Source organism: Bufo bufo, chromosome 4 (genome assembly GCF_905171765.1).
Source record: "Bufo bufo chromosome 4, aBufBuf1.1, whole genome shotgun sequence".
Classification (NCBI taxonomy): Eukaryota; Metazoa; Chordata; class Amphibia; order Anura; family Bufonidae; genus Bufo; species Bufo bufo.
In genome coordinates, this window is record NC_053392.1 from 165,878,605 (window position 1) to 165,950,693 (window position 72,089).

Here is a 72,089-nt window from a genome sequence, read left to right on the forward strand (position 1 = left end):
CTGGAAGCCGGTAAATCAAACTCCTTAATCGATTTTTGGTGGAAGCTGGTATATCAATTCCCTGTATCAGTATTTTGTGGAAACAGGTATATAGAACCCAATAATGAGTATTTGCTGGAAGCTGGCAAATCAAACCACTTAATCGATATTTGGTGGAAGCTGGTGTATCGCAGGCCTCAATCAATATTTGGTGGAAGCCGGTATATCAATTCCCTGTATCAGTATTTTGTGGAAACAGGTATATAGAACCCATTAATGAGTATTTGCTGGAAGCTGGCAAATCAAACCCCTTAATCAATATTTTGTGTATCGCAGGCCTCAATCCATATTTGGTGGAAGCCGGTGTATTATACCCCACAATACAAATGCAATATAATATACTTTCTATGTTAGAAGGTATATTATAGGTATATTGCAACCCTTAATCAGTTTTTTTGGGGGGCAATAGGTATATCACACCAGTTGCAATTAGTTATTTGAATATCGTTTCTCCCTCTATATAGCTGCGGTCTCTCAGCAGAACCGCACACAACTGCTGCACAATACAAATGCACTATAATATACTTTCTATGTTAGAAAGTATATCATAAGTATATCAAACCCCTCTGTATGTCACACCTATCGATAGCACACCTATATCAATCTTTAAAAGGACTTTTGTGGCCGTATTAGCTTGCCCCTGCTCCACAGAGCAACTTCTCCCTACACTGGCAAAAAACAGAATGTAAAATGGCTGCCAACTCTGGTATATTTATAGGGTAGGGGGCGTGTCCATGTGCTGAAACATCCTAATTGGCTGTCCTGTCTCACCTGATGGATGTGTCATGGGTCAAAGTTCTTCACAATGCTAAGAATATGGCTCCAATGGACATCACCATATGTTCACCCTGTTCCGCGAACCGTGAACGAGCAAAGTTCGCTGCGAAACGACCGCCAGGCGAACCGCAAGGTCATCTCTACCCAGGAGGTTTAAGTTGCACCTCTGATTTTGGCTTATTGCTTCTGTAGCCCATCCATACTCTCTACAACAGCAGACAACCCTCCTTACTGATTCCCCCTTTTACACTGAGATCCTGCTGCTACCACCAATTCTGTGCCTGCTGCTCTACATAATCCCCATTATTGTAGCTACAATGCTGCCAAAGCCCCAAATACTGTCAAAATAAAAGTGTCCAAACATTTGAATAAGGATGAAAGCAAGGGTGTACCTAGAAAATGCTTGGCCCCAAAGCAGACTTAAGACATCAAACTTCAGACCAGACATTAAAATAGATTTAGACCCCAGATCAAGACCCAAAATTAACAGGGTTGGCCTACCATTACAATTATAATACAGCCTCCTAGACCAGATCTCAGTTTACTCCAGACCTTAAACCAGACTCCAAATAAATACAGACCCTAAGATCCCACACCAAATTAATACAGACTGCAGACCATAAACTAATTCAACCCCCCAGACCAGACACAGAAATTTATATATACCCAAATAACACAGACCCAAAATATAGAAACCCCCAGATCACACCCTAAAATTAAAACAGATCTCCCAGACCAGACCACAAATGAATACAGATTCCCAAAACAGAGCCCAAATTAACACAGAACCCCTAATCAGACCCCAATATAATGCAAATCCCCATGTCAAGACTCAAAATTAATCATACCGTACATCATAAATAATACAGATCCAAATATAATACAGTATAAACACTGACTGAGTCCTATATTAATACAGACCCTAGATTAGATTACTCACCTTTAGGGTTGAGCAAACCCGAGCTGTAAAGTTCGGGTTCATACCGAACTTTAGGATTTTTGGACCCCGGACCCGAACCCGAACATTTAAGTAAAAGTTTGGGTTCGGGTTCGGTGTTCGGCTATTTTATGGCGCTTTTTGAAAGGCTGCAGAGCCGCCAATCAACAAGCGTTTAACTCTGTGCCCTTAGAAGCCATCACAGCCATGCCTACTAATGGCATGGCTGTGATTGGCCAGTGCGGCATGTGACCCAGCCTCTATATAAGCTGAAGTCACGTCACTCTGCTCTGATTAGTGTAGGGATAGGATGCTGCTACTGTGAGGGAGAGAATTGGAAAGAATCTTTAATCAGAAGTGCTTGTTAACTCAGCGTTCTACCTAGATTTTGTTTTGTGGGTGCAGTGCACCATCTTTTTACCCTGCCCTGAGCCCAGTGACCCAGAAAAATAACTTTTATCCGTCTGTTAGTTAGGTGGGCTGCGGCGGTGGTGGCCATTTTATGCAAGTTCTGTGCAACAACACAGCATATGTGCATTTGTGTCAAATAGAAGCTTGAACTACTGCAATTATATTCAGGGTTTAAAAAAATCACCCATTTTTGGCAAGACCCTACATATGTGGCCTTTGCAGAATTAGTCAGTGTGCAATTTAAGCTAGAAATACAGCTATAATTTTCTGGGTTTTAAAAAACACAATTTTTGGGCAAAATACTCCAATTTACAGCCCTTTCTGCATCTGTCAGTGTAAGATACACGCTTTAGATACCGCTGTCATATTCTGTTATTAAAAAAACACCCTTTTTGGGCAAAATACTTAATTTGAGGCCTTGTCTGCATCTGTTAGTGTGAGATACACGCCTTATATACTGCTGTCATACTCTGTTATAAAAAAAACACCCTTTTTGGGCAAAATACTTAATTTGCGGCCTTTGCTGCATCTGTGACTGTTAAAAACAAGCTTGAAAAACTTCAATAATTTTCTGGCTTTTAAAAAACACCCATTTGTGGCAATACCCTCCATCTGGGGCCTCTGCCGCATTAGTCAGTGCAATTTAAGCTAGAAATACAGCTCTAATTTTCTGGGTTTTAAAAAACACCCATTTTGGGCAAAATACTAAATTTTCAGCACTTGCTGCATCTGTCAGTGTGAGATACATGCTTTAGATACTGCTGTCCTATTATTTTATTTAAAAAATACCCTTTTTGGGCAAAATACTTAATTTGCGGCTTTGTCTGCATCTGTTATTGTGAGATACACGCTTTAGATACTGCTGTGCTATTCTGTTAATAAAAAAAACACCATTTTTGGGCAAAATACTTTATTCGCGGCCTTGTCTGCATCTGTCAGTGTGAGTTACAGCCTTTAGATACTGTTGTTATATTCTGTTATTAAAAAAACACCCTTTTTGGGCAAAAAAACTTAATTTGCGGCCTTGTCTGCATCTGTTAGTGTGAGATACATGCTTTAGATGCCGCTGTCATATTCTGTTATTAAAAAAACACCCTTTTTGTGCAAAATACTTATTATTGCAGCCTTGTCTGCATCTGTTAATGTGCGATACACGCTTTAGATACCGCTGTCATATTCTGTTTTAAAAAAAACACCCTTTTTGGGCAAAATACTTAATATTGCAGCCTTGTTTGCATCTGTTAGTGTGCGATACATGCTTTAGATACCGCTGTCATATTCTGTTACTTAACCCCTTAACCACCTCATGACCGCCGTACGCAGGATTGCGTCCTGGCGGCGGCCCTGTTATTCCTCCTGGACGCGCCGGCGCGTCCTCTCGCGAGACGCGAGATTTCCTGTGAATGCGCGCACACAGGAGCGCGCGTTCACAGGAACCGGAGGTAAACGAGTACATCTACAGCCTGCCAGCGGCGATCATTCGCTAGCCGGCTGTAGATGCGATTTTTTTTAACCCCAAAAAGGTATATTAGACGCTGTCTTGATAACAGCGTCTAATATACCTGCTACCTGGTCCTCTGGTGGTCCCTTTTGCTTGGATCGACCACCAGAGGACACAGGCAGCTCTGTAAAGTAGCACCAAACACCACTACACTACACCCCCCTGTCACTTATTAACCCCTTATTAACCCCTGATCACCCCATATAGACTCCCTGATCACCCCCCTGTCATTGATCACCCCCCTGTAAGGCTCCATTCAGACGTCCGTATGTGTTTTGCGGATCCGCGGTGTCCGTGTTTTGCGGATCCACGGATTCGCAAAACACATACGGACATCTGAATAGAGCCTTACAGGGGGGTGATCAATGACAGGGGGGTGATCACCCCATATACAGTACAGACCAAAAGTTTGGACACACCTTCTCATTCAAAGAGTTTTCTTTATTTTCATGACTATGAAAATTGTAGATTCACACTGAAGGCATCAAAACTATGAATTAACACATGTGGAATTATATACATAACAAACAAGTGTGAAACAACTGAAAATATGTCATATTCTAGGTTCTTCAAAGTAGCCACCTTTTGCTTTGATTACTGCTTTGCACACTCTTGGCATTCTCTTGATGAGCTTCAAGAGGTAGTCCCCTGAAATGGTTTTCACTTCACAGGTGTGCCCTGTCAGGTTTAATAAGTGGGATTTCTTGCCTTATAAATGGGGTTGGGACCATCAGTTGCGTTGAGGAGAAGTCAGGTGGATACACAGCTGATAGTCCTACTGAATAGACTGTTAGAATTGGTATTATGGCAAGAAAAAAAGCAGCTAAGTAAAGAAAAACGAGGGGCCATCATTACTTTAAGAAATGAAGGTCAGTCAGTCAGCCGAAAAATTGGGAAAACTTTGAAAGTAAGGGCTATTTGACCATGAAGGAGAGTGATGGGGTGCTGCTCCAGATGATCTGGCCTCCACAGTCACCGGACCTGAACCCAATCGAGATGGTTTGGGGTGAGCTGGACCGCAGAGTGAAGGCAAAAGGGCCAACAAGTGCTAAGCATCTCTGGGAACTCCTTCAAGACTGTTGGAAGACCATTTCAGGGTACTACCTCTTGAAGCTCATCAAGAGAATGCCAAGAGTGTGCAAAGCAGTAATCAAAGCAAAAGGTGGCTACTTTGAAGAACCTAGAATATGACATATTTTCAGTTGTTTCACACTTGTTTGTTATGTATATAATTCCACATGTGTTAATTCATAGTTTTGATGCCTTCATAGTCATGAAAATAAAGAAAACTCTTTGAATGAGAAGGTGTGTCCAAACTTTTGGTCTGTACTATATGTGCGTGTAAAACTTTATTGTATGTGCGTGTGTGTGGGGGCACGGGTGTTCACGTACTAAAAAGTAAAAAAAAAAAAATGGACAAGTTTGTGTTAGAAAAAAAGTTCAAACTTGCTGATCAGCGGTGGGGCGGGCGATGCGCTAACAGTGGCCGGACGCTAAGAGTGCCGGCCACAGTCAGCACACGCAAAAAAGAAAAAATGGTGGTGGGGGATCTGGGGGGGGGGCTGTGGTGGGAGGGACTGGGGGGGCAAGTGGCAGGGGTGGGTCTAGGGTCTCACAGCTAAGTGCTGTGGACCCCAACCACCAGAGACCACCAAAAACAATAAATCAGTTAAACTTTTTTTTTTTTTTTCCCCTAATTAACTCTCCTTTCTATCCCTGCCTAATGGTGCCTCTCCCTCACTGACCCTAACCTACCTGGAGGTTGATGGATGCAGGAGGGTGATGGGTGCCAATGGGGGGATCGCAGGAGCTGATGAGGACGGTGCTGGATGGTGCAGGTGCAGCAACAGGAAGAGGAGGGGAGAGAGGAACGCCGGGAGTTTGAATCTCCCGCCTCTCTCCCCGCACCAATCAGCACCATGGACAGCAGCCATCAGCACCACGGCCAGCACCGCCTCTCCCAAATGCTCGGACTCTGATTGGAGGTGTGTAATCACACCACGATCACAGCCCTTTTCCGGTTCATCGGGTCACCGGAGACCCGAATGGACCGGAAACGCAGCAAACCGCAGGTCTGAATTGACCTGCGGTTTGCTGCGATCGCCGATACGGGGGGGTCACAGGACCCCCCGGCGTTGTGACAGGATGCCCGCTGAATGATTTCAGCGGACATCCTGTTCCGATTAACCCCCGCCGCGCCGCAATCACGTTTTAAACCCGGTACGTCATAGGTCCTTAAGGACTCGGGAACCATGCCGTACCGGTACGTCATGGGTTCCTAAGGGGTTAATAGTCTTGGATAACTCCTTTAATCACAAAAACAATCTCATGACAGTTCTTCTTTAAAATGAAATCCAGAAATGCACATGCTAGTCCTGGAGGCTGGCAGTTTTTTCTCCTACCCCAGGGCTTGGTTTGGATGTACTCTTGTCGTTCATCTTTGTAGTAAGTAGGCTGTATTATTTTAGTTGTTTTAAGATATTACATATGACTACTAGTGTTGGGCGCGAATATTCGAATAGCGAATTTTAATCGCAAATATCGCCTCTTCAATAATTTGCGAAAATTTTGAATATAGTGCTATATATTCGTATTTGCGAATATTCTAGATTTTTTAATCTGAACCCATGATCCCTCCCTGCTTCTTGCTTGTGGGCCAGTGAGAAAGCTGCAATGTCTTTGTCTGAGTTTAGCAGCATCCCTAGCAACCAATAGGAAAGTTGCCTACCCCTTACTATATAAGAACCTCCCCAGCAGCCATTTTCTGCAGTTTTTTGCAGATCTGAGAGAGAGACATCAGTGTCATTGCTGTGCTGCTGTGTCATTACATTAGATAGTTAGTTAGCTTATATATATATAATACAGATAGTTAGTGGGAGATAGTCAGTGTAGGTTAGATAGTGATATAGTGGAGCTGATAGGTTCTGCTGTCCATACATACATGCTACAGACATAGTGCTGTGATGTCACAAGTTCATAACAATACTTAGTGCACCAATCACTAATAAGTAGTCAGACCTGCTAAAATGTGAAGTTGCATGTATTGCGCAAAAATATGCACATCATTAATTGCTGATTTGTGCCATCTCGAATATATTGAAGCACTCTATCTGCATATAAAGCTATTGTAATGTTCTTCCGTGCCAACCTTTTTCTCCAGTCTCAGGAAACTTCTAGCAGCTTGAAAAATATAGCAAAAGTGACCCACGCCTGCATTGCGCGCGCAATACGCGCATATTACATTGACGATTTTCGTAATCAAGAAAATAATGGCGAGTTCTCGCCTCCGCATGTTGATTGACAGGGCCAGCGAACGGGATCTTTCTCTGGCTGGCCCTGTCTGCTATCAAGATCTCGCGCCTGCACCGTAACGGTATTCAATCGGTGCAGGCACACTGAGAGGCGGACGCTCGCTCGGCCGCTCCATCTTCAATGCGCCTGTGCCGATGACGTCACATCTACACCCGGCGCAGGTGCATTGAGGATGGTGCGGCCGAGCGAGCGTCCTCCTCTCAGTGCGCCTGCGCCGACTGAAGACAGGTACGGCGCAGGCGCCAGATTTTGAATGCCAACAGGGCCAGCAGAGAAAGATCCCGTTCGCTGGCCCTGTCAATCAACATGAGGAGGGGGCGTCATTATGATAGGAGGATGCTGCTGCTACCAGCAAGTAGCCGCCCTACTTGCTGGTAGACAGGTAATTTACATATTATAAAAGTACGTTTTTAGCAGAATCTACTGAACCAAAATGATTAATCACATTATGTATGGATAAATCGCAGTATAGGGATTATAAGTACACACAAAAAAAAACCAGTTTAGTGGGGTGACAGAAGCCCTTTAAAAATAGCACTATAGAAAGAAACTTCTCACATTTTATTATTAGTTGGTGAAGCTATGCTCGTAATAGAGAGAGAGTGATTTTACACACATTAAGCAGATGTACCAATTTGTCATTTTAGAACACTGAAGATAATTAGCAATTACAAGTCGACATGACTCTCACTTTCTAATTATTGATTTTACACAGTTGGAAGCTGTATCAACAATGCGTGATACCTGCTGATAACACAGTGCAACAAGATGACATGTGATCCATATATACACTACTCAAAAAACTGAAGGGAACACACAAGTTGTCTCTCTTCAGCAAATGGCATTTATTATGTAGAGAAGGTTAATAGAAGGCACTTACTAATGTATTGTGATTTTCTATATTGCCTCCCAGTGGCGTACATAGAGAAGTATGGGCCCCATAGCAAGGATCAAACCAAACCAGGACCGGACAGAAGGGTTTCCACCTAAACCCCTTTCAATGACCCTTGGGCCATTTTTTCCACTGCCTCCTTTGCTAAAAGTTGTTTCTTTAGAGGGTAGAGTCCTGACCAAGTTTTCACACCCAGTAGAAGATTAGATGATCCCAACCCCCTCTTGTCCTGGGCCCCATAGCAGTCGCATGGTCTGTCGCTATTAGGGTTGTCCCGATACCGATACTAGTATCGGTATCGGGACCGATTCCAAGTTTTCTCGGCGGTACTCAGCCGCCGATACCCCGCCCCGATACATAAATAGAATACTATGGGCGTAACTATGGGCGGGGCCCGGTGCAGTCACTGTACTCTTACACCGGGCCCCGCCGCTCACCGAAGTATTTATAAACGTGAATCCTTATCCTGTTGTTAAGTTGAACTAACGCTGCCCTCTCCCATGTTCCCCTGTATCCCCCTGTATCCCCACAGCACTTACTTAAGCTTCCATAGCAGGCAGAGCGGACGGCACCAGTAACGTCACTCACTGACATAGAGCGCCTGCTCCGCCCACTTTATGAGTGAAGCAGGCGGAGCAGGCGCGCGACGTCAGTGAGTGACGTTACTGGTGCCGTCCGCTCTGCCTGCTATGGAAGCTTAAGTAAGTGCTGTGGGGATACAGGGGGATACAGGGGAACATGGGAGAGGGCAGCGTTAGTTCAACTTAACAACAGGATAAGGATTCACGTTTATAAATACTTCGGTGAGCGGCGGGGCCCGGTGTATTGGGGGACACTGTTATGAGGGGGATCTGTGGATGACATATAGCAGTGTCATCCACAGATCCTCCCCATAACAGTTCCATCCACAGATCCCCCACCAAATAACAATGCCATCCTCAGATCCCCCCACCCCATAACAATGCCATCCACAGATATCCCACCCCATAGCAGTACCATCCACAGATCCCCATAACAGTGCCATCCACAGATCCCCCATAACAGTGCCATCCACAGATCCCCCATAACAGTGCCATCCACAGATCCCCATAACAGTGCCATCCACAGATCCCCCATAACAGCACCATCCACAGATCCCCATAACAGTGCCATCCACAGATCCCCCATAACAGTGCCATCCACAGATCCCCCATAACAGTGCCATCCACAGATCCCCCATAACAGTGCCATCCACAGATCCCCCATAACAGTGCCATCCACAGATCCCCCATAACAGTGCCATCCACAGATCCCCATAACAGTGCCATCCACAGATCCCCCATAACAGTGCCATCCACAGATCCCCCATAACAGTGCCATCCACAGATCCCCATAACAGTGCCATCCACAGATCCCCCATAACAGTGCCATCCACAGATCCCCCATAACAGTGCCATCCACAGATCCCCATAACAGTGCCATCCACAGATCCCCCATAACAGTGCCATCCACAGATCCCCCATAACAGTGCCATCCACAGATCCCCATAACAGTGCCATCCACAGATCCCCCATAACAGTGCCATCCACAGGTCCCCCATAACAGTGCCATCCACAGATCCCCCACATGACAGTGCGTCATCCACAGATCCACAGATCCCCCAAAACGGTCACATGACATTTAAAAAAAGTATCGGTATTCGGTATCGGTGACTACTTGAAAAAAAGTATCGGTACTTGTACTCGGTCCTAAAAAAGTGGTATCGGGACAACCCTAGTCGCTATGGTAATTACGTCCCTGTTGCCTCCTATGCTGGCTTGATACATTTTTCAATTACATTATATACTGCTTGTTTGCAGGGGTTATGGCCACCACTGCAGCACAGATTCAAGGTGGCCAGGACAGGAGATGCTGCACATACGTTGCGGCCAACAGAGAAGATAACGCTTTTTTTTAATAGTGTGCAAACACGACCACCACTGCTGGATGGCAGGGTGGTTGTAATCTCTGGAAACAAGCAATGTCTAGTGTGATGGAAAAATAAATCAAGCCAGCAAAAGAGGCATTATGACAATCATAATACATTAGTAAGTGCCTTGTATTAACTTTGTCTACATGATAAATGCCATTTGCTGAAATGAGGCAAAACCTTTAAGCATCACAGTATAACCACAAGTCACTTCAACTTCAAGGCTATCAATCTGCCTAGTTAGGATAAGCAATTGTAAATCAACATCACCTGCTTGATATAAATCAAAGTGACAACAGGTGAAATTGGAAGGTGACAACAAGACAACTCCCAAAAAGGGAATGATTTTGCCGGTGGTTCCTTATCCTTTGTGACTGATTTTTCAATAGTTTGCATGGTAGGATGAGGTGGTATCTGAAGTTCAATCAGGTTGCACAGGTAATCCCACTGTCACGACCGCTATCCCAGCAGCAGTCGTGTCGCACCAGACGGAGGGGAAGGGGGACCCTTATCTACGGATGGGAAATAGAATGGCCACCCCTGACTAACCCTCAGCTGGCACCTGTCTGCCCTGATACCCTAGACGGGGTGTGAACCCGTGCGGCGAGCAGGATGCCTAAAACCCTCAGTCGCCCTAACTAGACTGGACTGGGGAAAGGCCGATGGGAGCGCTAGTCACCATCACTCACGTCTAGGAAAACAACAGGGGAAGACAGCAACAAACAATATATGGCAGTGATAGACTTATCCAGTCACGAGCAGAGAAGGCGATCCCAAACACGACAGTCCACGCCGGACAAGAGCTCCACAGCAACACCATCAAACGATCTCCTTCCAAGGTCAGAGTAGCACTGGTAGTAAGGACTATATCTGGCAATGACTGCAAGTGAAAGTGAAACTAATATAGTAGCTGGGAGTGGCAGACAGGACTCACCTGAGGAGGATGCCTACAAACTCCCAGTCAGGACAAAAAGGTTCACAAGGCAAAACCCAGATGACATACCCTGAACCACGGAGCAAACTCACAAGCTATCGCGAGTAGCAAGTCGCTGTGACCTTCTCCTCCCAGACCTGTCTGGATCAGTCACAGTCGTGACAGTACCCCCCTTTCTACGAGGGGCCCCTGGACCCTCAAGACCAGGCCTCTCCGGATGGGAGCTATGAAAAGCCCGAATGAGTCTGTCCGCTTTTATCTCTGATGCTGGAACCCACATTCTCTCTTCGGAACCATAACCTTTCCAGTGCACCAGGTACTGAAGAGAGCGGCGAACATATCGTGAATCAACAATCTTTTCTACCTGAAACTCAAGACTGCCATCAACAACCACCGGTGGAGGCGGTAGTGGCAATGGTTCAGGAGGTTCTACATATCTCTTAAGCAGAGATCTGTGTAAGACGTTATGGATCCTTAGAGTCTGAGGTAGCTCCAGACGAAAAGCCACCGGGTTAATGATCTTAATTACCCTATAAGGACCAATAAATCTCGGACCTAATTTCCACGAGGGAACCTTCAACTTGATATTTCTGGTAGACAACCACACCAAGTCATTCACCCCAAGGTCCGGACCTTCAGAGCGCTTCCTATCAGCCGCACGTTTGTATCTACCACCAATTCTCTTCAAACTTTCTTGCACACTCTGCCACACTGAAGAAAGTGAAGACGCAAATCGTTCCTCCTCGGGAATCCCAGACGGCCCCCCCTCACTAAACGTACAAAACTGAGGATGGAAACCATACGCACCAAAAAATGGTGACTTATCGGTGGATTCTTGACGACGATTATTAATGGCAAACTCTGCTAACGGTAAATAAGATGACCATTCCTCCTGATTTTCGGAAACAAAGCATCTCAAATATGTCTCTAGGTTTTGATTGGTACGTTCAGTCTGACCATTGGACTGTGGATGGAAAGATGAAGAAAACGACAGATGAACCCCTAAACGAGAACAAAAAGCTTTCCAAAATTTAGAAACGAATTGGGTACCACGATCCGAAACAATATCGGAAGGGACCCCGTGAAGCTTCACGATGTGGTCAATAAAAACCTGAGCCAGTGTGTTAGCATTAGGCAATGCGGCAAGAGCAATAAAGTGCACCATTTTGCTGAATCTGTCAACAACTACAAGAATAACAGTCTTCCCCGCTGATACTGGTAGATCCGTAATGAAATCCATTGACAGGTGCGTCCAAGGCCTGTTGGGGATGGCCAGATATACTGTCACGACCGCTATCCCAGCAGCAGCCGTGTCGCACCAGACGGAGGGGAAGGGGGACCCTTATCTACGGATGGGAAATAGAATGGCCACCCCTGACTAACCCTCAGCTGGCACCTGTCTGCCCTGATACCCTAGACGGGGTGTGAACCCGTGCGGCGAGCAGAATGCCTAAAACCCTCAGTCGCCCTAACTAGACTGGACTGGGGAAAGGCCGATGGGAGCGCTAGTCACCATCACTCACGTCTAGGAAAACAACAGGGGAAGACAGCAACAAACAATCTATGGCAGTGATACACTTATCCAGTCACGAGCAGAGAAGGCGATCCCAAACACGACAGTCCACGCCGGACAAGAGCTCCACAGCAACATCATCAAACGATCTCCTTCCAAGGTCAGAGTAGCACTGGTTGTAAGGACTATATCTGGCAATGACTGCAAGTGAAAGTGAAACTAATATAGTAGCTGGGAGTGGCAGACTGGACTCACCTGAGGAGGATGCCTACAAACTCCCAGTCAGGACAAAAAGGTTCACAAGGCAAAACCCAGATGACATACCCTGAACCACGGAGCAAACTCACAAGCTATCGCGAGTAGCAAGTCGCTGCGACCTTCTTCTCCCAGACCTGTCTGGATCAGTCACAGTCGTGACACCCACTCCTCCAAGATGGCACATACAAACATGTCACAAAAAGGTTTGTTGTGTCTACCAACACAGTCTCAAGAGTATGGAGACTATTAGTGATAAGCGGCAGGAGCAAAATTCGAATTTGCGATAGTTCGCGAATATTTGTTAGAATATTCGTCATATATTGGAGAATTCGCAAATTCGAGATAATTTTCTTGATCGCGAAAAATCGGCAGTGTAATATTTGTGTAATGCGCTCGAAATACAGGCGTGGGTCACTATAGCTACATTTTTCAAGCTGCTAAAGTTTCCTGAGACTGGAGAAAATGGTTGGCACAGCAGAACATTACGATAGCTTTATATGCAAATAGAGTGCTCAAATATATTTGCGATTGCGAAATCGTCACCAATGATGTGAATATTTTGGCGCCATATGTGCAACTTCACATTTTATCAGGTCTGACTACTTATTAGTGATTGGTGCACTAAGTATTGTCGTGAACTTGTGACACCACAGCAATATGTATGTACTGTATGTATGTATGTATGTAGCTATCACGGTCCCTCCTGTGAGAGAGGTGAGAAGATCAGATAAACTTGCTGCACGTCAGGCTATCTGACAGGTCTCTCTGTTTTCCTCTATGTATGTTGTTGTTTGACAGGATCTCACCTCTCCTCAGGTGCTGCTCGTTATCAGTGATGAGGCTCTATTTAGATCCGCCTCACACTGCTGACCATGCGTTTGATAGTTTCTGCTTAGAGTTGCTAGTGCTGGTTTGTTTTGGATCTCCTGCTTCTCCATACATCTCTAAGCTAAGTACTTGTTGCCTTCGCTGTTTTTTATTATCTGGAGTGTTGTTTCTAGGCCTCATGGAGACGCAGGTCCCTTCATTCTGGAAGAAACCAGCTGTCTGATCCCCTGCTACTGTCACGAAGGGGAGTGGGGGAAACCCCCCACCGTGCCTCGGCATTCGCTGCAACGCAGGAAAGCAGGGAACAGGGAGCAGGTCACCACCTAGTGCAACCCTGAACTCTCCCTAGACTCCTAGCGCATGAGCCGCCTCAGAAGGTAAGGGGGCCCATGCTCACCAACCTAGGACCCTGCTATCCCCTAGGCCTGATGACAGGGCAGAGACCACCCATTCATCCTACACCACGGATGAATGGTGTCTTCAGAGGCCCAGTAGCAAACAGGAAGCAAGACCATGGGCTAAACAGTACGGCAGGTAAGTAACAGCAACATAACAATGCTATGAACACTTACCTGCCGCAGCCGAGATGGAAGAAGGCTCCAGGCTGGGAAACCCACAGTCTTGCCTTCGCTTAACCCACACCATACAACATACACCACAGGTGGGGAAGGGTAAACAGAAACACACCGGAGGGGACAGTTTCTGCACTGGTCGATCGTATGCAGGGGCTGTCTTTGGAGGTGGCTGACCTCCGCACGGCCGTTGCACATTTTAGAGACCAGAGGCGGTGGGTTACAGCAGCGGGAACCAGGCCTGCCCTGAACCGAAGGTTGCTCTCCCAAATATGTTTTCTGGGGGAAGTGACAACTTTGTTCGGTTCAGGCAATCGTGCAAATTATATTTCAGACTGCATCCTAGCTCTTCTGGGGACGAGAGTCAGAGAGTGGGGATTATTACTTTGTTGCTGAAAGGTGACGCTCAGTCAGACATGGCTGCACATGTCTGACTTCTTTGTTTGTTTTGATTTGAGTTTGAGCTGGATCCACCACCTTCCCTCAGGTGTACTGGGTTTCATTGTTAGTGAGGCTATTTATCCCTCCTCCCCCCAGTAGCCTGTGCGGGTTATAGTTCTTTCCTGGGAGCTCTTGATCTCTGCTCAAGATAAGTCCTCTCCATCATTTCCCTTTGTGTGTTTTTTCTAGGCCTCTAGGGAGACGCTTGCTTCTTCCTGGTTTAAAGAAGCAGGTTGCCTCTTCCCCTTTCCCTGCTGCTTAGGGTTTTCCCAGGGTGTTTAGGTTTAGGCATGAGGGCATGTGCATATCCACCTTAAGGGTATGCACATGGGCACAGCAGTTTAGGGAAAGCTTTTAGGGATCACTAGGAGGTGACCCCTAAAAGCCACAGGTGGGGAAGGGTAAACAGAAACACACCGGAGGGGACAGTTTCTGCACTGGTCGATCGTATGCAGGGGCTGTCTTTGGAGGTGGCTGACCTCCGCACGGCCGTTGCACATTTTAGAGACCAGAGGCGGTGGGTTACAGCAGCGGGAACCAGGCCTGCCCTGAACCGAAGGTTGCTCTCCCAAATAGGTTTTCTGGGGGAAGTGACAACTTTGTTCGGTTCAGGCAATCGTGCAAATTATATTTCAGACTGCATCCTAGCTCTTCTGGGGATGAGAGTCAGAGAGTGGGGATTATTACTTCGTTGCTGAAAGGTGACGCTCAGTCAGACATGGCTGCACATGTCTGACTTCTTTGTTTGTTTTGATTTGAGTTTAAGCTGTATCCACCACCTTCCCTCAGGTGTACTGGGTTTCATTGTTAGTGAGGCTATTTATCCCTCCTCCCCCCAGTAGCCTGTGCGGGTTATAGTTCTTTCCTGGGAGCTCTTGATCTCTGCTCAAGATAAGTCCTCTCCATCATTTCCCTTTGTGTGTTTTTTCTAGGCCTCTAGGGAGACGCTTGCTTCTTCCTGGTTTGAAGAAGTAGGTTGCCTCTTCCCTTTTCCCTGCTGCTTAGGGTTTTCCCAGGGTGTTTAGGTTTAGGCATGAGGGCATGTGCATATCCACCTTAAGGGTATGCACATGGACACAGCAGTTTAGGGAAAGCTTTTAGGGATCACTAGGAGGTGACCCTTTTCTCCCAAGCTTTTGGGCCTAGTCGTTTGTTTTGTTTGTTTTCCCGTGTTTGGTTATTTCCCCGCTTACCTAGCTATCGTGACATTATAACCCGCCGAAAAAAAACGTTATATCACTGCTGTTTGTGAAATGGAGACTATGGATGCCTTGGTTGATCGTATGCAGGGATTATCTCTGGATGTTGCTGATCTCCGCAGTTCTGTTGCACGGTGTCAGAATGTTCTGGCATCTGGCGCCGTTGGAGGAAACCTGGTCTGCTTAGAGCCTAAAGCCGCTTTCCCCAATAGGTTCTCAGGGGGTGGTGATGACTTTATTCGGTTCAGGGAGTCCTGCAGGTTGTATTTTTGTCTGCGGCCGATGTCATCTGGTGACGAGAATCAAAGAGTGGGGATCATTATATCTCTGCTCAAAGGGGACGCGCAGTCCTGGGCTTTTTCTCTGCCGACAGGTTCACCATCCCTCCGGTCGGTGGATGAATTTTTTAGAGCCTTGGGCTTAATTTATGATGACCCAGACCGGGTCTCTATGGCTGAATCTAAGCTGCACAGTTTGTTACAGGGAGAACGTACAGCGGAGTCTTATTGTGCAGAATTTAGAAGATGGGCAACTGACTTGGGGTGGAATGATCCTGCACTCCGGAGTCAGTTTTGTCAGGGGCTGAGAAGTTGAAAGATGCCCTTGATTTTCATGAGTATCCCGATTCATTGGAGACGGCCATGTCTTTGGCAGTGCGGCTTGATAGATGTCTTAGAGAAAGGTATAAGAATCCTCTCGAGCAGGGGGGCCCCGTCTGTAAGTGGATCCGTCCCACCTAGTCCCCGGGGTAATATGACTTTTGAATCTGGGGCAGGAGAGGAGCCTATGCAGTTGGGTGAGGTTTCCTTTCACTCAGGTGATAGGGATTTTAGGAAGCTGAATAAGCCATGTTACTTCTGTGGTAAAGAAGGTCATTTTGTTTGTACATGTCCTTTTGTTGAACCTCAAAGCGGTAATGAAAAACTACAGAGTTATTCACATAAAGAGAAAAAAGACTTCCCTGCAATACCCATTTCCTCCTGCCTGCCATAGTGGCGCTAGAATCAGGAAATTCTGATTTAGAGATATTTGTTCACAGTGGTGCGGGGGTAAACCTTATTTATTTTCAGTTCCTCCAAAATCTTGGTTTTAGAACTAGCACTTTAGATAAAGAGATACCAGTGTTTGCTATTAATTCCTCCCCCTCTCACAAAAGAGCCTTACTCATATCGTTCATGACATTCAGTTAAGGGTGGGTGATTTACATGTTGAGTCCATTTCTTGTTTTGTTATGAAGGGCTTGCCTGCTCCAATGGTTCTGGGTTTACCATGGTTGATAAAGCATAACCCTAAACTGAATGTCATGAACGACAAACAAGACAAATCAGTAGCTGGAGTGAATTTTGTTCGGACAACTGTCTTTGTGCTTCTATCTCAGGGGTGTCAACTACGGTCCTACCTCAGTTTCTCTCTGATTTTGCGGATGTATTCTCGGAGGGTGAAGCTCGGGAGCTGCCTCCCGATCGGTAATATGATTGTCCGGTCAATCTCATCCCTGGAGCTAAACTGTCAAAATCTCAACTATACAACCTTTCCCAATCAGAAAGAGAAGCTATGCGGAAGTATATTGCAGAGAGTTTGGCAAAGGGACATATTAGGCCATCTAAGTCCCCTGTGGCCGCCGGCTTCTTTTTCGTAAACAAGAAAGACGGATCACTTAGACCGTGTTTAGATTTCCAGGAATTGAATCTTATTAAGGTCCGTGATCCGTATCCCCTTCCTTTGAAGGTGTTTTCCAAGTTTGATTTAAGAGGAGCTTATATTCTGATCAGAATTAAGGAAGGAGAAGAGTGGAAAATGGCCTTCAATACACCCGAAGGTCATTTCGAGAATCTTGTCATGCCCTTTGGTTTAACTAATGCGCCAGCGGTCTTTCAGCGATTTGTCAATGATATTTTTCATCATTTAGTGGGAAGGTTCATTGTTATTTACCTTGATGATATACAAATTTACTCACCCGATTTGGAGACCCATCAGGATCACATGAGACAGGTGTTGTCGATCATTCAGGAGAATAAATTGTATGCAAAATTGGAAAAATGTGTATTTGCTGTCCAGGAACTACAGTTTTTAGGATACCTGCTTTCTGACTCTGGTTTTCGTATGGACCCCGAACACGTCCGGGCGGTACTGGAATGGGACCAGCCTGAGAATCAGAAAGCTCTGATGCGGTTTTTGATTTTTATCAATTACTACAGAAAATTAATCTTGAATTATTCCACCATTGTAAAACCTTTGACAGATATGACTAAAAAAGGCGCCGACTTTTCTGTCTGGTCGGATGAGGCATTACAGGCCTTTTCTGCTATTAAGAAATGTTCTGCGTCTGCTCCCATTCTGATGGAACCTGATGTGTCTCAACCGTTCATCGTGGAGGTTGATGCATCAAAAGTGGGGGTCAGAGCAGTTCTGTCGCAGGGTCCATCCCTGCGATACAAGGTGTTCAATGAACATCATGATACGGTCCTTGCAGGACATCCTGGAAGCAAATCCACCATAGATCTTATTTCCCAGAGATTCTGGTGGCCAGGGTTGCACAAGGGTGTGGAGGGTCATGTGACAGCTTGTGAGACCTGTGCATGCGCGAAGGTGGCTCACACTCAGCCTTCAGGATCCCTTCTTCCTTTATCCATTCCGTCTGGTCCTTGGACGCATTTCTCCATGGACTTTATTACCGATTTACCGAGTTCCTCTGGGAAAACTGTGATTTTGGTGGTAGTGGACCGCTTCAGTAAGATGGCCCACTTTAACATTGTGAAACTACATGGCATTCCTACTGATGTGGTGTCTGATAGGGGGACGCAATTTGTTTCCAGGTTTTGGAGGGCGTTCTAGTCTCGTCTGGGAATTCAACTGTCTTTTTCTTCGGCTTTTCATCCCCAGTCAAATGGTCAGACAGAGCGCACTAACCAAAACCTGGAGACCTATTTGAGGTGTTTTGTTACCGAGAACCAGGATGACTGGTCCTCCTTCTTGTCTCAAGCCGAATTTGCCTTGAATAACCGTAGACAGGAGACCACTGCTAAGTCGCCATTTTTTGGTGCATATGGTTTTCACCCAAAGTTTGGCACTTTTTCTGGGACTGGATCTTCTGGGATGCCAGAAGAGGAGAGATTCTCTTCCGCCTTGTCATCTATCTGGCGGAAGATCCAAGTTAATTTGGAAAAGATGGGTGAAAGATATAAACGGGTGACTGACAGGAGACGTATGACTGGTCCGGACCTGTTTGTGGGTGATTCGGTGTGGTTGTCCACTAGAAAAATTAAGCTGAAAGTTACCATCTTGGAAATTGGGTCCAAGATTTATTGGCCCTTACAAAATCTCTGCGATTGTCAACCCGGTGGCGTTTTGTCTGGATCTTCCGCAGACCTGGAGGATCCATAATGTGTTTTACAGGTCTTTATTAAAGAAATATGTGGAACCATCTCCATTGCCACCTCCCCCTGTTCTGGTGGATGGCAATTTGGAATTTGAAATCTCTAAGATTCTCGACTCACGTGTTCTTCGGCGTTCCCTCCAGTACCTGGTGCACTTGAAGGGATACGGTCCCGAGGATAGAATGTGATTTCCGGCTGCTGATGTCAGTGCTAGCCGCCTGGTGAGGGCCTTTCACAGGGCACACCTGGATAAAGTTGGTCCGGGGTGTCCGGAGGTCACCCGTAGAAGGGGGGTACTGTCACGCCTTGCCCTGTGAATGTGCGGAGATCTGTCAGACTGGCTGCACATGTCTGACTTCTTTGTTTGTTTTGATTTGGGTTTGAGCTGGATCCACCTTCCCTCAGGTGTACTGGGTTTCATTGTTAGTGAGGCTATTTATCCCTCCTTCCCCAAGTGGCTGTGCAGGTTATAGTTCTTTCCTGGGAGCTCTTGATTTGTGGTGGATCGTCTGCTCCAGCTCTGCTCAAGATAAGTCCTCTCCTTCATTTCCCTTTGTGTGTTTTTTCTAGGCCTCTAGGGAGACGCTTGCTTCTTGCTGGTTTGAAGAAGCAGGTTGCCTCTTCCCTTTTCCCTGCTGCTTAGGGTTTGCCCAGGGTGTTTAGGTTTAGGCACGAGGGCATGTGCATATCCACCCTAAGGACCACAACTGGGCACAGCAGTTTAGGGAAAGCTTTTAGGGATCGCTAGGAGGTGACCCTTTTCTCCCTAGCTTTTGGGCCTAGTCATTTGTTCTGTTTGTTTTCCCGTGTTTGGTTATTTCCCCGCTTACCTACCTGTCGTGACACTTGGACTTTCTCTTTGCCGACTGGTTCTCAATCCCTCCGGTCGGTAGATTAATTTTTCATAGCTCTGGGACTTATCTACAATGACCCATATTGGGTTTCCCTGGCTGAATCTAAGTTGCGTTGCTTGCGGCAGGGAGAGCGTTCAGCTGAGTCCTATTGCTCTGAATTTAGGAGGTGGGCAACTGAGACGGAGTGGAATGACCCAGCTCTCCATAGTCAATTTTGTCAAGGACTGTCTGAGAACCTGAAGGACACCTTGGCATTTCACGCAAATCCAGAGTCATTGGAGGCAGCCATGTCTCTGGCGGTGCATATTGATAGACGCCTGAGGGAGAGATCTAAAGTTCCTCTCCCTTGGGACGTATTATCATACAGGGAAGCGGTCTCTTCTGACACTCTGGGTAAAGAGACACTCGAGCTAGTGTCTGGTGATGAGCCAATGCAATTGGGTCAGGTCACACCTGGACCAGGTGCTAAAAACTTAAGGGTTAAGAAAAGACTTTGCTTTTTCTGTGGTCAAGGAGGACATTTTGTTAACATATGTCCTTATGTTAAACATCAAGGTGAAAAGGGAACAAAAAGTCCTAATGTGTCTAGTCCTCTTCTCACTCTTGGTAGTGTGGATGGGGAAGTTGAGAATGTACTTTTGTCTTTTACCGGTAGTACCCGATTTCTCCTGCCTGCCAAGGAGTCGCTAGATTCCAAAAATGTGGAAATGGAAGTATTTATTGACAGTGGGGCAGGGTTAACTTAGTGGATGGCCAGTTTGTCCATATGCATGGTTTGACAACAAGCGAAATTAATATTTCTATGTTTGCAATTTATTCCGCCCCTCTCTCTCAAAAGTGTCTGTCTCAAATGGTGCAGAACTATTAAAATGTTACCTCCTTTCCTTTCAGATTTGTCTGATGTATTCTCTAAGGGTGGAGACCAGGAGTTGCCTCCTCATCGGGAGTATGATTGCCTCGTCAACCTTATTCCTGGAGCTAGATTGCCAAAGTCTCCATTGTATAATCTTTCTGAACCCGAAAGGGTATCCATGCAAGAGTATATCACCAAGAGTTTGGCTAAAGGTCATTTTAGACCATCCAAATCACCAATGGCACTAGTGTTTTTCTTTGTTAAAAAAAAGGATGGAACTCTTAGGCCATGTTTGGACGTCCGTGAGCTTAATCGCATCACTATCCGTGATCCCTATCCCCTTCCTTTGTTCACAGATTTATTTAATCAGATTGTCGGCACCATGGTGTTCTCTAAATTGGATTTGAGGGGGGCATATAATGTGATGAGAGTCAAGGAAGGGGGAAAACAGCCTTTAATACTCCTGAGGGTCATTTTGAGAATCTGGTCATGCCTTTTGGTTTTTCAACACTTCATCAATGACATCTTTAATCATGTGGTGGTTTATCTGGATGATATTTTAATTTATTCCGCTGATATGGAGATGCATAAAGATCACGTGAGACAGGTCTAACAGATCCTAAGAGAGAATAAATTGTATGCCAAAATGGAGAAGTGTGTATTTGTGGTCCCTGAAGTGCAATTCCTGGGGTACCTACTCTTATCTTCGGGTTTTCGTATGGATCCGGAAAAAGTCAGTGCTGTGTTGGACTAGGATCGACCAGAAAATCTGAAGGCACTCATGCGATTTTTGGGGATCACCAACTACTACCGTAAATTTATCTTGAATTACTCAACTGTTGTTAAACCATTAACGGTTAAGAAAGGCGAAGATTTCCCAGTATAGTCTGAATAAGCATTGCATGCTTTTTCAGCAATAAAGGAATGTTTTGCTTCTGCTCCTATTCTGGTGCAACCGGATGTGTCGCAACCATTTATTGTGGAAGTTGACGCATCAGAGGTAGGGGTTGGAGCAGTCTTGTCGCAGGGTTCTTCTCCTAGCAAATGGTGCCTTTGTGCTTTTTTCTCTAAAAAACTCTCTTCTGCTGAAAGAAATTATGATGTAGGTAATAGAGAGTTGTTGGACATTAAATTGGCTTTTGAAGAGTGGAGTCATTGGTTGGAAGGAGCGATTCATCACATTACGGTAATTACTGATCACAAAAATCTGGCCTACCTGCAGTCGGCTAAACGTCTGAACGCAAGGCAGGCCAGATGGTCATTTTTACTAGATTTTATTTCATTGTCAGTTATCATCCTGGGATTAAAAACATCAAGGCGGATGCCTTGTCACGTAGCTTTCCGGGGGGGGGGGGGGGATCCTTCTCCGATATTGGCTGATGGGGTGGTTGTATCCGCCCTTTATCCTGAACTTGAGGCAGAGGTGTTGGAAGCCCAGGGAGAGACACCCGATTCCTGTCCTCCAGGGAAGTTGTTTGTCCCTTCGGAACTACGACACAAGGTGTTTAAGGAACATCACAATACTGTTCCTACAGGACACCCTGGGAGCAGATCCACTGTGGATCTTATTTCTTGAAGACTCTGGTGGCCAGGGTTACATAAATGTGTTGAGGGCTATGTGGCAGCTTGTGAGACTTGTGCGCGAGCTAAGGTAGCTCATATTCGGCCTTCAGGATCTCTACTTCTCTTGTCTATCCCATCCCGACCCTGGACTCATTTTTCCATGGACTTTATCACATATTTGACTAATTCCTCTGGGAAAATTGTGATTCTGGTGGATGTTGACTGCTTCAGCAAGATGGCACACTTTATACCATTATCAGGTTTACCTAATGCCAAAACTCTTGCTCAAGTCTTTATCGATAACATTGTGAAACCACACAGCATTCCCTCTGATGTGGTGTCTGATAGAGGGATTTAATTTGTTTCCAGATTCTGGAAGGCCTTCTGTACTCGTCTGGGGATCCAATTGTCCTTTTCTTCGGCCTTTCATCCTCAGTCGAATGGGCAGACTGAGCGCACTAACCAGAATCTGGAGACTTATTTGAGATGTTTTGTCTCTGAGAATCAAGAGGAGTGGTCTTCATTTTTGTCATTGGCCGAATTTGCCATAAATAACCGTAAACAGGAGTCCACTGATAAGTCTCCATTTTTTGGTGCATATGGGTTCCATCCGCAGTTAGGCACATTTTCTGGTAGTGAGACGTCTGGTATACCTGAAGAGGAAAGATTCTCCTCTTCGTTGTCATCTATTTGGCGGAAGATTAAATTTTTTTTTATAAAATGGGCAAAAAGTATAAATGTATGACTGACAAGAGACGTGTGAGTGGTCTGGACCTGAAAGTGGGTGATATTGGGTGGCTGTCCGCAAGAAACATTAAGTTGAAAGAACCCTCTTGGAAGTTGGGGCCAAGGTTTATTGGGCCATACAAGATCTGGGCCATTATTAATCTGGTTGCTTTTCGTCTTGAGTTTCCGCAGGCTTTGAAGATTCATATCATCATGTGTTTTACAAGTCATTGCTGAAAAGATATGTTGAACCTGCTGAACCGTCCTTCCTGCCACCACCTCCTGTCATGGTGGATGGTAATCTTGAGTTTCAGATTGCCTTCATTCTGGAAGGAACAAGCTGTCTCATCCCCTGCTACCTATCCTAAGGCTCGTCAGTTTTTGAAGGGCTTTAGGTATCCAGTGTAAAGGTATTTCCACCATCAGGATCTGCTCATCCTGCAGGAGTTAGGGAAAGGCCTAGGGATTACTAGGAGGTCACCATTCCTCTTCCTTAGCTTTTGAGGCTTAGGGTACTTTCACACTTGCGGCAGGACGGATCCGACAGGCTGTTCACCATGTCGGATCCGTCCTTCCGCTATTTCGCCGTGCCGCCGGACTGCCACTCCGTCCCCATTGACTATAATGGGGATGGGGGCGGAGCACCGGCGCAGCATGGCGGTGCACGGCGAGAGCCGCCGGACTAAAAAGTCGGACATGCAGGACTTTTAGTCCGGCGGCCTTTCGCCGTGCACCGCCGTGCTGCGCCAGATCTCCGCCCCCATCCCCATTATAGTCAATGGGGACGGAGCGGCGGTCCGGCGGCACGGCAAAATAGCGGAAGGACGGATCCGACATGGTGAACAGCCTGTCGGATTCGTCCTGCCGCAAGTGTGAAAGTAGCCTTAGATTGTTGTCTATTCGTTGTGGTGTGTATTTGGTGTTTTCCCTTCTCCCTAACTTGTGACAGTAGCATACATACATACAGCACTATGTATGTAGCATGTATGTATGGACAGCAGAACCTATCAGCTACACTATATCACCTACACTGACTATCTGTATTATATATATATAAGCTAAGTAACTATCTATTGTAATGACAGGAAAGCAGAGAGCACAGTAATAACACTGCTGTCTCTCTCAGATCTGCACAATACTGCATACAAGGGCTGCTGGGGAGGTTCTTATATAGTAATGGGTAGTCAACTTTCCTATTGGTTTCTAGGGATGTTGCTAAGCTCAGACAAAGACATTGCAGCCTCATCATTGGCCCACAAGCAAGAAGGCAGGTTACTGTTGAACAAAAAAATCTAGAATATTCGAAATTACAAATACATATCACTATATTCTAAATATTTGTGAATTCTCGAAGTGCCGATATTTGCGATTAATATTCGCTATTCGAATATTCAAGCCCAACACTAGAGACTATACCAGAATATGAGCCATTACACAAGACGAGACAGATAGGGCCCTAAAAGAGCATAAATGCAGCATCAGGACTGTTATCTGCTCCTTTGTGCAAGGAGGACTAGGGGAGCATTGCCAGAGCCTTACAAAATGAATTCCAGCTGGATACCAGTCTGCATGTCTCTGATCAAACTGTCAGATATAGAATCGATGAGGGTGGCATGATTGCGCAGCATCCTGTAGTGAGACTTGTACTAACAGCCCAGCCCCTTGTAGCTCGACTGACATTTACCAGAGAAAACTTAAATTGGAAGGCCTGCCATTAGCACCCCATTCTCTTCACAAATGAGAGCAGGTTCATATTGAGCACATGTGACAGGCATGCAAAAGTATGGAGATGCTGTGGTGAATGTTGACTGGCTGGCCCACACATTCCTCAGAATCCAAATGAGAACTTTTGAGACTCTATCAGTACATCCAATTCTACCAAGTATGTAGTACAACCAGGGGCGTAGCTAGAAATGACTGGGCCCCATAGCAAAAAAAATTTATGGGCCCCCCTCCCGGATCTCCCACCCCGACATACCTCTCGGACCTCGCCGCCACATCCGCAGCTCCTCATGCACTTGCGATGGTTACGCGTAGGACTGAGCACAGACAGTTGGGCACTGGCAACGCATTTGTGCCAGTGTAGGAAATGTATGAATCTAAATGTCTGTGTATTAAAGTAGGACTAGTCAGAACTGCCACCCAGACTGCGGGACCACTCCAGGGGTCAAGTCCTGGGACAAAAAGTGTGGGAACTCACCCAAGATCCACTGCCACCCCGACTCCCTCCCCCCCAAAAAAAAAATATATATATAATTTGCGCTATATGTCTGTTCAGACATAATTAGTCTCTTTCATATTATAAGCTCCCCTTATATATAATTTACTTACAGTTCTGAACACTCAGGGGTGCTGGCAGGCTTGGCCTCAGGGGTGCTGGCAGGCTTGGCCTCAGGGGTGCTGGCAGGCTTGGCCTCAGGGGTGCTGACAGGCTTGGCCTCAGGGGTGCTGGCTGGCTTGGCCTCAGGGGTGCTGGCTCACTTGGCCGGGCAGAAGGAGTGTGGGAGACTGTGAGGCCTTTTTTCTCCAAGCTGCTCTGGAAAAAAAAAAATTTCATTATACCTCAGGTCAGACCACCAATCAGACCCCCAATGTTAATCAGACCTCAGCTAACAGACCCAATAAGACCTCAGATAACACCTCAGCTCAGGCCACAATATGAATGACCCCCAATCAGACCTCATATAAGAGCCCCATGCCTCATAGCAGCCCCCAGTAGCCTCATAGCAGCCTCCAGTAGCCTCATAGCAGCCCCCAGTAGCCTCAATGCAGCCCCCAGTGCCTCTCACTAGCCCCCAGTGCCTCTCACCAGCCCCCGTGCCTCTCCACCAGCCCCCAGTGCCTCTCCACCAGCCCCCAGTGCCTCTCCACCAGCCCCCAGTGCCTCCTCACCAGCCCCCAGTGCCTCCTCACCAGCCCCCAGTGCCTCCTCATCAGCCCCCAGTGCCTCTCAATCAGCCCCCATTGCCTCTCAATCAGCCCCCAGTGCCTCTCAATCAGCCCCCAGTGCCTCTCAATCAGCCCCCAGTGCCTCTCAATCAGCCCCCAGTGCCTCTCCACCAGCCCCTAGTGCCTCTCCATCAGCCCCCAGTGCGCCCTCCCCGGTATTAAAATCATTGGTGGCAGTGCGCCCCCCCCCCCCCCCCCGGTATTAAAATAATTGGTTTAGTACGCCCGCCGGTATTAAAATCATTGGTGTTCAGTTCACCCTCCCCTGTATTAAAATCATTGGTGTTCAGTGCACCCCTCCCCTGTATTAAAATCATTGGTGGGCAGTGCGCCCCCCCCCCCAGTATTATAATCATTGGTGGGCAGTGCAAGCCCCCCCCAGTATTATAATCATTGGTGGGCAGTGCAAGCCCTCCCCCCAGTATTAAAGTTCTGCAGAGACAAAAACCATATGGTGACCCGGGCATTCTTGTATTTGGCCTGCCTCATCCACTTGAGAGGGGAGTGGTCGGTCACCAGGTGGAACTTTCTCCCCAAAAAATAGTAACGGAGAGACTCAAATGCCCACTTGATAGACAGGCACTCTCTCTCCACTTGGTTTTGGCTGGGGTGAGCTTGCAGCTTAGGAAGACAACAGGATGTTCCTCCCCGTTGACTTCCTGAAACAGTAGAGCACTGAAGACTACTTCGGAGGCATCCGTTTGTACCACGAACTCCCTCTTGAAGTCGGGCGTCACCAAAACTGGTGACCCACACAGGGCCGACTTCAAAGCGGCAAAAGCCTTTTCAGCCTGATCATCCAGGCGAACCATCACTGACTTTCGTCCCTTCAAGAGCCCTGTCAAGGGCGTTGCTAGAGTAGCAAAGTGGGGAACAAACCTCATGTAATAGCCCACCATTCCCAGGAATTACTTTTTATTTGACTAGTGGTGACAGGTCAGGGCCAATTCTGTATCGCCTCTATTTTGTTCACTTGGGGTTTGATGACTCTGCGCCCAATTACATACCCCATGTACTTAGTCTCTTCTAACCCTATTGCACATTTTATTGGGTTAGCGGTTAGGCCAGCTTTCCAAAGGGAGTCCACTACAGCCTGCACTTCGGGTCGGTGACTTTCCCAGTCGGTACTGTGGATGACAAAATCGTCCAGGTAAGCCCAAGCGTACCGACGATGTGGATGAAGCACAATGTCCATTAGTCGCTGAAAAGTGGCGCCGGGGCGCCATGCAGACCAAAGGGTAAGACCTTACATCGATATAGCCCCTCAAACGGAGTGATGGACAAACATTGGCCGGGACGATTTGCGAACAAGATCAAATGTTCGCGAACTGGGCGTTCGCAGCAGGCCCCATTCACTTTAATGGCAGGCGAACCTGAAAAACCTTCAGGTCATATTTGCAGCCAGCAAACACTTACTAGAAGTGCACAAATAGTCCCACAACATGGACAGTGATATACCAGAAGGGGGTCATTGGCAAAAATTCCCACAAAAAATATGTATTTTAATCAGGGGCCATTTTTATGCATCTTAAAGGGAAACTCTCAAAAATCAGTTTGATGTATACAAATGTGCAGCACTCCACGTTTTTTGCATCCTGCAGGTCCATATGGTGAATGCGGTTCATACGCCACCATAATGAGAGGCAGAGGAGTTGCCAAGGTTGTGATCAAGTGGCTAGAGATAAAAAATTTAACTGTCGGCCAGTACAGGCCCCAAAAATTAGGCAGTAGGCATTTACCTGACAGCAAAGAACTCTGGATTCTGTGGCTGGAGGTATATTAGGAGGTCACAGGATAAATATGTAACTGTCGGCTAGTACAGGCCCCAAAAATTAGGCTATAGGCATTCATCTGACAGCAAAGAACTTTGGATTCTGTGGCTGGAGGTACATTAGGCGGTCACAGGATAAATATGTAACTGTCGGCCAGTACAGGCCCCATAAATTAGGCATTCACCTGACAGAAAAGGCCTTTTATGCCGCTGTATATACATTAGGCAAGGACATGCGTGGGCTAGCATGAGAAAATTCAATTACACATGGTCATCACAGGTGTTGAAATCCTCTGAGATCCATGCCTCACTCATTTTTAAAAATGTGAGGTAGTCCACACTGTCGTGAGCTAGGCGAGTGCGCTTATCGGTCATGATCTCCCCTGCTGAGCTGAAAGTCCTTTCGGACGGGCCACTCGACAAGGGGCAAGCCAAGAGTTCCAAGGCAAATTGTGCCAGCTCTGGCCACAGGTCAAGCCTGCACACCCAGTAGTGAAGGGGTTCCTCGCTTTTCAGAGCTGACACATCGGCTGTTAGCCCGATGTAGTCGGACACCTGTCGGTCTGAGCGTTCCCTGAGGCTGGCTTGGGAGGGCGGATGTCGATGGGTTGGCTGCAAGAATGATCTCATATCTGAAGTGACCAACACATTTTCAAACCACCCTCTTTTTGCAGGCGCAGTAGGATTGGTACCCTCAACTGTTTCTCTGTGGGTGGAGATTCCTCTGGCAGTGCCCGCAACAGCAGAATGCAGCATCTCTCGCAGCAAGGCCTGGAAATGCTGCATTCTGACACCCCTCTGTGATGCTGGTAATATGTCCGCCATTTTGTGTTTGTACCGGGGCTCTAAGTAGGTTGCCACTCAGTACAGGTCCTTGACCTTTATGCTTTTTATACGGGGGTCCCTCTTCAAACACTGGAGCATGAAGGCCCCCATGTGCAAGTGGAAGTGGTAGAGCACCCTGGCTCCTGCTCATCGACCCAGGAGAATGTTGTCCACGGTCTCCTCCCCCCAGCCACGGACAACACCAGGGATCCATGAAAAGTTTAAAGCCTGATCTTCTTGCTCCTCCTCCTCCTCCCCCCAGCCACCAACCGCCTCTGACTCCTCTTCAGACTCCTGCTGACTTGTCTCAGATGGAGTAGCCACACCCGGGAATTCATTCAGCATTGCGACTTCATCATCTTCCAGCTCCTGCTCCTCGACGGCTTGATCAATGACACGACACAATGCACGCTTCATAAAAAAGGCGTAAGGTACGATGTCACTGGTGGCGCACTGGCTGCGACTGACCAGTTTAGTGATCTCATCAAATGGCCACAGAAGACTGCATGCGTTGCGCATGATCAGCCACTGGCGCGGTGAAAAAAAAAAAAACTCCCCAGAACCTGTCATGCCGCAGAGTTCGTACAGGTAGTCGTTAACAGCATGTTTCTGCTGGAGCAGCCTATCAAGCATATACAAGGTGGAGTTCCAGCGCGTCGGGCAGTGACGAATCAGATGTCTGACGGGCAAGTGGTGTTGCCGCTGAACGTCAGCAAGGAGAGCCATGGCCATGTAAGATCCTCTAAAATGGCCAGAGATTTTCCTGGCGTGCCGCAAGATGTCCTGGACCGCAGGGTATTTGGCAATGAATCGCTGCACGACTAAGTTCAGGATGTGTGCTATACACGGCACTTGTGTCATTTTGCACTGTTTCAGCCTGCTCAGCAGATTGGCACCATTGTAGCACACCACTTTACCAACTGTCAAATTGAGCAGGGTTAGCCACTGATTGGCCTGTGACCGCAGAGCTGAAAGCAGTGCAGGACCGGTGTGGCTCTTGGCTTCCAGGCACAAAAGCCGCAGCACAGCATGACAACATCGCACCTGGCACGTCAAATAGGTTCTAGGGAGCTTGGGGGGGGGGTGCAGCAGAAGAGGCGGTAGCAGTGGGAAAGGAGGAGTCAGCCGAGGAGGAGACAGAGGATGGAGTAGGAGGAGGAGAAGAAGATGCAGGCCTGCATGCAATCATTGGCAGTAACACCAAATCCACACGGGTTACATGCTTGATGGCTGTCAGAAGGTTCACCCAGTGAGCAGTAAAAGTTTTGTACCTTCCCTGCTCGTGTTTGCTAGACGAGCACCTGGCCTCCCGTCACTGAGCCCAGTGGGAGTAATGCCGGCAGAAGAAGTGAGTCTGTGGTCAGATGTATCTTGGCACTGACACTGTGTACCGGAGATATATTAACTTGCTGCTGAACATAGCCAAATAGTTCAGGGATGCCCTTCTGGGAGAAATATTTCCTTCCGGGGATCTTCCATTGCGGTGTGCCAATGGCCACAAATTTTCTAAAGGCCTCCGAGTCCACCAATTTATATGGCAGTAGTTGGCAGGCTAGCAGTTCCAACAAGCCAGCGGTCAGCCGTTGGGCAAGAGGTTTATCTGGCGTCATAATTTTTTTGCGCTCGGAAGCCCGCCTTGTGCCAGATGAATGCGACGAAGGTGGAGTGGAGGAAAAAATGGGAGGAGAGAGGAGAAGGAGAAGAGGCAGGACATGGAGCGCCGGGAATGTGGCTTTGTGGGTTATGATGGCATTGCTCCCACTGGGCTCCGTGATGGGAGGCCAGGTGCCTTCTTAAGGCGGTCATCCCTAGGTGAGTGTTGGGCTTACGGCGACTTATGCATTGACAGCACAGGCTGCAGATGGCAACACTATCGTCAGCAGCTGACACGTTATAAAAAGCCCACACTGCGGAGCCATGTGTCGGCATCCTGGGAGCGCAAGATGTGACCGTGCATGGTGGATGGCTCGCTCCAGATACATTTGCAGTCTGCTTTTTGCCTCCTGTGCACTGCGAGTTCTGCCTTCTTCTCCTTCTTTTCCTCCCTATATGCTGCTACGTCTCTCCCTCTGATCCCCCCTCCATTTCCTCTCTTGTGGGCACCCACGTGACATCCATCGACACGTCATCATCATCATCTTCACCACCACTAACATTAGATATCTCGGAGTAGGCAGATACAGCTGATCTGAGCTGATCTGGGTACTGTCGTGAGACCGCTGGGTGGCGGCTGTTGCTACCTCCTCTTCCTCATCCAATGCCAAGAATGGCTGCGCAACGGTAAGGTCTGGGAAAGGATGAGAAAATAATTCCTCTGACTTGAGTGGAGGGGCTATGGTGGTGGTGGTGGTGTCTTTAAGGGTGCACACAGCACAGAGTGAGGAGGGTGCAGATACAGAGGATGAGGAGGGTGCAGAAGCGGAAGGCTGAGTGAGCCACTCAACCAACTCTGGTGCGTCCTATAACATAATCGCACGCACCTTCTCCAACTTCCCACATATACTCCGGCCTTATGCACATGCCCGACCCCTACCACCCCAGCGAAATGCCCTGCCTCTTCCTCTACCTGTCATTTTCAAAATGACCCTGTGCCAAAGTCCCTAGAGAAGAGCAGTATTTGTGGAAGCTGATATATGGAAGGCTTCAATTAGTTGTTAGTTGAAGCCAGTATATCCCTCTCAAGCAGTAATTTTGTGGACACAGGTATATGGAAAACCTCTATCACTATTTTATGGAAGCTGATATATGGCAGGCCTCAATCAGATGTTAGTTGAAGCAGGTATATCACCCTCAAGTAAAGTTGAGCAGACACCTGGAAGTTCGGGCTCGACGGGTTCGGGCGAACTTCACAAAAAAGTTTGAGTTCGGGACCCAAACTTGACCCTAACTAGACCCCGAACCCCATTGAAGTCAATCGGGACCCGAAATTTGGAGCACAAAAATGGCTCTAAAAAAGTCATTATGCCTGGTTATGCAGGTTGTGCTCAGGTTTAGAACGTTTATGCCTCGCCTCAGGCTCTGATTGCACAGTGTGCAAACCACTCGTGTCTTGTCGTCAGCACATTATCTGAAGAACTGCCACGCCAGGGAACTCTTTGGAGCTGGCTTTGGTGTGCTCGGTCCCTTGGTGCGGTGGGCAGTAGCAGGCGTACTGTGTAGGGGACGGGTGCTCCGCTTTTGCACCCTGCTCCCTCTTTTGCTGTGCTGGTGCCTCTGTGCAACCACTGCCTCTTCCTCTGAAATAGACAGGTCACTCGCATGACCTTGAATCCATGTAGGGTCGAGGACCTCATCATCCTCCACATCATCTTCAACCCAGTCTTCACCCCTGCCCTCCTTGTCGGTCTGCATAAAGCCGCAGCAGTTGGCACCTGTGGCAGGGCTATGTGGATGGCCCTGGGAGACCCTGCCAGTAGAGTCATCAAAAAGCAGAAGAGACTGCTGCATGACTTGGGGCTCAGACTGCTTGGCTGATTTTCAAGGGGGTGAGGTGAAAGACTGATGGCCATGGGCTGCAGGTGCCAACTCTGATCTTTCAGCAGGGGAATGGGTGGGAGACAATGTGAAGGAACTGGAGGCACTGTCAGCCACCCAATCTACTATCGCCTGTACTTTTCTTTAAGGGAAAAATGGGTTAATGTCACCAAACAATGGAACAGATGAGTTTTTTTAAATTTATTTAAAAGTATTTCTCACACACAATGAAACAGATGGATTTAACTGTATTTCTTTAACTACCAGAAATGCTGCACAGGGCAAAAGGGTACTTTATTGCTCCCAAAGAAATGTTTTTTTTTTAACCCTAAATAAAACAGATGGATTTAACTGAGATTATATTTCACTCTCACAAATGAAGCACAGTTTTTTTTTACATAAATAATTGTGGATATGTCACCCCTACAATGGAACAGATGGACTTGCTGAATTTATGTGCCTGCCTGTCACATATGCAGTGCAGGCCTCAGAGGTACTTTCCAACACAAAATGTAAATATGTCACCCCACAATGGAACAGATGGATTTATCTGATTATATTTCACTCTCAGAAATGCAGCACAGGGGTACTTTACAGAAAAAAATGGGGATATGCCACCCCCTGGGTCCCTAAACTTCCCCTGGCACATATACAGTGCAGGTGCATTTTAAAAACGGGCATATGTTGGCCACTGAACTACAAGAACAGGATTAAAATGCAACCTCTCCCTGTCATGCCCTGCTCAGACTATGTGCGGAGGTCTGCCAGATTAGCAGAACGTGTTTAGTCATTTGTTTTGTTTTGGAGTCGTGCCTGATCCGCCTCCCTTCAGGTGCACTGGGTGCGGTTGTGGGTTTAAATTACTCCCAGTGTCCCATGTGGGTTATAGCTTCTGTCAGGCTGTGGAAGCAAGCAAGGAGGAATTGGCTGTTCCTGCTCAGATAAGATAAGTTGGTTTCTGATTTCTTTGGTTTGCTGTCTAGGCTGTTTGAGTGACGTCTGTCCCCTCCAGGTTCTGAGGGAGCAGGCTGCCCCTTTTCCCCTTTCACCATCTCAGGGATTCTAGGGTATTTTCAGCCCAGGCACGAGGACACATTATTCTCACCTTCAGGGTCTGAATGTGGGCTTAGCAGAATAGGGAGAGCTGTTAGGGATTTGCTAGGAGGTGACCTTATCCCCAGCTTCTCGCCTAGAAACTTGTTTGTTTAGTTATCTGTGTATCTTATATCCTGTCCGCTGTGACACTCCCTACACTGGCAAAACACAATGTAAAATGGCTGCCAGATCCATGTGCTGAAACGTCTCAATTAGCTGTCCTGTCCCACCTGATGGATGTGTCATAGGTCAAAGTTCGGCGCAATGCAAAAGAATATGGCACGTGCGGACATTGCCATATGTTCACATGTTCGGCAGATCGCGAACGCGCAAAGTTCGCTGCGAACAGACCGCCAGGCGAACGGCAAGGCCTTCACTAATCAGGCGTAATGAAGGCAGTTTTCTCTTTGGTAGCCTCCGTTAAGGGCACCTGTCAGTACCCTTTCGTAAGGTCCAAAACAGAAATTTATTTACTGTGGCAGCTGCCTCTTGCATCAGACAGAGGGGCCCATACCTCTTCTCCTAGAAAACCCGCCGCAGGCTCTCTTTTGTACAGGTTTCCCTATCTTTCCACGGTTTGAGTAAATTCACATGGTAAACCTGCTCCGGCTTTCGCCGCCCTGGCTGGTGTACCTTGTAGTTTACATCTCCAATTTTCTCGAGTACCTCGTAGAACTTGCCACCTAGCCAGAAACTTCCTGTCAACGGTCGGCAACAGAACCAAAACCCGATCACCCAGGTTAAAGTTCCGGACCCGAGCCTGCTGATTATAGACCAGACTCTGGGCTCGCTGAGCTGCCTCCCTATGCTCCCTATCAAGAGGCCACACTGTCTCTATCCGATCTTGCATCTGGGTAACGTACTCAATGACACTTTTATGTGGAGTGGGTTGTTGTTCCCATGCCTCTTTGGCCACGTCCAAGAGACCGCGAAGGTGTCTGCCATATAGCAGTTCGAAGGGCGAGAACCCAGTAGAGGCCTGGGGTACCTCTCGCACTGCAAACATGAGATAGGGCAGAAGGATGTCCCAGTCCTTCCCATCTTTAGACACTACCTTTTACAACATAATTTTTAATGTTTGGTTAAACCTTTCTACCGTTGTTTTATGTGCAGAGTTCCCTCATCACCTTGGACATAAAAGGGGTCCCTTGGTTGGTCAGAACCTCTTTAGGTTGTCCTACTCGGGCAAACATCTCCATTAACTCCTCAGCTCTGAGTTTACAGATTGAGCAGGGTTAACACTCAAACTCTTAACTCAAATTTCTTAACTCATCGCATTATCTTGAAACAAAAGCCATTGAAAAGCAATTGAAGGTGTTTGCTTAACGCAGTTAGTTTAGATAACATGTCTCAGAAAGCATGTGTGTTAACTCTACTATATCTGTATGTCGCAGTGGCACCGCCTCCGGGGACCGAATGACTAAGGTGTTGATGCCCTCTGGCGGACTTCAGTACTGGGCCTATGACGTCCATAGCTATTCGGTCAAACGGTACTTCGATAATCGGGAGAGGTACTAGGGGACTACGGAAATGTGGCTGGGGGCTAGTTATCTGGCAGGTCAGGCAAGAGTTACTGTACAAAACTCTTCCACTTCTTTGAATATGCTGGGCCAGTAAAACTGCTGTAGAATACGATCCTGAGTTTTCTGCAGCCCCAGGTGACCCCCAAGAATGTGTTGGTTGGCTAGATCTAACACAAGCTTGCGGAAAGCCTTGGGGACCACCAACTATAGGCTCACTCCGTAGTTGGTTTACCCGATACAACATATCCTGATGAACCACAAAATGGGGAAACACTGACTCTGCCCCATGTTGTTGTGGTTCACCATCTACTATTAACACATTTTCCCAGGCGCGGCATAGGGTTGGGTTCAGACATTGGGCGGTATCAAAATTATCCCCGGAGACATTGAGCTCTGCCAATTCAGGACCCGGCTCCCACCATCACATTTATCAGGGTTGTCTCCCTTTCTTCTACCGAAGTGGCGGTCACCCCTACCACTGGCCCTTTGGTCTCAAGTTGCAGGGTTCTGGTCTCCCCCCTGAGCCGGGCCACTCTGCTAGGGTTACCCCTGTCTCATGGGTATCATTCACTCTCATAGCAGGCCACAGTGCCAGGAAGCCCGTGAAGTTTCTATCTATAAGTTTGTAGTGTAAATTTTGGGCAACTGCCACTTTGTGAGTCCATCTGCCAGCCCCTGTGGTTAGAGACACCAGGGCGGTGGGATAGTCTTCATGGATGCACATAACCCTGACTTTCCGTTCAGTATACTCCGCTGACCGTACCAGGGAGCCCTTACTACGGACACCAGACTCCACCAGAGCCTCCGCTGGAGTGTCTCCTACCTCCACCTGGCACAGGAGCTTTATAGTTTTTGGGGTACCTGCTGCACATAGCTTCCTGGCATATAGTGATAGCCATAGTTAGTATCCATGGGTTCCACCTGATGTAGACAGTCAGCTCTTACATGGCCCGGCTCCTGACACCACCAGCAGACTATCAGAGCCAGGTCCGTAGAGGGTACACCCCGGGTGGGTTTGGTTGGTACAAGTCGCCGGGTCTGGGATGGAGATTTACTGGGTTTGACTGCCCCCCTCCCAATACAACCCCCTGTAACAGTCTTAGTAGCCTCGTAACTCTCCACCAGGTCCACTATTTCTAGGACGTTGCCAGGAGACACCTGGCCAATCCAGTGCTGGAATGGGGCTGGCAGATCCCGCCATAACATATCAGCCATTAGTCTATCCAGCATAGCCGTGGGACTCAGCACATCAGGCTGTAGACACTTTTGCAAGAGGTGGAGTAAGTCATAATACTGGGTCCTTGCACGCTCAGCCGGCTTAAACCCGCTGGTCCTGGACCAACACATTCAACCCCAGTCTTGCCAAAATCTCACCCTTTACTTTTTTGGTAGTCGGCCGCTTGATCATCCGGCAAGTTGAAATACACCCGCTGGGAATCAGATGCCAGGAATGGAGTGACGACCTCAGCCCACTGGTAACGGGGTAGCTTTTCCCTGATGGCCACTTTCTCGTACATCGCCAGGTAGATTTCGATGTCGTCTGCGGGGGTCATCTTAGGAATTGCAGCACGGACTGCTTTCCTGGCATCATGGACGCTTGGGGTTGCTCTTGCTGTCTGCAAAGCCATCACGTGTTGTAGCAGCAACTGGTTAGTATCCTGCTGCTGCTTATTAGCCTTGTGTTGCTGCAGGTTGGTCTCTCACTGCTGCAGATTAGCCTCCATGAGGGCCTTCACAACAGCCTCCATTTTGTCGTGGGGCACTGGTTGTAATACAGCTAGTTTAATGCATGACATACAACCGTGCCTGAAAAATGCAGAAACCAAAAATATCGGTGTTCACGCCAGCCTCACTGCTCTTGCCCACATCCTCCACCTATTGTGGGGTTTTGCTCTGGTATTTATAGTAAGCGGCGCAGTACAGAGGCAAAATACAAGTTCTTAACTCAAAACGTCAGTGTTTATTCACACTTGAGGCAATTGCACAAAAAAGCATGTAACTTTGCAGTCTTGGTGTTAATTTGCACACAATGGAAAGTTCATATAACACAAGTCACCTTGCTGGCAGTTCTGAAACCAGTAGTCCACAGCAGGCTTTAGGGGGCCTGTTTCCCCAGCATGCGGCTCTCAGCCCTCCAGCATGGCACAAAGCCTCAGATCCCAAAACCAGAGACATCTCTTCTGAGCCCAGCTGCCTATTTAAGGATAGCCAGGTGCTTCCAAAACCCTGACCGGCACTTAAACTCCGGTCTGGTATTTGACCTCACCTGGCTGGAAACCAGCTCAGCAGCACATGCTGGGAGGAAAATACCTGCCTTGCCAGACACAACCCCTCACTGTGTTACAATATATATATATACAGATTATATACAGATAACCTCTACAGATTTTAAAACTAGGCTCAATAATCACCGTTACACAATCAGAAAGGGACGCAAAGATCTGCCAGTGCCCAGACATTTTGGGTTACTGGGACATAAAGAAAAAGATCTTAGATGTTGGATCCTGGATCAAGTTCCAATGCCACGGAGGGGTGGAGATCGGGTATCTCTACTCAAAAAAAGAGAAATGCATTGGATTCAGACATTACAAAGTTTGCATCCTAAAGGTTTAAACATTGATTATAGATATGGTGGAGGATTGTGAGGAGGTCATTTTGCCCCTGTGCTTCATTGATGTGGGTTCCAAAATACCTTCTGCGGTTGACAGATTCATTGGTTTAAAAAAGAATAAGAAAAAATGTAAACACATAATTATGAGTAACTAATTGATTTTAATGTAATGGGTAACTTTACTATTTTATGATATTGACACTTTTCATATTATTTTCCTAGATACACTTGCACAGAAGGCACCTTAGAAAACTGATGAACCTGATTGGTGGATGATGAGCCCACGAAAAAATAACTATGCTGAGACAGATATAGTTTTTTCTTCTGGTTTCCAAGCGTATGTCCCGCCAAGATTTTTTAAAAAAATTGGGAATGAGCAATTTATATTTTCTTGCAGTAGGTATATACTGCCGCTTGTCCCAAATCGTTCAGTTATATGAGGAGTACCCTCACAGTTGTATGCTTCAGCAGGATAAGATCCTACAATACTGACGACACTGACGTGCCGCTGGTATTGGGGTGACTAGTGGAATAGAGTATACCATTTTGGAAAAGATGGTCACTCATCCACCCTGCGTTATTGTGGGATTCAACCACAACAACTGAATATGGAGAACGAGGAGGGTAGCAAGCGACAGATCTTACGATTATCTTTCTTCTGCTCGGATTCCCTTATGTAATATGGCGGCAAACAAGCTTGCTGCACCTATTGCGCATGCGCCGCGATGTGGAGGCATCATTGGGAGAAGGCGGTGACATGCCATTGTGTGCGCCACTGACGTCATCAGTAGGCGGCACTGTTATGCATCAGTCGATCTTCCGGGATGATGTGTATGGATTGGGACATGCGCACTGGTCTCCTGAGAACGCGCGGAACAGCGCTATTGTATATGTAGGCGACAGCATTACCCCAGGTAGTAAATCATCAGTCTTCCCTATTTGCACATGTGCACTATTATGGTTGATGCACGAATGATATATTGATGAGCTACAGATGTAATCAATTATATGTCTTATGGTATTTTGACATGTAATCTACTGTATCTTGGAAATCCCTTGTATGTAATGCACTAGTCACTTTAATAATCATGACCATTATGCGTTTTTTGCACATATTTGTATATTGTATGTATGTATTATTTTTAATGCATCAATTATGTTGTTTGATTGTATGTATTTGACACACCTTTATATACCTGCTATTTACTGTTCACCAATGCTTGAGAAAGGCTCATGCTTGAGCCGAAACGTCGCTTTTGCCACCAAATGGGTGAATAAACACATTTTCTGAAGAGTTGCTTGGAGTGCAGTCCGATTTTTGTTCTCTATAAGTGGGTAAGCACCTTTTACCGTACTTGGACATTGCACCCGTCCCGTTTTTCCACACTTCCCAGGGTGGTGCTGCCAGTGGTTTTTTTTTTCTTTAGCTCTGTGATATTGGCTTAGCACACCTACCATTTTCATTATTGTGTTTTGCACTACCTTTTTTGTTGGTTTTGCACACCAACATGTCGCAATTGGATACACCCGGTGGTTGTGTCTTCACACAGGAGGATGCGGAGCGTATTATCGGTGGCATAGAGGGAGATACTGCCTTCCTCACGACTCCATCTTTGAAAGAATATAAAAGAAAATATGAAAACCTATCCAGACGGATATTGTCTTTAAAACTGCATATGACCACTCTTGGGCATTATTACAAGGAACAGCGGATCCCCAGAGGGATGCGATCCCACTTGCGCCCCAATCTGTTTTCTCACAGTGACTTTTTTTGTAAAAGGTTTGAGGCCTTATCAAAGAAATACTCTATGGATTTTATTTTGTTAAATATTGAATTTTTGCAACAGGAAGTAGCCACATTGACCAGTGATATGGCACAAATTGATCAACAGCTTCACATATGTATGACGGAGGAGCAGTACTCAGAGTTCAGTGAGATGTTGAAGGGGCAGCTACAGCAGCTGCAGACTGAACTGGAGGATGGAAAGAGGATAAAATGGGCCCGAGATATCGAGGACTACAAAAAAGGTGACATTTACAGTTGGCAACCCGGTAATCCTTCATATAATATAAGGGATAACAAAAAAACAAGAAAAAACACCCAGGTGCACAAAGGAGAATCGGAGGTTTTTTTAGGGAACAAAGCGGAGTCCAGTGCAGCAAGAGGAAGCGAACCAGGAGAGGCGGTCGTAGATACAGACGAAACCACCAGAACACGCAACATGAAAACCAGGACCCAAATACAAAAAAAGAGGAAATAGCGGTTATCAACCTTTCCTCCAAAGCATTGACCCCAGCGCAGTTAACCGTTTTGGCTAAAGGACTATCATTTTGCCCTAATGCTCAGGTAAATTGGCTGGATGTTGAATCTGATCTCAGTAATTTTTTTCGCTCTATTAGGTTGAAGGCATGGTTCCAAGGAAAAAGTGGGGAGCAGGTAGCAAGAAGTAGTGAGTTTTCATGTAAAATGTTTAACTTGTCCAACAAGAGCTATTTTAATCCGGTGGTAAATGAGCCAGCCATTGATGCATACATCTCGGCTGTTAAGAATGAGATTGGTGCCCTGAAGGCCCTCCCTTGTGTGGAGGATTTCAGGTATCCCAACCTCACTGCAGCCGAGGTGTATGCATTAGTTGAGTTAAAAAAGGATAATGACCTAACGATAAAACCCGCCGATAAAGGCGGTGCCGTTGTAGTGATGGATACCATCAAATACATCAAAGAGATCACAAGACAATTAAATGACGTACAAGTATATAATGTATTATCACATGACCCCAAATTTAACATTATACGTACCATTGAACAATGTGTGACTAGGGCTGTACAAGCAGGTATTATAGATGAGGGGCTCAAGGAATATTTGGTTGTTTCTCACCCCATTACCCCAGTAATTTATGTGTTGCCGAAGGTGCATAAGACAATGGTGGACCCACCACGGCGCCCCATTGTCTCCGGCACCGATTCAGTATTTTGTCACATATCCATTTTTTTGGACAAGGTGCTACGAGTTTTCTCTACAGGGGGATTATCTTACATCAAAGATACGTCAGATTTCTTGACAAAATTGAGCAAGGTCAATCTTGAAGATGTGGGTAGGATCACACTGGTTTCGTTTGATGTCATATCCTTGTATACCTCTATTGATCACAAGAAGGGTATAGCTGCGGTACAAGGTATGTTGGATATGTCATCAATGACACCGGAGGCTTGCGCCTTTGTTGTCTCGCTTCTTACTATTGTATTAGAATGCAACTATTTTCTTTTCCAGGACACATACTATGTCCAGAAACGTGGCGTGGCGATGGGGTCCAACGTGGCCCCAACGTACGCCAATATTTTTATGCGAAGATTTGAGGAGGATGTCGTCTATGTGTCCCACCATGCCCAATATATCTTGGGGTGGTGGCGATACATAGACGACATCTTCCTCATCTGGACAGGAACCGAACAACAGTTGTTGGATTTCCATGAGTACCTTAATGGTGCGGAGAGTGAGCTACAGTTCACGGTGACTTACTCTGATACCTCAGTTCAGTTCCTTGACACTAATGTCGTGGTCACGAATGGAGTGTTATCCACATCATTATACACTAAACCCACTGACAGGAACATGATGCTGAGGTATGAAAGTTGTCATCCACGCAGTATGGTAAAGCATTTGCCATACTCGCAATTTCTAAGAGCTAGGCGAATAGTAGCAGATAATGAAGCCCTAGAAAATACGGTTGACAGCATGGTTGTCAAATTTAAACAACGGGGGTACCCGGAGAAACTGCTTATACAGCAGAGACAAAAAGCGCTGGCTGTGGATAGGGATTCCCTATTGCAGGGTAAGGATAACAGGAAGACACAGAAAAGGATTACGTTTGTATCCACCTATTCAGAATACAGCGGCGCTATTAATAAAATCCTGAAAAGACACTGGCCAATACTTGGTAGTTGCTTAAAAACAGTACCAGAATTTGGAACATCTCCCTTATGTGCCTACCGTAGGTGCAAAAACATAAGAGACCAACTGGTGAGAGCGGACGTGGGACCTGGATCTGTGGTCAGGCAGACCAAGTTGGCACCATTGGGCACGGGCTGTTTTCCGTGCCTACATTGTGTTAACTGTAGCCTGATCTGTAGATCTAGGACTTTCACACATCCTGAAACGGGACAAATATACCCCATCAAGTTTCACTTAACGTGTGACTCCGCATTTGTGGTCTATGTCCTATCCTGTCCATGCCAACTCCTATATGTAGGCGAAACCTCTACAGATTTTAAAACTAGGCTCAATAATCACCGTTACACAATCAGAAAGGGACGCAAAGATCTGCCAGTGCCCAGACATTTTGGGTTACTGGGACATAAAGAAAAAGATCTTAGATGTTGGATCCTGGATCAAGGTCCAATGCCACGGAGGGGTGGAGATCGGGTATCTCTACTCAAAAAAAGAGAAATGCATTGGATTCAGACATTACAAAGTTTGCATCCTAAAGGTTTAAACATTGATTATAGATATGGTGGAGGATTGTGAGGAGGTCATTTTGCCCCTGTGCTTCATTGATGTGGGTTCCAAAATACCTTCTGCGGTTGACAGATTCATTGGTTTAAAAAAGAATAAGAAAAAATGTAAACACATAATTATGAGTAACTAATTGATTTTAATGTAATGGGTAACTTTACTATTTTATGATATTGACACTTTTCATATTATTTTCCTAGATACACTTGCACAGAAGGCACCTTAGAAAACTGATGAACCTGATTGGTGGATGATGAGCCCACGAAAAAATAACTATGCTGAGACAGATATAGTTTTTTCTTCTGGTTTCCAAGCGTATGTCCCGCCAAGATTTTTTAAAAAAATTGGGAATGAGCAATTTATATTTTCTTGCAGTAGGTATATACTGCCGCTTGTCCCAAATCGTTCAGTTATATGAGGAGTACCCTCACAGTTGTATGCTTCAGCAGGATAAGATCCTACAATACTGACGACACTGACGTGCCGCTGGTATTGGGGTGACTAGTGGAATAGAGTATACCATTTTGGAAAAGATGGTCACTCATCCACCCTGCGTTATTGTGGGATTAAACCACAACAACTGAATATGGAGAACGAGGAGGGTAGCAAGCGACAGATCTTACGATTATCTTTCTTCTGCTCGGATTCCCTTATGTAATATGGCGGCAAACAAGCTTGCTGCACCTATTGCGCATGCGCCGCGATGTGGAGGCATCATTGGGAGAAGGCGGTGACATGCCATTGTGTGCGCCACTGACGTCATCAGTAGGCGGCACTGTTATGCATCAGTCGATCTTCCGGGATGATGTGTATGGATTGGGACATGCGCACTGGTCTCCTGAGAACGCGCGGAACAGCGCTATTGTATATGTGGGCGACAGCATTACCCCAGGTAGTAAATCATCAGTCTTCCCTATTTGCACATGTGCACTATTATGGTTGATGCACGAATGATATATTGATGAGCTACAGATGTAATCAATTATATGTCTTATGGTATTTTGACATGTAATCTACTGTATCTTGGAAATCCCTTGTATGTAATGCACTAGTCACTTTAATAATCATGACCATTATGCGGTTTTTGCACATATTTGTATATTGTATGTATGTATTATTTTTAATGCATCAATTATGTTGTTTGATTGTATGTATTTGACACACCTTTATAAACCTGCTATTTACTGTTCACCAATGCTTGAGAAAGGCTCATGCTTGAGCCGAAACGTCGCTTTTGCCACCAAATGGGTGAATAAACACATTTTCTGAAGAGTTGCTTGGAGTGCAGTCCGATTTTTGTGTTCTATATACTGTATATATATATATATATATATATACATTCACACACACATATATACATACACACATACAGTTAGGTCCATATATATTTGGACAAAGACATTTTTCAAATTTTTGTTCTTCATCCAATTTTAATGTGGATACCCTCAAATGAAAGCTAAAAGTCTGGACTTTATGTCCATGTCCATTATATAACTAGAACTTGAAAAATTTGTGTTCAAATATATATATATACACACACACACACACACAGTATATATATATATACACACACACATATATGCACACACATGTCCTATGCCTAATTGGTACTGCTTACATTTAAATTGGCCTCACCATCAGCACTAACTGAAACTTATGTCATGTTGTTTTTGTAGCCTGCAGTTGTTTCCTTACAATCATTTTAGAGATGTAATATAAGATACTTTTAAATTAAAGGCATCCAGTGTCATAGTAGCTGGCTTGCAGCGTTGGCACTGTGCTGTTCTAGGGGAATATACCACCAGGACAACATCTGCCATCTCACCAGGAGCATACCCAGACGTTACAAGGAGGGCCATACACATTTAGAGTTGTCGTGATGAAATTGATGCAAATTATATCTGCCTTTGGTTACTTAGATTTTTAGGATGATTTGAAATCCAGCTGTCAATTATGGTTTCCAGCTTGAATCTTTTGTGCATCCAGATCCAAAATGGGATTTAAGTGTTCCCTTATTTTTTTTCAGCAGTAAACAGTCGTGGCCAAAAGTTTTGAGAATGACACAAATATTCGTTTTTACAAAGTTTGCTGCTAAACTGCTTTTAGATCTTTGTTTCAGTTGTTTCTGTGATGTAGTGAAATATAATTACACGCACTTCATACGTTTCAAAGGCTTTTATCGACAATTACATGACATTTATGCAAAGAGTCAGTATTTGCAGTGTTGGCCCTTCTTTTTCAGGACCTCTGCAATTCGACTGGGCATGCTCTTAATCAACTTCTGGGCCAATTCCTGACTGATAGCAACCCATTCTATCATAATCACTTCTTGGAGTTTGTCAGAATTAGTGGGTTTTTGTTTGTCCACCCGCCTCTTGAGGATTAACCACAAGTTCTCAATGGGATTAAGATCTGGGGAGTTTCCAGGCCATGGACCCAAAATGTCAACGTTTTAGTCCCCGAGCCACTTAGTTATCACTTTTGCCTTATGGCACGGTGCTCCATCGTGCTGGAAAATGCATTGTTCTTCACCAAACTGTTGTTGGATTGTTGGAAGAAGTTGCTGTTGGAGGGTGTTTTGGTACCATTCTTTATTCATGGCTGTGTTTTTGGGCAAAATTGTGAGTGAGCCCACTCCCTTGGATGAGAAGCAGCCCCACACATGAATGGTCTCAGGATGCTTTACTGTTGGCATGACACAGGACTGATGGTAGCGCTCACCTTTTCTTCTCCGGACAAGCCTTTTTCCAGATGCCCCAAACAATCGGAAAGAGGCTTCATCGGAGAATATGACTTTGCCCCAGTCCTCAGCAGTCCATTCACGAAACTTTCTGCAGAATATCAATCTGTCCCTGATGTTTTTTTTTTAGAGAAGTGGCTTCTTTCCTGCCCTTCTTGACACCAGGCCATCTTCCAAAAGTCTTCGCCTCACTGTGCGTGCAGATGCGCTCACACCTGCCTGCTGCCATTCCTGAGCAAGCTCTGCACTGGTGGCACTCCGATCCCGCAGCTGAATCCTCTTTAGGAGACGATCCTGGCGCTTGCTGGACTTTCTTGGACGGCCTGAAGCCTTCTTAACAAGAATTGAACCTCTTCCCTTGAAGTTCTTGATGATCCTATAAATTGTTGATTGAAGTGCAATCTTAGTAGCCACAATATCCTTGTCTGCGAAGCCATTTTTATGTAACACAATGATGGCTGCACGTGTTTCTTTGCAGGTCACCATGGTTAACAATGGAAGAACAATGATTTCAAGCATCACCCTCCTTTTAACATGTCAAGTCTGCCATTTTAACCCAATCAGCCTGACATAATGATCTCCAGCCTTGTGCTCGTCAACATTCTCACCTGAGTTAACAAGACGATTACTGAAATGATCTCAGCAGGTCCTTTAATGACAGCAATGAAATGCAGTGGAAAGGTTTTTTTGGGATTAAGTTAATTTTCATGGCAAAGAAGGACTATGCAATTCATCTGATCACTCTTCATAACATTCTGGAGTATATGCAAATTGCTATTATAAAAACTTAAGCAGCAACTTTTCCAATTTCCAATATTTATGTAATTCTCAAAACTTTTGGCCACGACTGTATATATACTATATACAGTGGATATAAAAAGTCTACACACCCCTGTGTCAGGACAAAGATAAATAATTTCAGAACTTTTTCCACCTTTAGTGTGTAAATCTTTTAGGTAGAGGGAAGAAAAAATATAAAAATAAAATAATATGGTTGCATAAGTGTGCACACCCTTAAACTAATACTTTGTTGAAGCACCTTTTGATTTTATTACAGCACTCAGTCATTTTTGGGATGAGTCTATCAGCATGGCACATTTTGACTTGGCAAGATTTGCCCACTCTTCTTGGCAAAAACACTCTAAATCTGTCAGATTGCGAGGGCATCTCCTGTGCAAAGCCCTTTTCAGATCACCCCACAGATTTTCAATCGGATTCAGGCCTGGGCTCTGGCTGGGCGATTCCAAAACTTTAATCTTCTTCTAGTGAAGCCATTCCTTTGTTGATTTGGATGTATGTGTCACGACCGCTACCCCAGCAGCAGTCGTGTCGCACCAGACAGAGGGGAAGGGGGACCCTTAACTACGGATGGGAATAGTATGGCCACCCCTGACTAACCCTAAGCTGGCACCTGTCTGCCCTGATACCCTAGACGGGGTGTGAACCCGTGCGGCGAGCAGGATGCCTAAAACCTTCAGTCACCCTAACAAGCCTAGAGTGGGGAAAGGTCGATGGGAGCACTAGTCACCATCACTCATGTCTAGGAGAACAGCAGGGGAAGACAGCAACAAACAAACTATATCAGAGATAGACTTATCCAGTCACGAGCAGAGAAGGCGATCCCAATCACGACAGTCCACGCCGGACAAGAGCTCCACAGCAACACCATCAAACGATCTCCTTCAAAGGTCAGAATAGAACTGGAAGTAAGGACTATATCTGGCAATGACTGCAAGTGAAAGTGAAACTAATATAGTAGCTGGGAGTGGCAGACAGGAATCACCTGAGAAGGATGCCTACAAACTCCCAGTCAGGACAAAAAGGTTCGCAAGGCAAAACCCAGATGACATACCCTGAACCACGGAGCAAACTCACAAGCTATCGCGAGTAGCAAGTCGCTGCGACCTTCTCCTCCCAGACCTGTCTGGATCAGTCACAGTCGTGACAGTATGCTTTGGGTCGTTGTCATGCTGAAAGATGAAGTTCCTCTTCATGTTCAGCTTTCTAGCAGAAGCCTGAAGGATTTGTGCCAATATTGACTGGTATTTGGAACTGTTCATAATTCCCTCTAGCTTAACTAAGGCCCCAGTTCCAGCTGAAGAAAAACAGCCCCATAGCATGATGCTGCCACCACCATGCTTTACTGTGGGTATGGTGTTCTTTTGGTGATGTGCAGTGTTCCGCCAAACATATCTTTTGGAATTATGGCCAAAAAGTTCAACCTTGGTTTCATCAGACCATAACACCTTTTCCCACATGCTTTTGGGAGACTTCAGATGTGTTTTTAAAAAATCTAGCCTGGCTTTGATGTTTTCTTTGTAAGAAAAGGTTTTAGTCTTGCCACTCTCCCCATAGTCCAGACATATGAAGAATACTGGAGATTGTTGTCAAATGTACCACACAGCCAGTACTTGCCAGATATTCCTGCAGGTCCTTTATTGTTGCTGTAGGCCTCTTGGTAGCCTCCCAGACCAGTTTTGTTCTCGTCTTGTCATTAATTTTGGAGAGACGTCCAGTTCTTGGTAATGTCACTGTTGTGCCATATATTCTCCACTTGATGATGACTGTCTTCACTGTGTTCCATGGTATATCAAATGCCTTGGAAATTCTTTTGTACCCTTCTCCTGACAGATACCTTTTAACAATGAGATTCCACTGATGCTTTGGAAGCTCTCTGTGGACCATGGCTTTTGCTGTGGTATGCGACTAAGAAAATCTTAGGAAAGACCAACTAGAGCAGCTGAACTTTATTTGGGGTTAATCAGAGGCACTTTAAATGATGGCAGGTGTATGCTGACTCCTATTTAACATGATTTTGAATGTGATTGCTTAATTTTGAACACAGCTACATCCCCAGTTAAAAGAGGGTGTGCACACTTATGCAACCACATTATTTTAGTTTTTTTGCTTTCTTCCCTCCACCTAAAAGATTTCAGCTTGTTTTTCATTTGAGTGGTACAGTTTATAGGTCACATTGAAGGTGGAAAAAGTTCTGAAATTATTTATCTTTGTCTCATTTTTTACATAACAGAAACCTGACATTTTAACAGGGGTGTGCAGACTTTTTATCCACTGTGTATATATATATATATATATATATATATATATATATATATATAACAAAAATACAACAGCAGCACAGTTAGAAAAAAAAAAGTAAATATGGTGCAAATCCCTTCAGGGAAGGTAGGCGACCATTCCACTGTACAATATTTCCCAAAAATGAGGCAGCACTCCAGATAAAAGTGAAAGGTGATGACCCAATTTATTCCCAGGCAACATTTCAGCCCACTCAATGAGGCCTTTGTCAAGCAAGGCAATAGTGTCACAAGTGGATATATATACCCAAAATTGATCACATGATACATCAAATCAATGGTCACGTGATCGATACACAATCAAAAAATACAAAATAAGTGCATGATTATCAATAATTACTAAAGGGACCAATGAAACTTTGAACACAAATATCTAAAAAGGACACATACTCAAAAAATTTATATGTGAATAGCTATCATAATAATAAAGTGCAAGTGCATTGTGCTAGTGAAGGGTTAAAAAAACTAGTCTATCTAGTTAATACACAGCTGACCTATATTTCACAATTACATATATCAAAACCAGCATACCATTGGTGGTTCAGTGTTTTCGCATGTAGCTGGCGTTCCCCTGTGTAAACCACGCAAACGCGCGGCCAGACAGTCAGCTCCACCCTTCCCGCGTGAGCGGCGCTCCTCCCAGCCACCGTCCATGTGACGGTTATCGCAGCAAAAGAAGAGAGGGGCGGACCATGTGACTTCACCTTGGCCAATCAGCACCAGGGGCGTGTGTGATCACTATGGTAACCCTGTAGTTTGTTTACCTACAGTCAAAAGGTAGCGATCTTGAAATCAATACAGGGCATCAGTGGGGTCATTTGATTATTATAACTAAAAAAAGACAAAAACTGGTAGTATAAAGGAGATAGTGGATCCATTGAGCACATACAGGCGGCATATCCAATGAAGGTGACCCCGCAGCAAAATTATGCAGCGTGTCAGTCAACACGTCAGTGTCAAGCGGCACGCTGCAAAATAGAGCGCCCACCCATACGCGTCAAAACAGCCCACATAGCACAATGACATTTAAAGTCTGAGATGACTTCCTAACAACTGGGTATTGCAGTGTTAAAGGTACAGCACGGGACAGGGATCCCTGTGGTGGACCTCTGGTCCCATGCCTTAATGTCATCCAGAGGCAGGGCATGTCTGTGTTCCGCTCCAGGTGGTGGATTTACACCACCTCCGCAAGGGGTGAACCAGTCACAAGAGTACAGATCATTATAAAGATATCCATCAAATACATTTATTTAAATAATACATTAGAAATGAAACCACTGATGTCCCGCCGATCATGAAATAAAACTTTTCGGTAAAGCCGAGTTATGCGGACGTAGAGAACCACTTCTGGCATCACTGGACAAATACGGCAAAGGACTTCCATCTAGGCATATAAAAAAATATATATATATATATATATATATATACAGTACAGACCAAAAGTTTGGACACACGTTCTCATTCAAAGAGTTTTCTTTATTTTCATGACTATGAAGGCATCAAAACTATGAATTAACACATGTGGAATTATATACATAACAAACAAGTGCGAAACAACTGAAAATATGTCATATTCTAGGTTCTTCAAAGTAGCCACCTTTTGCTTTGATTACTGCTTTGCACACTCTTGGCATTCTCTTGATTAGCTTCAAGAGGTAGTCCCCTGAAATGGTCTTCCAACAGTCTTGAAGGAGTTCCCAGAGATGCTTAGCACTTGTTGGCCCTTTTGCCTTCACTCTGCAGTCCAGCTCACCCCAAACCATCTCGATTGGGTTTAGGTCCGGTGACTGTGGAGGCCAGGTCATCTGGCGCAGCACACAATCACTCTCCTTCATGGTCAAATAGCCCTTACTTTCAAAGTTTTCCCAATTTTTCGGCTGACTGACTGACCTTCATTTCTTAAAGTAATGATGGCCACTCGTTTTTCTTTACTTAGTTGCTTTTTTCTTGCCATAATACAAATTCTAACAGTCTATTCAGTAGGACTATCAGCTGTGTATCCACCTGACTTCTCCTCAACGCCACTGATGGTTCCAACCCCATTTATAAGGCAAGAAATCCCACTTATTAAACCTGACAGGGCACACCTGTGAAGTGAAAACCATTTCAGGGGACTACCTCTTGAAGCTCATCAAGAGAATGCCAAGAGTGTGCAAAGCAGTAATCAAAGCAAAAGGTGTCTACTTTGAAGAACCTAGAATATGACATATTTTCAGTTGTTTCACACTTGTTTGTTATGTATATAATTCCACATGTGTTAATTCATAGTTTTGATGCCTTCCGTGTGAATCTACAATTTTCATAGTCATGAAAATAAAGAAAACTCTTTGAATGAGAAGGTGTGTCCAAACTTTTGGTCTGTACTGTATATATATATACTGTATATGCACACACACATCCTATGCCTAATTGGTACTGCTTACATTTAAATTGGCCTCACCATCAGCACTAACTGAAACTTGTGTCATGTTGTTTTTGTAGCCTGCAGTTGTTTCCTTGCAATCATTTTAGAGATGTAATATAAGATACTTTTAAATTAAAGGCATCCAGTGTCATAGTAGCTGGCTTGCAGCGTTGGCACTGTGCTGCACTGAATGGTATGCATACCATGCTATGCCATTAGAATCAGTCTCTCCATATACTGTTACAATGCAGCTATGGATATCCTTTGCACACTTTTCTACTTTCATTAAGTTAACAAAATCACTTATCAAAACTTTTGATTATACACAGAGGTGTAACTTGAAGCTCATGGACCCAAATGCAAAATGAATAACATGGCCTTCAGCCTACCATGTGCCATTCATAAAAGTGGTATCATCGTATTTGACATAGGAGCACCAAGGTCAGTGTGCCACTGCTACCTTTGCTCATTATAGCTTTGCCCCTGATTAAAATCATAATATCAAGAGTTGTGCTAAATCACAAACTCAGCTTTGCTACACCCACCATATTTCATCTGTCAGTGTTGTTTGTAATTATGTGTGGTGAGTTTTCACTTATTGTGAAATGACAATGATGTTTAAAAGTGCCTTTCATGTCAATTCAATCCATGTACCAGGGCTGATATGTACTGCAGCGTGATGACATCATCACAGGTGAGAATTGCCGAATTGCCGCATTTTCTTAAATCAAGATGTCTGCGATGGCCTCGCCAGGATCAAATGGGGCATGTATTTTCTTGTTTTAAGACCCTGATGGGATGAATGTGACTCTCAGATGCTGCAACTAGCATTGAACACGGCATCTGAGGCGTTAAATGATGGCGGGGCGGCGCTTCACTGTTCCCCATCTTTGCACCTGCTCCATACAATGGAATGCGATTAGTTAAGAAGCAATTAGTAACAAATCAAATTTCTAGTCCAAGTTCGGCTAAGTAGCCAAATCAAATTATTGAAAATGTCACTCATCGGCTATTATAATCACTCGCTCACAATCTCTCCTTACAGTGCTATACTAGTGGATGCGATAGAAATCACTCATCCAGTCATGAGTATAACATACAGTACAGTTCCCCACTTTGTATTGTTTAGGGTGAGGGGTTCAGTGGGTGCCAATACACTCACAAAGTGTCCGAAAAATGTTCCAATATTAAGGGGTTGTCTCATTACAACAACGTATCACCTATCCACATTGAAGGGTTCACAGTGCTATAGCCAGCACCATGTCCCCTTCATTGTTTACTAGGCACATTTTTGTATCTTGTATAGTGGCTGTGCCTGGTATTGCAGTTCAGTCCTGCTCAAATAAATGGGACCGAGGTCTGAAGGTAAATGTGAACAAGGCTCCAGGTCCAGATGGATTAGACCCAAGAGTTCTTAAAGAGCTCAGTTCAATCATTGATGTGCCCCTGTTTATAATTATAAGATTCTCTGGGTACTGGTACAGTGCCAAGTGATTGTCGCAAGTCAAATGTGGTGCCCATACTCAAAAAAGGATCTAGGTCCTTCATAGGTAATTATAGACCAGTTAGTTTAACTTCTGTTGTGGGAAGAAAGTTTAAAGGACTCTTAAGGGACTATATACAGGAGTATGTGACTGTAAATAATATTATAAGTGATAACCAACATGGGTTTATCAAGGACAGAAGTTGTCAGACTAACCTGATTTGTTTTTATGAGGAGGTGAGTAATAGCCTGTACAGGGGGGCGGCTGTGGATGTTGTGTTTCTGGATTTTGCAAATGCTTTTGATACTGTCCCTCATAGACGTTTAATAGGTAAAGTAAGGTCTATAGGCTTGGAAAGTATAGGTTTGTAATTGGATTAAAAACTGGCTGATGGACCATGTCCAGAGAGTTGTGGTCAATGATTCCTATTCAGAATGGTCCCGGGTTATAAGTGGTGTACCCCAAGGTTCAGTGCTGGGTCCTCTATTATTTAATTTATTAATGATAGATTCTATTTTTGCAGATGACACTAAGCTGTGTACAGTCGTGGCCAAAAGTTTTGAGAATGACACAAATATTCGTTTTCACAAAGTTTGCTGCTAAACTGCTTTTAGATCTTTGTTTCAGTTGTTTCTGTGATGTAGTGAAATATAATTACACGCACTTCATACGTTTCAAAGTCTTTTATCGACAATTACATGACATTTATGCAAAGAGTCAGTATTTGCAGTGTTGGCACTTCTTTTTCAGGACCTCTTCAATTCGACTGGGCATGCTCTCAATCAACTTCTGGGCCAATTCCTGACTGATAGCAACCTATTCTTTCATAATCACTTCTTGGAGTTTGTCAGAATTTGTGGTCCCCGAGCCACTTAGTTATCACTTTTGCCTTATGGCACGGTGCTCCATCGTGCTGGAAAATGCATTGTTCTTCACCAAACTGTTGTTGAATTGTTGGAAGAAGTTGCTGTTGGAGGGTGTTTTGGTACCATTCTTTATTCATGGCTGTGTTTTTGGCAAAATTGTGAGTGGGCCCACTCCCTTGGATGAGAAGCAACCCCACACATGAATGGTCTCAGGATGCTTTACTGTTGGCATGACACAGGACTGATGGTAGCACTCACCTTTTCTTCTCCGGACAAGCCTTTTTCCAGATGCCCCAAACAATCGGAAAGAGGCTTCATCGGAGAATATGACTTTGCCCCAGTCCTCAGCAGTCCATTCCACATACTTTCTGCAGAAGATCAATCTGTCCCTGATGTTTTTTTGGAGAGAAGTGGCTTCTTTGCTGCCCTTCTTGACACCAGGCCATCTTCCAAAAGTCTTCGCCTCACTGTGCGTGCAGATGCGCTCACACCTGCCTGCTGCCATTCCTGAAAAGCTCTGCACTGGTGGCATTCCGATCCCACAGCTGAATCCTCTTTAGGAGACGATCCTGGCGCTTGCTGGACTTTCTTGGACGCCCTGAAGCCTTCTTAACAAGAATTGAACCTCTTTCCTTGAAGTTCTTGATGATCCTATAAATTGTTGATTGAGGTGCAATCTTAGTAGCCACAATATCCTTGCCTGTGAAGCCATTTTTATGCAACGCAATGATGGCTGCACGCGTTTCTTTGCAGGTCACCATGGTTAACAATGGAAGAACAATGATTTCAAGCACCACCCTCCTTTTAACATGTTAAGTCTGCCATTTTAACCCAATCAGCCTGACATAATGATCTCCAGCCTTGTGCTCGTCAACATTCTCACCTGAGTTAACAAGACGATTACTGAAATGATCTCAGCAGGTCCTTTAATGACAGCAATGAAATGCAGTGGAAAGGTTTTTTGAGATTAAGTTAATTTTCATGGCAAAGAAGGACTATGCAATTCATCTGATTACTCTTCATAACATTCTGGAGTATATGCAAATTGCTATTATAAAAACTTAAGCAGCAACTTTTCCAATTTCCAATATTTATGTAATTCTCAAAACTTTTGGCCACGACCGTAGTATTATGCAGTCTATGGAAGATGTCCATAAACTTCAAGCTGACTTGAACACTCTGAGTGATTCGGCATCAACTTGGCAAATGAGGTTTAATGTGGACAAATGTAAAGTTATGCATCTTGGTAGTAATAATCTCTGTGCTTCATATGTCCTAGGGGATGTAACACTGGGAGAGTCACTTATAGGGAAGGATTTGGGTGTCCTTGTAGATGGTAGATTAAATAACAGCATACAATGTCAATCAGCTGCTTCTAAGGCCACCAGGATATTGTCATGAATTAAGCGAGGCATGGACTTGCGGGACAGGGATGAAATATTACTAGAGATACTGCCTGTAACACGAGCCACACAAGAAAGGCAATGGGAGATTAGGGAGATTAACAAGTGGCTCAAGAACTGGTGTAGGATGGAGGGGTTTGGGTTCCTGGAGAACTGGGCCGATTTTTCTATCGGCAACAGGCTCTATCGTAGGGACGGGCTGCACCTCAATGGGGAAGGGGCAGCTGTGCTGGGGAGAAAGATGGCTAGAAGGTTGGAGGAGTGTTTAAACTAGGGACTGGGGGGGAGGGTAATTACGTTATAGGAGGGGAAGATAGTGCAGATAGAGACCGGGGGCAAGGTAAAAAGAATGGGGGAGGAATGGAAGGAGGGACTAGAACAATTCAGAAGGAAAGGTGTAGGGTAAAAAAATATACATAAACCTCTCAAATGTATGTATACTAATGCCAGAAGCCTGACTAATAAAACTGGTGAACTGGAATTAGTGATGTGTGAGGAGGACTATGACATAGTGGGAATAACTGAGACATGGCTGGATGATAGCTATGACTGGGCAGTTAATGTACAAGGTTACAGTCTGTTTAGAAAGGATCGTCAAAACCGGAGAGGGGGAGGGGTCTGCCTTTATATAAAGTCCTGTCTAAAGCCCACAGTCCGAGAAGATATAAGTGAGGGACATGAACATGTGGAGTCACTATGGGTAGAGATACATGGAGCTAAAAACAACAATAAATTACTAATAGGAGTTTACTATAAACCACCTAATATACCAGAGTCCAAAGAAAATCTACTACTAAACGAGATAGACGAGGCGGCAAATCATAATGAGGTGGTTATTATGGGGGACTTCAACTACCCAGATATAGACTGGGAAACTGAAACTTGTATATCTCATAAGGGACACAGGTTCGTGGCTATAACCAAAGACAATTACCTCTCCCAACTGGTTCAGGACCCGACTAGAGGGACGGCCATACTGGACTTAGTATTAACCAATAGACCTGACAGAACAACAGACGTGCAGGTTGGGGGACACCTGGGAAATAGTGACCATAAAGTAATAACCTTCCAATTATCATTGAAAAGAGCGTTTCTACAGGGAGGAACAAAAATACCAAACTTCAAAAAAGCTAAATTTAGCCAACTAAGAGAGGCCATAGGCCAAACTAACTGGGACAAAGTCCTCACAAATACAGACACAAAATGGGATATCTTTAAAAACATCCTAAAAACTCATTGTCAGAGGTACATACCGTATGGGAATAAAAGGTTAAGGAACAAAAAGAAACCAATGTGGATAAATAGAACTGTAAAGAAAGCAATAAATGACAAAAAGAAAGCATATAAAACACTAAAACAGGAGGGTTGCACGGAAGCACTGAAAAACTATAAGGAAAAAAATAGAACATGTAAAAAACAAATAAAAGCGGCCAAACTAGAGACCGAGAGATTAATTGCCAAAGAGAGTAAAACCAACCCTAAAATGTTCTTCAATTATATAAATGTTAAAAAGTATAAAGCTGAAGGTGTTGGCCCTTTAAAGAGTAATGAGGGGGGAGTCGCAGAGAGCGACGAGGAGAAAGCAAAGCTGTTAAATATTTTTTTCTCCAATGTATTCACTGAGGAAAATAAATTGTCAGATGACATGCAGAATGCAAAAATAAATTCCCCATTAAAAGTGTCCTGTCTGACCCAGGAAGAAGTACATCAGCGGCTTAAAAAGATTAAAATAGACAAATCGCCAGGACCGGATGGCATACACCCCCGTATCCTAAAGGAATTAAGTAATGTCATATCCAGACCCTTATTTCTGATATTTGCAGACTCTATACTGACAGGGAATGTCCCACAGGATTGGCGCGTGGCATATGTGGTGCCAATATTCAAAAAGGGGCCAAAAACAGAGCCTGGAAACTATAGGCCGGTAAGTTTAACATCTGTTGTGGGTAAACTGTTTGAAGGTTTTCTGAGAGATGCTATATTAGAGCATCTCAACGGAAATAAGCAAATAACGCCATATCAGCATGGCTTCGTGAGGGATCGGTCATGTCAAACTAATTTAATCAGTTTCTATGAGGAGGTAAGTTCTAGACTTGACAGCGGCGAATCAATGGATGTCGTATATCTGGACTTCTCCAAAGCATTTGACACTGTACCGCATAAAAGGTTAGTATATAAAATGAGAATGCTCGGACTGGGAGAAAACATCTGTATGTGGGTAAGTAACTGGCTGAGTGATAGAAAACAGAGGGTGGTTATTAACGGTACACATTCAGATTGGGTCACTGTCACTAGTGGGGTACCTCAGGGGTCAGTATTGGGCCCTATTCTCTTCAATATATTTATTAATGATCTTGTAGAAGGCTTGCATAGTAAAGTATCAATTTTCGCAGATGACACTAAACTGTGTAAAGTAATTTACACTGAAGAGGACAGTATACTACTACAGAGGGATCTGGATAGATTGGAGGCTTGGGCAGATAAGTGGCAGATGAGGTTTAACACTGATAAATGTAAGGTTATGCACATGGGAAGGAAAAATGCAAGTCACCCGTACATACTAAATGGTAAAACACTCGGTAACACTGACATGGAAAAGGATCTAGGAATTTTAATAAACAGCAAACTAAACAGCAAAAACCAGTGTCAGGCAGCTGCTGCCAAGGCCAACAAGATAATGGGTTGCATCAAAAGGGGCATAGATTCCCGTGATATGAACATAGTCCTACCACTTTACAAATCGCTAGTCAGACCACACATGGAGTACTGTGTACAGTTCTGGGCTCCTGTAAACAAGGTAGACATAGCAGAGCTAGAGAGGGTTCAGAGGAGGGCAACTAAAGTAATAACTGGAATGGGGCAACTACAGTACCCTGAAAGATTATCAAAATTAGGGTTATTCACTTTAGAAAAAAGACGACTGAGGGGAGATCTAATTAATATGTATAAATATATCAGGGGTCAGTACAGAGATCTATCCCATCAGCTATTTATCCCCAGGACTGTGACTGTGACGAGGGGACATCCTCTGCGTCTGGAGGAAAGAAGGTTTGTACACAAACATAGAAGAGGATTCTTTACGGTAAGAGCAGTGAGACTATGGAACTCTCTGCCTGAGGAGGTGGTGATGGTGAGTACAATAAAGGAATTCAAGAGGGGCCTGGATGTGTTTCTAGAGCGTAATAATATTACAGGCTATAGCTACTAGAGAGGGGTCGTTGATCCAGGGAGTTATTCTGATTGGAGTCGGGAAGAAATTTTTTATTCCCCTAAAGTGGAGAAAATTGGCTTCTACCTCACAGGGTTTTTTGCCTTCCTCTGGATCAACTTGCAGGATAACAGGCCGAACTGGATGGACAAATGTCTTTTTTCGGCCTTATGTACTATGTTACTATGTTACTATGTTACTATGTAGAGATGAGCGAATTTTTCAAAAATTCGATTCGGCCAGTTCGTGGAATTTTTGGAAAAAATTTGGTTAGATACAAATTTATTAGCGGCAAATTTTGTAAAATAAAACGACCATTTCCTGGCTGCAGAGAGCCTGTATAGTGGTGTAGAACAGAGTGCCTTGCAGTTAAATACATAGAGAATCTGCTCTGATAGTGAAATAATACTGTGAGTCAGTATGACATGCAGATGACAGGCGTCGCTCTTAGAATCACTGCACACTTCATTTATATGGGCAGTCACGGGGCCACAATTGAGCAAATAACTCAAATATGAACTCAGCCTTACAGGTCGATGTTAGCGCCAAGAAGAAGCGCACTCCTTTTACATCGTCGTCAGCTGATTCCACATAGATGTCTACAGAACCTGTTCTATTAAACGCTTAAACAAGTAGAGCCCCCCGACAGAGTGGAGAGGGTGTCAGCAGTAAGTGTGTGTGGACATCACTGATTATTTTGCCCTTCCTCTGATCCGTCAGAAAAAAAAAATAATAACAACGGATCCTGTCTGTTGAGCATCCGCCTTCACTCGGTCAGCATTTGGTCAGTAATGCATCAGTATTGCTAATGCCAAAAAAAAAAAAAAAAAACAGGAGTGGATCCAAACCAGAGATGACACGTGAATGGAATATTTGCATGTCGTCTGTGTTTTGTACCCACTCCTGATTTTGGCTACCAAATCACAAGCCAATTCTGTTGGGACCGTACAGGCCTCAAAGCTGCTACACAGACAGGATCCATTGTGCGTCTCATTTTTCCTTCCTTCTGACAGATCATAAGAAGGGTCAAATAAATGATGATGTCAGCCAGGCCAAAAGGCAAAATAGTGGCCCAGTCATGAAGTGGGGAGGGTGGGAACAGCATGAGAAGTTCACAGAGTGGACCTATGACATAGTGGTGAGTAGAGTTCAGCAAACACCTGGAAATTCGGGTTCGACGGGTTCGGCCGAACTTCGCAAAAAAGTTCGTGTTCGGGACTCGAACCCGAGCCCCATTGAAGTCAATGGGGACCCGAACTTTGGAGCACTAAAATGGCTCTAAAAAGTCATGGAAAGGGCTAGAGGGCTGCAAAAGGCAGCAACATGTGGTTAAGATCATGGGAAGTGCTCTGCAAACAAATGTGTATAGGGAAATAACTTAAAATAACATAAAAAACGTAAAAATAAAAAATAATCTTGATCTAGGACGAGGAGGTCCATATGGAGTAGGAGGTTGAGGAGGCGATGGATGTGGCGGTGTAGGTGGAAGTGGCGGTGGAAGCTGAGGAGGTAGCCAACAGTGGTTTTTGTTTTTGTTTTTTAGTTTTTATTTTTTTGTTTAAATTTGGGTAGACCCCAAAACATTGGGAAATATAAAAAATAAAAACAAAGAGAAAATGCGCTGGAGTACAACAATGGCTGGGTGAGGCCGGTATACATGTCTATTCTGCACAAGGTACGGACAAGTCCTGTGGGATCCCTGCCTGGTTCATTTTAATGAACGTGAGCTTGTCCACATTGGCTGTGGACAGGCGGCTGCGCTTGTCTGTGATAACACCCTCCTGCCATGCTAAACAAACGTTCATACAATACACAGGCTGCAGGGCAGGCTAGGACCTCCAAGGCGTAAAGGGCAAGCTCAGGCCATGTGCCTAATTTGGAGACCCAGAAGTTGAAGGGGGCAGACCCATCAGTCAGTACGTGTAGGCGTGTGCAAACATACTGCTCCACCATGTTGCTGAAATGCTGCCTCCTGCTAAGACGTTCCATATCAGCTGGTGGTGCTGGTTGTTGTCCACATTTCGGCCATGCTAACCCTGCCTTCTGAGGTGCTGGCGGTGCCCCAGCTGCGTTGGCAACCTCTTCCTCCTCCTCAGCCTTCGCCTTGTGCTTCCACTGAGCCCCCGTCAGGTGGGAATTGCATCAGCAGCGCGTCTACCAGCGTGCGCTTGTAGTCGCGCATCTTCCAATCAGTAACAGATGTTTTTACTAAATTTAGTTCCCTGTCAGCAATGCAGAGCAGGGGTTTTTCACCAGCAAAAATGGGTTAATGTCAACCATCAATGTAACAGACGAATTTTAGAAATTTAGGTCTCTGTCACCTATGCAGAGCAGGGGTTTGTATATGGCAAAAATGGTAAAATGTCACCTAAGAATGTAACAGATGCTTTTGCACCCTGCTCTCTCTTTTGCTGTGCTGTGCCTCTGTGCGACCACTGCCTCTGCCTCCAAACTGCACACGTCACTCACATGACCTTGATTCCATGTGGGGTCTATTACCTCATCATCCTCCACCCACTCTTTACCCCTGCCCTCCTTGTCGGTCTGCAGAAAGCTGCAGCAGTTGTGTCACCGCCAGTTCTGTGAGAAGGTCTGACAGACGTTCTTCTCTACCTCTTGTATGACGTTCTTTGTTTTGGTTTCACTTTGTCATCTCCTTTCCTTCTGCCAGGTGTCACTTATTTAGACTAATCGTCTTCCTTTATATTCCCTCCCATACTGCCTCACTTTGCGGTTTATACTAGTTCCTGGATGAAGTGTTCACTGCTGAAGGCTGCTGCTGCTGTTTGCTCAGGTAAGTCTTTTCCTTTAATGTATTTCCTTGCTGGCTTGATTCTAGGTGACCCTAACTCCGTCCGCATTAAGTGCAGGGAGCCAGTGGTCGTGTCACCTCACTATTATAGGGTTTTCAGGTGTCACACAGTCTTAGGTACGTGGGCATGCAATCGTCTACCATTGAGACCCTTGCATGTGCATAGCAGTCAGGGAGAGCTCTTAGGGCTTTACTGTATAGGGCTCACCTATATGCTCCTTAGTTTGGGATCAAGCCAGTCAGTCGTTTATTTGTGTTCGGATAGGCTATCAGAAGTAAGTACCCTACCGGAACCCCTATATAATAAGCAGTAGAATTATGCCATAACTGCTGTCGTAAAGGTAGCCTAAAGTGGGCCACCTTAAGTAGTCTGAGAATTAAAAAGGGGGAAATGGGTGGGCGGGTGAAATGCGCTGAGCCGTGCGTCCTTGGCTACGGAGGGGGAGGTTAAATACTGTGAGAGGGAGCCTCCCCTCACACAAATACGGCAATGTATTTGCCTTACACTTGTGTTCGGATAGGCTATCAGAAGTAAGTACCCTACCGGAACCCCTATATAATAAGCAGTAGAATTATGCCATAACTGCTGTCGTAAAGGTAGCCTAAAGTGGCCAAAAAGCTCAGACGTTTAGAGTAATTACCCTTTATTATACTAATGAATCATAACAACAGATTGTGAAAGGCAACAGACATTTCTTGACATGGGTCCGGAATGTACGTGACATAACACGAGGACTTCCATCTGCCTAGTCTCTTGATGACATGAACCGGGACAATGTTTTTAGAGGCAGCTGAAGCGGCACCAATGCGGAATGAGTGACCCGTAATGCTGGCTGGGTTAACACCGATAGTGACTAAGAGTGTTCTGATGTATTTGAGAAATACCTGAATGCTGAGCGGTGCATTGTTGTAAGGCAGCAACGGTGAGTCTGGTGGTAACGTATGTATATGAAGCATCCATTCGCTCAGGACTTAGTGGGAAAATACCTGATATGTACCACTTCCCCTGGTCGTGCGGCTTTAGATTGTTCGAAGTTCAGCAAGTACCCTGATCTGTCGTGAATTAAATCTTTCTTACGAAGAAACTTTGTGGACGTGGCTGCACATGTAAATTCCCCGGGTCTTAAGAACCCGTAGAAACACAAATGTAAAGCTGTTTTGACTAACCGACTAACCTCAAGGCCAAAAGGGCAACCCTGTAGCATGTCGGCCAGTGACCTAAACATTGGTCCTGTGAAAGGCTGACGGGCCGTAGTTTTCTCAAACTTGGTTTTCTTTATACCACGTAACAATGCTTTAATAGGATGGGCAGTAAATAAAGAAGGCTGATCTGGGTGAGCGAGATACCAGAAATGCTGGATCCCTGCTAAATATAATTTGATTGTATTGTGAGCTAACTTCAGGTTTGAGTGGCAAAACCCAATGAAGGCCATTAGGTAAGTTGTGTGCCCCATACCTAGCGGTGGATGTGAATCTCTAAATTTGTTAAACAACAACCAAGCTGTTTTATACACTCTCAAAGTATTTTTAGAGAGGGATTGCTCCACCAAGGATCTGTCTGTGGGTAGCAGTGATGCTAATGCATGACTAGCAGGTTGTGATGCGGGATTGGTGCTGGTAACGGATCTGCCCCTGGAGAAACCTGAAAAAAGAATTGAAAGTTAAGTCTGGATAGAGCGTCTGCAGCAACATTCCTCTGTCCCTGAATATGTGCGCAAACTAAATTGAACCGATGCTGTAACGATAACCACACAAATCTCCTAAGGAATGCCATGACTTCTCTAGACCCAGACCTGCCCTTCATGAGGACGTCCACCAGCGCTGCATTATCTGTTAAACACAATACTGTCTGATTACCCCATAGACTTCCCCATACCTGATCTGCTGCCACTAACGGATATATTTCAAACAGGGTGGATGACTGCAGAAAACCTGGAATAGCCAGTACCTCAGGTGGCCAAGGACCGGCCATCCACCGATTCCCGAAAATGGCCGCGAACCCTGTGGAAGAGGCCGCATCCGTGTGGACAACTGGGGATTGACAAAAAAGGACACGCCATTCCATAGTGCCAGAAATCTATCCCACATCATAAGATCTGCTAAGGCATCCTGATCTAATTTAACCACACTATCTTGATCTGGGGCTATAGGCAGAAGTTTCAGCAACCTAGAGATAAAAGACCTGCCTTGTGGGATTATTCTCATTGCAAAGTTTAACATACCAAGAAGACTCTGGAGATCTGCCTTTGTGGTGACTCTAACGCGTGCCAATTTGTGCACTACCACTCTTATCCTGGTTAATTTGTCCTGAGGTAGACTCGCTTTCATACTACCCGTATCCAAGCGAATGCCTAAAAAGGTAATGATATTGCCTGGACCCTCTACTTTATTAGACGCTACCGGGACCTTTAGATCGTCAAAAACTTCTCTCAAAACTGTGAGGTCTCGTGGTACCTGTGTGGGTGGCTCGATTAACAGGAAATCGTCTAGGTAGTGGATTACATGATGAGCCCGAAATACATTTGAGAGTACCCAATGCAAGCTCTGAGCGAACTGATCAAACAGCCAGGGACTCGATTTAGCGCCAAAGGTTAACTTGTTCGCAAAATAATACTGCCCTTGCTACTTAATGCCACGCCACTGCCATAACTGAGGTTTTAAGGGCAGTAACTTAAATGCGTCCGTGATATCGGCTTTGGATAACCAAGTCCCCTTCCCTAATGAGAGGATGACCTGTATCGCTTCATCAATAGATGAGTATTTCATGGAAACTTCTTCAGAAGGTACCAGTGAATTCAGACTTGGAATGGAGAGTGAATGAGGAGCTGACAAATCGTAGATTACCCTCTTTTTATTAGAAAATTTACCTGTGACAACACCTATGCGGTTAACCCTCCAACAATCATAGGGGGACTGCGCCATTGGACCTATCAAGTAGCCCTTCTCTAATTCCACCGCTAACAGATATGAAATCGAGTCTGGGTCTCTGTTGGCTGACAAAAGGTTCTTACACTCGTATGTAGCTTGTGGTAGCGCTACCAAACCTGTATGGAACCCATGCCGAAGACCATCAACTAAAAATTGTACCCAACTCTGATCTGGATGACCTAGTAAATATGTAGCCAGTAAATTCGCATCTACCACGCTTAGTCACGCTGAATGCTGCCCCTTCTGTGGGCACAGGGTGTTAGCATGAGCCCTAAAACAAAGGGTACACAGATGCAGCAGCCTACATTGGTTATAATAACAACCTGTAGTGTTGAAGTTATTACATATCTGTGATTTGCCTAGGTATTTTATTGGGCGCCCTAACTTGTCTACGCCTGTGGACAGCCTGGCAAGCGGAGGTTGTGGGGTATAACTAATTTGAGACCGCTCTGCCTTAGCACTAGCGCACCAATCAGTTGCATGCGAATAAGAACCGCAGTTATTACATGCCGGGGCCTTGAGACCTGCAAAATGCCGGCAAAACAACTCAGTATCTACGATGGACCAGTCCACTGTATGCTGAAACTGTCTTAGCGCGGCTGCTGCTTTGGCTGAAAGTGATGTATGATATTCATAGAATGCTGTGCCACCATATTTGTTAGCTAAATCTACGACTTTGAACAAATAAAGATCCAGCTCTTCTCTCCTATTAGGACTCACTGAGCACACCACATCTCTAAACAAGCTGAATGCTAGGACAAATTCTGCTACGGTGAGTTTCCTATTAAGCCTGACATCTCTGGACTTCAAAATCACTGATACCTCCCCACATGCTATGGTTTTGTTATCCGGTATTTCGTGAGTGGCTATCAGCAATGAAGCTAAGTTGACGTCCTTACCATCTAATATGTCCTGAGGCACGTTGGCCGGTATAAAATGAGATTGTGCTATGTTAGGGGAGTTAATATGAGACCCAGCGATGGAGGACTGAGAGAGCGACAGTACAGCAGCACTGAGACTGACAGTATTCGAAGTAGAGGCCGAATTCTCTACTGCCTCTAATCTGGTCTGAAACTGCGACAAAGAGGATGCCATTGTATTCACTACTGTGTGAAGTTGTGTCAGCGAAGTTTGGATCGTATTCATCGATACCGAGTCTACCCCAGAAGCAGGGGGTTCTGAAAACAACAATCTATACAGTTCTGCTTTCCTGGCAGATGCTGAAAAAGGAATCCCTCTCCTTGACAGCTCTGCTGTGAGCCTTGGCACAGTCCAGGACCTGATAGCTGGAAACACATCTCTGTCGGATTGGGAGTCTTCATTACTGTGAGATGCCAAACTTCCTTCCATATTGGATTGCTGAGACATCCTGACTGAAATAAATCTGTGGTTAACTATGAGTACTAGACTCTCGTGCTCCCAACACCAAGCGTTACCAGATCAGTGATAAATGACTCTGATACTCGGATAACCACCCTACCCAGTGAAGCGGGAATTGTACTCCTGAATCTGTTGATAACACCCAGGCTACTGAATGGGACTCCCCTTTTCCCTCATGACCTGTAGTCGTGACAGGATTTGTAGGGAGTCTGTAGTCGTGACAGAACTTGAGCGTCTGTAGTCGTGACAGAAATTCGAGCGTCTGTAGCCGTGACAGAACTTCGAGCGTTTGTAGTCGTGACAGAACTTCGAGCATCTGTAGTTGTGACAGACCTTCGAGCGTCTGTAAGTCGTGACAGACTTCGAGCGTCTGTAGTCGTGACAGAACTTTGAGCGTCTGTAGTCGTGACAGACTTCGAGCATCTGTAGTCGTGACAGACTTTGAGTGACTGTAGTCGTGACAGGACTTAACGGTCTGTGGTCGTGACAGACATACCAAAGGAACCTACGGCTACCATGAACGTGGGCAGCATCATAATAAATTGTGAGAATGTACCCGGGTGTGTAAATGAGTAAAAGAAATAGTTTTATTTTTATTTTTTGTGATAAATGACCCTGATACTAGGATAACCACCCTACCCAGTGAAGCGGAAATTGTACTCCTAAATCTGTTGATAACACCCAGGCTACTGAATGGGACTCCCCTTTTCCCTCATGACCTGTAGTCGTGACAGGATTTGTAGCGAGTCTGTAGTCGTGACAGACTTCGAATGTCTGTAGTCGTGACAGAACTTGAGCGTCTGTAGCCGTGACAGAACTTCGAGCGTCTGTAGCCGTGACAGAACTTCAGTACCTCGTTCATTGGGAGGGTTATGGTCCTGAGGAGAGGATGTGGGTCCCAGTGGCGGACATTAAGGCCACTCGTCTCATCAGGGCTTTCCATAGGTCTCATCCTGAGAAGGTGGGCTCTGAGTGTCCGGAGTCCACCCGTAGAGGGAGGGGTACTGTCACCGCCAGTTCTGTGAGAAGGTCTGACAGACGTTCTTCTCTAACTCTTTGTTCTTTGTTTTGGTTTCACTTTGTCATCTCCTTTCCTTCTGACAGGTGTCACTTATTTAGACTAATCTTCTTCCTTTATATTCCCTCCCATACTGCCTCACTTTGCCGTTTATACTAGTTCCTGGATGAAGTGTTCACTGCTGGAGGCTGCTGCTGCTGTTTGCTCAGATAAGTCTTTACCTTTATTGTGTTTCCTTTCTGGCTTGATTCTAGGTGACCCTGACTCCGTCCATATTAAGTGCAGGGAGCCGGTGGTCATGTCCCCTCACTATTATAGGGTTTTCAGGTGTCACACAGTCTTAGGTACGTGGGCATGCAATCGTCTACCATTGAGACCCTTGCATGTGCATAGAAGTCAGGGAGAGCTCTTAGGGTTTTATAGGGCTTACCTATATGCTCCTTAGTTTGGTATCAAGGCAGTCAGTCGTTTATTTATAAGTTCCAGCTATCTGCAACTTCACCCGTGACATTTTGGCACCTGTGTTTCGTCATCATCAGAGACGTCCTGCGGTGGTTCTTCCCATGTCCTCATTCTGAAACATAAGTGGTTTGGCATAAGTGCACACAATCTCTTCCACTTTTGGTGCAGGGCTATGTGGATGGCCCACGGACACCCTGCCAGCAGAGTCATTAAAAAGCATAAGAGACTGCTGCATGACTTGGGGCTCAGACTGCTTGCCTGATTTGCAAAAGTGAGAGTTAAAATACAGATGGCCATGGGCTGTAGGTGCCAACTCTGAGCTTTCAGCAGGGGACTGGGTGGGAGAAAATGTGAAGGAACTGGTGGCACTGTTAACCACCCAATCGCCTGTACTTGTTCTGGCTTCACCATTCGTAGAGCTGTATTTGGGCCTACCAAATAATGCTGAAGGTTCTGTCACCTACTCACACCTGAGGAAGGTGTTTCACTTGGGCGTGTAGCTTGCACAGATCGACCACGTCCTCTACCTGCAACAGGAGCTCCACCAACACCAGCAGCACCACGACCAGGGCCACGTCCCTTATTTGATGCTTACCTTATTCTTTGTGTTCACCCACGAAACTAACAGATGATTTATGTCAGGCGACAATGTAACCACCAATAGTCAACAATTAAGTTCACTGACAGTAAGGCTGTGCCGGTGTCATAAAGAGAAAACATTTCTTGAGGTCACACAACAGTGTGACAGGTGAATTTAATACAAATACTTCACTGTTTTATTTGACTTCCAGAAATACAGCGCAGGCTGCAAATCTACTATCTAGCACAAAAAGGTTTATTTCTTCAACCAACAATGTAGTATTTACTGGTTTTATTGGACTGTCATAAATGCAGCGTAGGCCGCAAATGTACTTTCTAGCGCAAAAGATGAGAATTTGTCACCGAACAATGTAACAAACGCATTTGTGAAATTTATTTCCCTGTCCGCTATGTAGAGCAGGGGTATATCACAGCAAAAAATTGGTGAATGTCACCCAACAATGTAACAGACGCATTTGTGAAATGTATTTCCCTGTCCGCTATGTAAAGCAGTGGTATATCACAGCCAGAAATTGGTGAATGTCACCCAACAATGTAACAGACAAATTTTTGAAATGTATTTCCCTGTCCGCTATGTAGAGCAGGGGTATATCACAGCCAAATATGCAAATGTCAACCCCTGAACTGGTAGGGGGGTACTTCTTCTTTCGCTCCAGTGTTTAGAGATAGACAGCTGAACGCTTCCATGGGACATTGTGGAGATGCTTGGTGAGCGAGGTGGTGGCATTGCTGCCACATCCTCTGTTTGCGGGGTGGCAGGTGCCACTGTCACTCCAGAGGGGGATGAAGAGGCCAAGACTGCAGCAGAAGAGGAAGGAGGAGGAGCCAGAGACCTTTCTTGGTTTTTGAGGTGTCAATTCCACTGCAGCTCGTGCTTTGCACTTAGATGCCTGGTCATGCCGGTTGTGCTCAGGTTTAGAATGTTTATGCCTCGCTTCAGGCTCTGATTGCACAGCGTGCAAACCACTCATTTCTTGTCGTCAGCACATTGTCTGAAGAACTTCCATGCCAGGGAACTCCTTGGAGCTGGCTATGGTGTGCTCGGTCCCTTGGTGCTGTTGGCAGTAGCAGGCGGATTGTCTAGGGGATGGCCGCTCTGCTTTTGCACCCTGCTCCCTCTTTTGCTGTGCTGGTGCCTCTGTGCGACCACCGCCTCTTCCCCCGAACTACACACGTCACTCGCATGACCTTAATTCCATGTGGGGTCGAGGATCTCATCGTCCTGCACATCATTTTCCACCCCTGCCCTCCTTGTCGGTCTGCAGACTGCAGAAAGCCACAGCAGTTGGCATCTGTGTTTCGTCATCAGAGACGTACTGCGGTGGTCCTCCCATGTACTCATCCGGAAACATAAATGAGTGCACCAATGCCCAACCAATCTCTTCAACTTCTGTGGCAGGGCTATGTGGATGCCCCACGGAAACCCTGCCAGCAGAATCATCAAAAAGCAGAAGAGACTGCTGCATGACTTGTGGCTCAGACTGCTTGGCTGTTTTGCAAGGGGGTGAGGTTAAAGACTGATGGCCATGGGCTGCAGGTGCCAACTCTGATCTTTCAGCAGGGGACTAGGTGGGAGACAATGTGAAGGAACTGGAGGCACTGTTAGCCAGCCAATCTACTATCGCCTGTACTTGTTCTGGCCTCACTATTTGTAGAGCCGCATTCGGCCCTACCAAATAACGCTGAAGGTTCTGTCACCTACTCGCACCTACGGAAGGTGTTTCACTTGGGCGCGTAGCTGGCACAGATCGACCATGTCCTCTCCCTGCAACAGGAGCTCCACCAACACCAGCAGCACCACGAACAGGGCCACGTCCCTTGTTTGATGCTCTCCTCATTTTCTGCGGTCACCCACCGAAGTAACAGACATTTTTACAAAATTCCTTGTGAACAATGCAGAGCAGGTTTTTTTTTGATGGCCAAAATGGGTTAATGTCACCCAACAATGGAACAGATGAATTTTAGGAATTTAGGTCCCCGTCACCTAGGCAGAGCATGGTTTTTTGGATGGGAAAAATAGATCAATTTCACCCAACAATGGAGCAGATTTATTTAAGGAATTTAGGTCCCTGTCACCTAGGCAGAGCAGGGGTTTTCGGACGGGAAAAATTGGTTAATTTCACCCAACAATGAAACATTAATTTTTTTTTACTTATTGCCCGGTCTTTATTGCCCAAAAAAGTTTTTTTCTCACATACATTGAAACAGATGGATTTAACTGTATTTCTTTAACTACCAGAAATGCAGCACAAGGCAAAAAGGTACTTTATTCCTCCCAAAGAAATGTTTTTTTAACCCTAAATGAAACAGATGGATTTAACTGAGATTATATTTCACTCTCACAAATGAAGCACAGGGGTTTTTAACATAAAAAATGATGGATATGTCACCCCTACAATGGAACAGATGGATTTGCTGAATTTATGTGCCTGTCTGTCACATGTGAAGGCCTCAGAGGTACTTTACACCCAAAACTGGGAATTTGAAGCCCATAAAATGTAATGTATTTAATGGTTTTATTTGACTGACAGGAACGCAGCATAGGTCGCAAATGTACTTTATAGCAACAAAAAATTGAATTTTTCAGCAAAAAATTTAACTGCAGTATTTGGCTGTTTTATTGGACTGTCAGAAATGCAGCACAGGGCAAAAAGGTACTTTATTGCCCAAATAAAAGTTTATTTTAACCCTAAACGAAACAAATGGATTTAACAGATTATATTTCACTCTCGCAAATGAAGCACAGGGGTTTTAACATAAAAAATGATGGCTATGTCACCCCTACAATGGAACAGATGGATTTAACTGAATATATTTCACTTTTAGAAATGCAGCACAGGGGTACTTTACAGAACAAAATGGGGATATGTCACCCCCTGGGTCCCTGAACTCAGATGGTTTTTATTTTCCCTTCCCCTGGCACATATGCAGTGCAGGTGCACTTTAAAAATGGGTATATGTCGGCCACTGAACTACAATAACAGGATTAAATGATTGTCCCTGGCACATATGCAGTGCTGGTGCACTGCTGATCCACAAAATGGCCGCCGATGCCCACTTAACTAACAGACAGATTAAAACATTTTTTTTCAGTCTCATTGGGCTCAGGACAGGGTACAAAAATGTTGCATTGCACCCCCAAAACCAAAAAAAACGCTGTAGATCGCAGTCTTCACACCAAGTCCAGATATCAGAGACTTTCCTAATCTCTCCCTCACAGCAGCAGCAAACTAATAAGAGCAGAGTGACGTGCAACGCTACGTAACTCCAACTTATATAGAGGCTGGGTCACATGCTGCATTAGTAGGCATGGCTGTGGTGGCTTCTAAGGGCACACGAGTTAAACACTTGTTGATTGGCGGCCCTGCAGCCTTTAAACAAGCGCCATTAAATCGCTGAACTTGAACCCGATTTTTTACGAAAATGTTCTGGTACAAAAAAACTAAAGTTCAGTACGTACCTGAACTTTACATTTCGGGTTTGCTCAACCCTAGTGGTGAGGTTGAACAAGCATGAGGAGGCCACAGAGTGACACAATGACAGAGTGTGGATGTAACGAGAGCAGCATCAGGAGGAGGCCACAGAGTGGCAAAATGACAGTGGAGGCAGCATCAGGAGACCACGGAGTGGCAAGGTGACATAGTGTGGAGGTGGCAACAGCATCAGGAAGCCACAAAGTGGCAAGATGACATAGTGTGGAGGTGGCAGCAGCATCAGGAAACCACAGAGTGATCCAGTGACAGAGTGGGGAGGTGGGTGGCAATAGCAGTACCCACTGACGATGGTGGGTGTAAAAGGAGTACTTGGCATCAGATGTGTGGCATCAGGCAGACAGCAGCATCAGAATAGTAGCTGAGGCAGGTAGCAAGAAGAAACTGGTCTTTTTTGTCAAGGTTTGGGTGAGGCAGCATGGATGATCTAGTCTGATGCATCAGGCATTTGTGGTTGGAAATCCTGGCTGATCCTCGCCTGATTCATCTCTCCACATTTTGGGTGGACAAGTGAGTTCTTCTTGTGGTAACTCTGGCTGATGCCACACTTAACACCCGCTTGGAGGTCACACTACTGGACAGGCAGGACAGCTTTTCCAGGGAAAACTCTGCCAGTTGCGGCCACAAATCCAGATTGGCTGCCCGATAGTCCAGCGGATCTTCAATGTGGGGTGGCAGGGTGCTGTCCAAGTATGCTACCACCTGCTGGTTCAGGTCCTGCTCTATGTCTAGCTGCTGGTGAGTAGTTTTTTCACTATACGGGTGAAGGAAGCTGCTCATCAGCGACTCTAGACTCAGGCTGCTGCTGATGGAGCTGATACTTCTCCTGCCACTGCTCCCCTCCCCAGCAGTAGAATGTGAGTGCAGAGGGCCCACCCGGTCAGACCTGTGAGAGGATGCTTGATGGCGCAGATAGGCAGTGGCCAACTAAATACATTGGATGTCTCTATAGTAGTTCAGTTTGTCCTCCCTCTCAGCAGGTGTAAAAAAGGCCCCCCATTTTGGACCGGTAGCAAGGGTCCAACAAGGTGGAGAGCCAGAAGTCATCCCTCTGCCGAATGGTGAAACTTCGTCTGTCACTACGCAAGTAAGTGAGCATGCATCGGGCTATTTGTGCAAGTGACTCGAAGGGACTCCTTGGCTCCATCTCCACTACATACTGCCACGGTGTATCTGGGTCCTCTGCCTCCTCTTCCTCATCGCCCTGTAGCTCCTCTGGCTGCTCCTCCTCTCCTGTCACCTGTGTATAAAAAAAAACCATTTTGCTACACATTGCTTGTGCTCCAATGTCCTCCTCCTCCAGTTCAGCCCCCACAGGGCTTAAGTTGCTATGAGATCTAGGCGCCACGTCTACCGTCCCCTGACCAGCCAAATTTACCAGCATGTGTTCCAGGACATGAAGCACTGGAATTATATCGTTCATCTCGTAGTCCTGGTTACTGACAAATAACGTGGCCTTCTCAAAGGGCCTGAGAAAACGGCAGGTGTCACACTTGAGCTGCCACTGGCTGACATCAAAGTTACACAGGGGAGTTCTCCTGTCCACTTAGATCATCAAGAAATCGTTTATGGCCTTTCTATGTTCGTATAGTCGGTCCAACATATGGCGGGTGGAATTCCAACGAGTGAAAATGTTGCATATCAGCCTATGTTGGGGGATGCTGTTCTGCCGCTGCAGCTCAAGGAGGGTGTGCTTTGCGGTGTGCGAGTGGCTCAAGTGCATGCAAAGTTTCCTGGCCATTTTTACGATGTCTTGCAGATGGGTGAAAGATTTTAGGAACTGCTTGACAATCAGTTTGAACATGTGGGCCATGCAGGGAGCATGGCTAAGCCCTCCTTGACGCAGCGCCGACACCATGTTCTTCCAGTTGTTGGTCACCATGGTTCCGATTTTGAGTTGTCGCAGAGAAAGCCAGGATTCGATTTCTTGATGAAGGAAACTGAGCAGTTTCTCCCCTGCGTGACTCCATTCACCCAGGCAAACGAGGTGCAGAACAGCATGACACCACCGTGCCCTGCACATGTAGTATGCTGGAGGGGCACTGTGAATTGTCCCTGCAGTGGAGGCTGAGGACATGGTGAAGGATAAGGAGGCAAAGGTGGACATTGTCACAGAACCAACAGCATGAGAATGTGGCCAAGTTGCGGGGTAGCTGTGCAGGAACCACATTCACCCAGTGGGCCATAAAGGACATGTATTGCCCCTGACTGTAGTTACAGCCCCACACATGATGCACTTTTCCAGACACCGACAGGCTCAAGGACTGGCCCACCTCCTGTTCTACATGTGCGTGCAGCGCTGGTACTGCATTTTTGGCAAAGAAATGAAGGTTTGGGAATCTACACCTCGGCTCGGCACAAGCCATCAGTTCCCTGAAAGGCGAAGAGTCCACCACTTGGAAAGGAGGGACTGCAGCACCAGCAAATTGGACAGGAGCACGTTCAGCTTCTGCGCCGTTGGATGAGTGCACGCATACTGTTGTCTCTTGGCAATCACTT